This window comes from Mytilus californianus, unplaced genomic scaffold (genome assembly GCF_021869535.1).
Source record: "Mytilus californianus isolate M0D057914Y unplaced genomic scaffold, xbMytCali1.0.p SCAF_27, whole genome shotgun sequence".
NCBI lineage: Eukaryota > Metazoa > Mollusca > Bivalvia > Mytilida > Mytilidae > Mytilus > Mytilus californianus.
The window spans coordinates 1776903-1848991 of record NW_026262676.1 but is presented as its reverse complement, the minus strand read 5'-3'; the positions used below and the strand labels follow the sequence as shown (position 1 = coordinate 1848991).

Sequence of the window (72089 nt, the reverse complement as noted above, 5' to 3'; positions counted from 1 at the left end):
ATGGACAAAGCATGAAAAAATTTCCAGAACATCATCATTGTTTCATTGTACAAACAGTAGAAAGTGAGTAATCTTTATTATGTATGTCTTTTCTTCATAAGCTACCCGATATAATGTGTTATGGTGTGTATTTCCCAATTAATGACAAGGTAGACAGTACATGATATTTACATGAGCTTAACCAAGCTTTTACGTATGGTGCAGTTTTTAGTTTGGTTGTTCTTAAAAACAGATTTTAAAACTTAATTGGATGCCAAATTTAAAATATACCCGATATAGTTCATACGAATTGGTGGACTTTCCGAAGCATATAGAGTCACCAATTTGAGCGAGTTTTGCGTTTCTAAGTTTAGTTTAGTTCTGTATAGTGAGTTGGTGGTGTTCGTTTTGTCTCCTTGATGTATACTGCCTCTTCGTTTTAATTGAATAAGTGCATTTTCGTTGTTAACGTGTTACTTGTTATCAAAACAATATATGATAGAATGTTATCATTTTTAATAAACATATTCAAACATTGTATATTTTCATCAAATGGCAATATGTAATAGAGCAACGAATTCAGCTAATCTTATTTCACAGCAAAATCTAATTCTTGTGCATTATTTAAACATCACGAATGCGTCATATATATAGAAGCAAGTGTTGGTACCAGAAACATATTAAAGCAGTACATGTCGGATGTTCTGTAAAATATCATCTCGAGCTCGACACTGGCATTGTTATTCATTTTTCTGTTTTTTTACATCCATTCTGAAATTTAAAAATAACACATAGCACTTTATATCATCAATTGTAACACATGTAAAACACAAAACTATAATATGAATTTGATGTACAAGTAATTAAAAAAGATGATATTTTTTTTCATCTTGTACATTTTAAAATAAATTATTAACCAAAAAAAGACGTCGCGCTCATTTCGATGGTATAATACAAATATTAAAATAAAGATGCGATATTCTCATTTTTAGATGTTCTCATCACATTTTTAATTTAAAAAATTTCATAATTGACGCACTGTTATAGTCATTTACATTCTCATTTACGTATTTCTCACTGTATAAATTATCTGAAGTGTCTTCACATTTTTTTGTTTCCAGGAAGAGATGACCCATTGGTGTAATTGCATTTGTACGGCTTTGGTCCCAGTCATGATCTGATGCTTCACATACAGCCCAGGTCTTCCCACCTAAGGAATTGTTACAGCGGACAGCTGCCTTTGCATCCTTGGAATCTATACATGTATCATCTGTGTTTTCTGCTGCAATATCTGCTGAATAATTGATATTTGCAGAACAATAATGTGCATTGACAACTGTGTCCTTGACTACAGCAGTTTTTGGTGCACTGTGGAGTGAAATCATTTTATTGACATCTTTGCCTTCATGATGTTGTTTTGCCTGGTACGTTCCATTCCTGTAATTTTGGGTATAGTTATAGCAAGTTGATAAAGATATATTAAAATCTGGTGGTCCTGCAGCTAAAACAGTTTCCCTGGCATCAGACATTCTGGTTCTGTTAGTTACTGACTTGTATTTAATTGTATTAGTAAGTCGTGAGTGCGCTTCCATTCCTCCTCCACCTCTGTTAAGTATCACCTTCTCCAAATTCATACCCCCGGGTGGATCACTATCCTTGCCGTGGTCGGGGGGCTTGCATGTCTCAGTGACCCCAAAAGCTATGCCAGCTGGAGCTTCGTCTCCTGGTAGGGTTACCCATGCTGGACAGGTCGAAGGGTAGAGACCAGACTAAAGTGATCCGAACATCGTACGAGTTGCCCGATGTTTTGAATAAAATAGGCTCTCCAACCCGTTGGCCGTGGGTTGTTACCCGTGTCGGTGGTTGACGAGATCCTTGCGGATGAGGGCTGTAGTCAGACTCCTTACGGTCAGAAAATACCCGGACCGACGAGACTGCAAGTGATAGTAGAACAGTTTTTTCGTGTATGAAGAGGGACTTGTTGTGTGTAAATATAGCGCGGAACATTTCACACTGTCCTTACCTGGCAACAGCATTAGTATGTCCGGATATTTTAGAAGTAAGTATTTTCTACATGATTGCAGCTTTTCTGGAATGAGACCGATACAATCACCTATCAAGACTACCTCGAAAGGATATATAACGACCCAGGACATCCGGGTTCGTTCAGTGGCGTGGATTAATTGTACAAAGCCGTACTGAAAGAATGAAAATACGGTTTGGAAAATCCAAGATCAGAAAATGGTTGGAAACGCAAGATAATTTTGGTCTACACAGAAAGATCTACTAAACATTTCAAGGACGAAAAGTGATCGGTCCATTCAACGACCGTCAGTGGGGTGCAGACACGGCCGTAATGATTGATTGATTGATTGTTGGTTGCTTAACGTCCAGTGGCAAATATTTCATGCATATTCAGGACGAGAACAAGTTCACAATAAATACAATATGTAGGTTCTGTAATAGATTAAGGGATTAAGGTCGGAGAAATTTAGACTGCCACGGGAAATGAGGGTATATTGGATAGGGACAGAAATTTAGCCTTGCAACAGGTCACCTACGGACCCCTCAAAGAGTTGTTGCAAGGGTTCTTAACGTGCAAAGAACGTGGCACTTTCTTTACACGAGGCATCGGATTTAACGTCCCCATTCTGACCGGACGTGGCTGCAAATTTGTACATCCCGCACAGCCAAACGGACGCCCCACTTTAGCACGGGTTTTACTGCCGGTCGGAGGAAGACCAATGGTGACCATACTTCTATTCCCCAGTCACCCTTGGGGGGCGGCCGTAATGAAATCCTATGTAAAGGTGTCGTGTCGTTCCCCGAGACGCCGTGCATTTCAAAGAACGATCGCTGGTCTTACGTCCGATCATCGTTCCGGAGAAACCGAAGTGCATGAAATGTTCGTTACGTCAATTTTTAAAAACAAACTGTCACACCTTTCTTCTTCTCATTTTGACCAAATAAGTCCAGATGACAGCACGTTGCAATATCAAGCTTGGACATAATAGATTCGTTCAGGCCATTGAGTGGAAAGACATATTCGTATATATATTAGAGAGATGGAGAAGATTGATTGATTGATTGATGGTTGGTTGCTTAACGTCGAGTGGCAAATATTTAATGCATGTTCAGGACGAGAACAAGTTAGCAATAAATACAATAGGTAGGTCTTGTAATAGAGGTCATCCGGAATGATGGTCGGGGAAATTTGGACTGCCACTTGGGTATATTGGATAGGGACAGAAATTTTGCCTTGCAACAGGCCACCTACGGACCCCTCGTACGAGTTGCCCGATGTTTTGAATAAAATAGGCTCTCCAACCCGTTGGCCCGGTCCGATCAATCGGCTGGTCATGTTGAGCCCTTCGGTTAATCCTCAACAATAAGCTTTCTTGTAACAATTTTCATTATATACACATGTATTAAAATTAAGCTATTTAAGCTATTTATATTTCGGATAACTGAAGAAGGCGATGGCTCATGGGTCAATCAAGTGGTACGCTTTCTATTTCGCTTGATGGATACGCTCTGCTTGAGTAAACTATTCTTGGAACATCTGGTGCTTTCCGTCTAGATTCTACACACTTGGTAAAGCCGGAAACGAAAATAAACGTTGACATTCATGCATTTGTGCAAGAAACATACACAGGAACTTCTATTAGTTGATTAAAAACATTCAAATTGTCACTTAATATAGTGACAATCTACATTTACACGTGATCATGTTATAAGCGCTTTTTGATTGGATGCAGCGAGTTTCGACTGCAACCAATGAAAATCATTACCTTGTGTCTCAGAAATTCTATCTCAATCCGCCAAGGGTGGAGAGGAGGGAAGTGGATCGTAACCCTTGGCTAGCGAAGATGACCTCGAATTTAATACGTCATATCTCCACATTTCATCATCGAAATATCTGCACTTTTATTATCGAAATGTAAAATCATTTTTACTCTCTTTCAATTCAAAACTCCAGCAAGGAAAAGGCTGCTCTTTTCAGACAGCTTGAGCCCTGTCTTCGATACTGAAAATAGACAAAAAGTTGCCCGCCTGGATAAACAAGAAAGAATTGTAAGTATAATTTTAGAAATTAATCTAATAGAGATTGGTGGAAAAAATAGAAATAAGGAAACCTAAAATATTAAATATGATTCATAACTTAAAGAAAACATGGGAAAATATATCAATTATATATGCATTTTGAATGCTTTTTATACTATAAGTTTAATTAATGTTTTGACAAAAAGGCTGTAATATATGTTTTTTGTCATAAGGGTATTTGTTAAACTTTATTTTTCTTTCTGTAGATCATTGAGTGGAATACATGTGATGAAAGTCAAATTAGCTTAACAAGAAGAAGTGAAAACCTCAGAGAAGGAATATCACACGTGGAGGCTATACTTGTATCAACTGTATGCAACTGCAAGTGATAGTAGAAGTTTTTTCGTGTATGAAGAGGGACTTGTTGTGTGTAAATATAACGCGGAACATTTCACACTGTCCTTACCTGGCAACAGCATTAGTATGTCCGGATATTTTAGAAGTAAGTATTTTCTACATGATTGCAGCTTTTCTGGAATGAGACCCATACAATCACCTATCAAGACTACCTCGAAAGGATATATAACGACCCAGGACATCCGGGTTCGTTCAGTGGCGTGGATTAATTGTACAAAGCCGTACTGAAAGAATGAAAAAACGGTTTGGAAAATCCAAGATCAGAAAATGGTTGGAAACGTAAGATAATTTTGGTCTACACAGAAAGATCTACTAAACATTTCAAGGACGAAAAGTGATCGGTCCATTCAACGACCGTCAGTGGGGTGCAGACACGGCCGTAATGAAATCCTATGTAAAGGTGTCGTGTCGTTCCCCGAGACGCCGTGCATTTCAAAGAACGATCGCTGGTCTTACGTCCGATCATCGTTCCGGAGAAACCGAAGTGCATGAAATGTTCGTTACGTCAATTTTTAAAAACAAACTGTCACACCCTTTTTCTTCTCATTTTGACCAAATAAGTCCAGATGACAGCACGTTGCAATATCAAGCTTGGACACAATAGATTCGTTCAGGCCATTGAGTGGAAAGACATATTCGTATATATATTAGAGAGTGGGAGAAGATTGATTGATTGATTGATTGTTGGTTGCTTAACGTCGAGTGGCAAATATTTAATGCATGTTCAGGACGAGAACAAGTTAGCAATCAATACAATAGGTAGGTCTTGTAATAGAGGTCATCCGGAATGATGGTCGGGGAAATTTGGACTGCCACTTGGGTATATTGGATAGGGACAGAAATTTTGCCTTGCAACAGGCCACCTACGGACCCCTCAAAGAGGTTTTGCAAGGGTTCTCAACGTTCAAAGAGCGTGGCACTTTCTTTACACGAGGCATCGGATTTAATTGATTGTTGATTGATTGTTGGTTGCTAAACGTCCAGTGGCAAATATTTCATGCATATTCAGGACGAGAACAAGTTAACAATAAATACAATAGGTAGGTTCTGTAATAAGACGTCCGGGATTAAGGTCGGAGAAATTTAGACTGCCACGGGAAATGAGGGTATATTGGATAGGGACAGAAATTTAGCCTTGCAACAGGTCACCTACGGACCCCTCAAAGAGTTGTTGCAAGGGTTCTTAACGTGTAAAGAGCGTGGCACTCTCTTTACACGAGGCATCGGATTTAACGTCCCCATTCTGACCGGATTGATTGATTGATTGTTGGTTGCTTAACGTCCAGTGGCAAATATTTCATGCATATTCAGGACGAGAACAAGTTAACAATAAATACAATAGGTAGGTTCTGTAATAGGGGCTTCCGGGATTAAGGTCGGAGAAATTTAGACTGCCACGGAAAAAAGAGGGTATATTGGATAGGGACAGAAATTTAGCCTTGCAGAGGTCACCTACGGACCCCTCAAAGAGTTGTTGCAAGGGTTCTTAACGTGCAAAGAGCGTGGCACTCTCTTTACACGAGGCATCGGATTTAACGTCCCCATTCTGACCGGAAGTGGCTACAAACTTTATACATCCCGCACAGCTAAACGGACGCCCCACTTTGGCAACCGTTTTACTGCCGGTCGGGAGAAGACCAGGTGACCATATTTCGTTCCCCAGTCACCCTTGGGGGAAAGAGTGGGAGAAGAAATACGATAAAAAGTGTTCACAGGAAAATAGGAAATTCGCCTGCAAATTTACAAACAGAAGCTGGGTGGACAGCTTTGATTTTCTGGACTAGGCCCTCAGGTAAAAAAGGATTATTCCACGTGCATGGTTTGAAATGTGTTCGCTTCCGTACTAACTGACAGTCCTTGCGTCAGGCAACATTAATTACCACCTAAACAGACAGAGGTCGTTCCAACAAAAAAGCGAATATGTCATAGGCCATCGGAAAACGTTAAATTAAAGGACTATACCACCGTAATTGGAGATTTTGTACCCGAACTCAGTTCCGTTGTACCCTGTCCCTACAGGTCTGATCGTATGAACCAACTCAGTATCTCAAGATGTCCGGAGTGCATACATGTCAAATATACGGAATGGTGACTGTGACTGCAACTTAATGTTAGTTAGAGATGGATATTGGAAACACAACATTTGAATGACGTTCAGAAACGCGATTTAGTTTACGTCAATACTAAGAATTGAACGCTTGTGGCCTTCAAGGTTAAACAAGGTCTGACATTATTTTCAATAAAAACGTTATTGATGGAAATTAAAAATATTACCAATCCCCTGAAGAACAATGGGGACTTCAAAGCATATTTGACCTAAAGGGTGACTGGGGTATAGAAATATGGTCACCATTGGTCTTCCTCCGACCGGCGGTAAAACCCTCGCTAAAGTGGGGCGTCCGTTTGGCTGTGCGGGATGTACAAGTTCGCAGTCACGTCCGGTCAGAATGGGGACGTTAAATCCGATGCCTTGTGTAAAGAGAGTGCCACGTTCTTCGCACGTTAAGAACCCTTGCAACAACTCTTTGAGGGGTCCGTAGGTGACCTGTTGCAAGGCTAAATTTCTGTCCTTATCCAATATACCCTCATTTTCCCGTGGTAGTCCATATTTCCCCGACCTTCATCCCGGACGGCCTCTATTACAGGACCTACCTATTGTATTTATTGTTAACTTGTTCTCGTCCTGAACATGCATGAAATATTTGCCACTGGACGTTAAGCAACAAACAATCAATCAATCAATCAAAGCATATTTAGGAAAAATCATGTACTGCATTGCTGAGCAAGACGGCATTTGTGTGAAAATTACACAGTACTGGAGAACTTCCCAAAGTGATGTTGTTCCCAATAAACCAGGTTTTACATTACGTCCCAAGGAATTCGAACATTTCCGAATGGCGTAAGAACAACTAGTTCTAGAATTGTTAACAACGTTCTAATGTGTATTGACACATCAAAGGGTAGACAAAATGGTACGATGTACATTTTGCTATCCAAATGATTGATGATTGGTGTTTGCTTTACGCCGCATTACAGCAATAAGGCTTTTTCGCGGCGATTCAAATATTTTTACAAATTAAAAGTTCATTTTTAAAATCAGACAATTATCCAGGACTTAAGTTTTGCTTATTATCCTTTCTTTTTGCGCTCAGAAACTCGAATTTATTTCATTGGTAAGTACAATATCTCGATAAATAATGCATCTTGGTATCTTTGGTTATTATACTTTGGTACACAGCTACACAAAACTCATCTTATTATCTTGAATTCCATCTTTCAAAATGGCTTCAAACAACTCTACATCTACTCCTATCGATATTTATCCCAAAATTATAAATCATCTGGTTATTATACTACGATAGTTAGCTACACAAAACACATCCTAGTATCTTGATTTCTATCTTTTAAAATGAATTCAAACAAATCTACATTTCAGTACATGTAGGAAGAGACTCTTTGAGTATACAGAAAGTCCGAGACTCAGATAAGGAAAATGAACCAATAATCATCAAATATTTTTACAATTTATAAAGTTCATTTTTAAATCAGACAATTATCCAGGACTTAGTTTTTGCTTATCAACCTTTCTTTTCGCGCTCAGGAACTCAAATTTATTTCATTGGTAAGTACAAGATCTCGATAAATTTCTACCTATCTACTTTTGTGTCTGTGTTAGTAAAGAAATATAGCGATTTAACTGACAAATTGAAATAAAGTTTCAGGCAATGACTTTTTGACTAACGCGCGTAAGAATAATAAAAAATCACCAAATCTTTGATCTCTACTGCAGTTATGTGTAAAAGTTTGATTTTGTTTTTCTTTTTAGAGCATTAGATGGGAGAAATCATGTAGTGAGGAAATAGAAGACTTAAAGAAAAGAGTTCCAAGTGTTGGAAAATTTAGTCAGGGAACTGACAATTGAAATTAGAAAATAAGGATATTTTTTTTTAGAAGTAAGTATTTTCTACGTTATGAGATGGATAAATATTGAGGAGTTCGAAAATCTGATGAAAATACCAAAACATAACTGTCGCACATCCTTAATGGTCCGATACCACAATTGTCGTCCCTTGATTTACGTTGTCCCCGAATATAGTCCCTAGTGTTGACAGTGGGTTACTTGCCAATTTTTTTTATACCCCTTCCAAATTTATTTCTCCATGTTTCATGCCTCAAATTGCAAGTAGGGGGGTGAAATTACACTGTAAAAAAATTTGGGTCCAGAATTGTAAAGGTAAGTAGTGATTTACCAAGCTGAAAAAGGTTAAAAATTAGCACTTCGGAAGCTGTCAAAAGATTTCAAGACCCCCTAAACATAAAATTGTCCATATTTTGAGATAGAGCCGATGAAATTTTCTATAATTTTGATATAATTTGTCCCAAAAGTAGTACAACACTGTAAAAATTTTATTGAGAAAGCGCAGGTGGGATTTTTTAAATTTTCATTTATTGTCTAAAAGAAATGCACTACGAAATAATTGTGGTCTCGGACCTAATGGGGAAAAATAAGAAAGCGTCTACAGATAAATAAAACATTTTTTTCGATAAAAAAAAAAAGATGTTTATTTCAATTACTTATCTAGTAATGATGATGGCCCATTAAAATAAACGTATTGTTTGATAGTTTTATTTTGTAAGGTTTAAAGTGAGAGACATCAAGATGAAATATACTTTGAAATGTGTTTTTTATTGTGTGAAATAAAAATTATTGGGAATAGATAATTGTTTTGTAATCATTTAAAGAGGATATATATGTATGGAATTGTTTTCGCTCTATGACAACACGATAAGTCATAATATGGTACTCACCCTTCTCGGTGATTTTATGGCTCTCAGTCCTTTCGCTGACGAAATAATAACTGAATATATCTGCATTGCAAATGAATACAACATAATCCGATTAATTAAAATAACATATTCTAAAAGGAGATGTATGCAGGGGGGTTTAACGATATATAATGTTGTTCTTTTATCTCATTGGATAAAATACGACGCAATGAACTGCATAACGTAAATGCGGATTAACAAACAATCAATTCTTCATCAACATCCGCTGCCTTGTTTAGATGATGTTTTTGATGCTATAGGACAATCACATGCCAAAATTTATTCACAACTTGATTTGACATTGGCTTATTATCAAATGCCAATTGACGAACACTCAAAGCATTAAACAGCCTTTATTTCTCGTGATAAATTACATCAATTTAAGAGAATGCCTTATGCTTGTCAAAGTTTTCAGTCTTTAATGACACAAGTTTTGAGAGGTTTAACATAGCAACATTGTTTAGTGTACGTTGACGATGTAATTATTTGGTTTGAAGATTTGAATCTCATTTACATTAAGATTTGATTTTTCAAAGTTAATGTTTTTTTGTAAATACAAAAAGTTTAGATGTGATATTTTATTTCTTTTAAGTAATTATGGTACTTCTTTAACCTTTTTTTGCTTTCTGTACAGCATTGAGTGGGAAATAGTAGATGTCAGTATTGAGTGGGATACAAGTGATGGAAGTCAAACTAGCCTACGAGAAGCAGTGAAAAACCTCAGAGAAGGAATATCTAATATCTATTCCAACGTCCCGTCACCGCAAACGCCTGTACATAGAATGGAATTAATTAAGTATCACATTAGTTTACAAGAAGTGAAAAACCTCAGAGAAAGAATATCCCACCTGGAGGCCATGCTTATATCACATGTATGCAACTGCTAGTAGCGTTAATTGAACAGTTTTTCCGTGTATGAAGATGGACTTGTGTGTGTGTATATATAACGCGGGTCATATGTTTTATCGTTCATCATATATATATAACGTTTTTATATACTAAAAAAAGGAAATGATTATGAATGATACAGAAATATCTATTATTTTATTGCCGAGAAAGCAACCAATCGACCGAGCATGTCGTAAAATGTAAAACTAGAGATATATCTTAAAGTGATACAAAATAAAATACCCAACAAACATTGCATTGTCATTTTAATGAATTACATATTAATTCTACAGATTTAACTGTTCGTAAAACTACAGCCAAACATTTATATTTAAGTGCATTTTAATTATTTAATGTTAAACTTGAAAATCACAATTCATTTGTAAAAAAGTTAGATATATTTTGATTTTAATTGTGTTCCCTAAATATATATTTACTGCCGGTCTCACTTGTGAAATTAAATAACTAATAAATTTGTAGTGTAACTCGATGTTCTCTGAACGTAATGATGTTGACTATTGAATTAATTTTAAACAATGTACTTCCGTCCAACTTAATCTGAAAGCTAAAATCCTGAAGAGTATCAAATTTTCTCGAAGATGAAATAGATTTTTAAAAGGATTTTAAATTGTTGACAGCAAAAGTCACAAAACATAAATATCTAAATCTCGTCTTATTGATTAATGGTAGCCATGGATATATTCCATGTATTTTCCTAGTAACTTATGTTTCTCCCACTGAAAACATAATAACTGAAATATGTTTTATGTTTAAATCGTAAACGCCTTGATACGGCTAAACATTTAGGAAAGTTTGAAATGGATCTAATAGTTGTACAAAACTGAATGCTGAGCAGACAATGCATTGAAATTTTACGGAATTAAATAGTTATCAACTGTTGGAATTGATCGTATAATATCAGTCTAAATCGATATTTAAGTGAGTTTTAATTATAAAATGTTAAACTCGACGAAAATCACATTTTATTTGTAATTAAAATTAATATATCGTAGTGATAACTCGATGTTATCTGAACCGAATAATGTTGACTATTGACTAAACTATAAACAAAGTACATCCGGATACATTGTCAACTTAATATTAAAGCTGAAATCCTGAAGAGTATCAAATTTTCACAAAATGAACAAATAGATTTGAAAAAAAAAGGATTTAAAATTGAAGACCTCAAATTTCACAATAAAAGAAATTCTCTAATTGATTGATGCGATCCATCGATTTATTCCATGTATTAACATTGTAACTTATGCGTTTCCCTACAAACAAATAACAACTGAAATATATTAATATCATGATTATTTTTAAGTCGTGAACTCTACGATACGGCAAAGCATTTTTTTAAACTAGAAATAGATCAAATAGTGATACAAAATTGAATGCTGAACAGACAAGCATTGCAATTTTACGAAATTAAACGTTTTTAAATTCTACCGTCTTAATTGACATTTCAGTCGGCTTGAATTATTTAATGTCAAACTTGAAAGAAACATTCCATTTGTAATTAACTTTGACAGATTGTGATTTTAATTGTGTCCCCTAAATAAATTCACTGCTCGTCACTACTCAGTTGTAATGTTGAATTGTTTATAAATATGTAGTGTAAATCGATGTTTTCTGAACCGAATAATGTTGACTATTGACTTATTTTATACAATGTACTTCCGCCCGGATACAGGAAAATTGTCAACTTAATCTTAAAGCTGAAATCCTGAAGATTATCAAATTGTAAAAAAATGAACAAATGGTGTTTTGATCACAGCTTTTATATTGTTGACCTCAAATATCACATATCATAAAATATCTAAATCTCGTCTAATTAATTTATATGATCCATGGATATATTCCATGTATTTACAAAGTAACCTATGGTCCCCCCTCCAAAAAAAAAACTACAGAAGTTGTTGCTTCAGGGGTTTTGGGCATCATTGCTGGGAACAATATTTTTATTCTAGACATCCACAGAGTTTCCATCAAGTTGAATGACCAAGTATGTGCCATTTATATTTATTGTGATATGTAACTGGTAAAGAAGGTGTACAAATTGAATAAGATAACAATTTTTTACTTGACTTTATAAATTCAAAACAGTTTCAATTCTGAATGACAGTATATGTCATTAGTGAGTTAGAAAAGCTTATCAATTAGAATATGCTGATGCCGTTGATAATTCTACTTTAATGACATTATAGATATAAGGTTACTTCGTATGAGCAAGAGGACCATAATTCCGAAATTGGTTAGCAAGAAGTGTTGGAGATGGCCGACTCGGAACATGCATTGATTATAGATCAGTTGTACAGTTGGAATTGTATGTAAAACTGCAGTATAGATCGATGTAAAATAAACGTCAGAATGTAGACTGCTGACTTAACTATAAACAGAACACTTTAACATGACGGAGAGTGGTAAACTAAATTGTTCTCCGAGATTCTGAAGAGAAGCAACATATAATGGATACTACTAACCAAAACACGTTTTTAGATGATTTCTTCAACCTGGAAAGTAAGTGCTTTATGCGACTACTTGACAAACAGAAGTATGACGAAGGGCGGTACAAAAAATGAATTGGCAGCGCTTTGGCGTCTCTTTTGAAAATTGCAGTAATTTCATCTTCTTTTGAGATTATCAAAAACAATCAATTAAGACTATGAGAACTGAAAATAAACGGTCAAGCTTTACTTAATCTAATACAGATTTATGCTAACTGGTTACATGAGAAAAATGGTATGAAAAAATTTCCACCAGTCTACATAATACATAAATTAGGCCTTTAGTTTTCTCGTTTGAATTGTTTTACATTGTCATTTCGGGGCCTTTTATAGCTGACTATGCGGTATGGGCTTTGTTTATTGTTGAAGGCCGTACGGTGACCTATAGTTGTTAATTTCTGTGTCATTTTGGTCTCTTGTGGAAAGTTATCTCATTGACAATCATACCACATCTTCTTTATTTATATTGCAAAATACTTAAGCGAAAAAAAAAAACTCACCTGACAGAATGAAGGAGACTCTCCAAGTGTACAAATCACACCCGAAAGGTAACTTCTATCTCACAATAGGTTCGACCAGTGTGTGCGTGGATTTAAGACAGAAGTGGCTTCCATCACACAAGCCAGATGTCGTCCAGACAAGAAAGGGATAACACTGAGACTGGAATACTAGTACACTAAATTAAAAGATGCAGCCAGTGTATTTGGTGACTTTGTTCCAGAAGTGAGCACCGTTGTGTCATGTCCCTTAAGTTCCGATCATCAAAACCAATAAGAGTTCTTGCGGTGTTCGGAATGCAACCCAAAAAGTTTTACCGAATGGTAACAGTTGTTTATTGAATGAATCTATTTATGACAAACAATTTAAAAAGTTGAAACAGTTGTGCATTAAATATATTTATGACAAATAAAATTGAGAATGCGAATGGGGAATATGTTTCCGTATCATTACTTAAGACGGAATCGTTAATTGAGACTAATTTTCGATTTAATCATGTACATTTTTTTTTTACTAGAAGAACACTCACTTTGTATTAACATAAAAGGCTAAATTAACCTCACATTGGTTTTTTGAAGAATTTTTAATCAAACCGATTTTGTATTTCAAATTCTCTGAAATTTATTTAGGAAATCTGTTATAAAGATATTACTTATTTCGGTGATTTTGTAAAAATCTCTAGTCAAAATCAGGGATTTTATAAAATCAGTTCCATGGTTTTACAAATTAACTGTAACATAGAATGATTGTTAATGCTAAATGACAGCCTCTTAAATCAAGTCTTTCTCCTATAAACTTCCATTAGTTATACAGATTTCCAGTGATCCAATGTCATTCACTGATGCAAGCTTATCTCATTACTTTTTCACATCCTTCTCTGATCCAATGTTTTGACAGAATCTTAGTAATTAACTGATCTGAAATAGTCATTTAATTTTATTATTTTATTCACTTCATGTATGAACCAAAGAAGATTTTGAATATTCTTCAACAAGACACCAATAATACAGTACACCAACAATCAAGAACTTATTTTAATTTTTTTTTGTAGATCGATTGATTGATTGTTGGTTGCTTAACGTCCAGTGGCAAATATTTCATGCATATTCAGGACGAGAACAAATTAACAATAAATACAATAGGTAGGTTCTGTTATAGGGGTGTCCGGGATTAAGGTCGGAGAAATTTAGACTGCCACGGGAAATGAGGATATATTGGATAGGGACAGAAATTTAGCCTTGCAACAGGTCACCTACGGACCCCTCAAAGAGTTGTTGCAAGGGTTCTTAACGTGCAAAGAGCGTGGCACTCTCTTCACACGAGGCATCGGATTTAACGTCCCCATTCTGACCGGACGTGGCTGCAAATTTGTACATCCCGCACAGCCAAACGGACGCCCCACTTTAGCAAGGGTTTTACTGCCGGTCGGAGGAAGACCAATGGTGACCATACTTCTATTCCCCAGTCACCCTTGGGGGGACTGCCGGTCGGAGGAAGACCAATGGTGACCATACTTCTATTCCCCAGTCACCCTTGGGGGTCACAACCTACGAAGCCAACTTCCTGTTTGCCAATACTTTGTTGGTAAAATTTGATTTGCATGGATATGTTAGATATGGTGTAAGTGGCAGAGGGCCTAGAGCACTGTTCTTGGTTGTTACACCAGTGACAAAATGTCGAGGGGCATATTAATTGCCCCTGTTCGTCTATTCGTTTGTCGTTTTATCCTCACATAACATTATATCCTATTAGTATATGAGAAAACTTACCATATGTGCCATATTCTGTACATAATAATTATTTTTTTTTGTTATGAGGGTGTACAAACATCCACATAATTCTTAAAATAGTCAGAATATTCATATTTTTCTGTTAATTATTTGAAAGCACATTGTTTTGGCTATAACAAAATTTATAGAAGAATTCAATGAATATTTTTTTTCTAATCCAAGAAATAAAAAACTTTAACAAAAATCTTTGTTTTTTGGTGTGTTGCTATGGTGATTGTTTCTTTGTCAGTATGACTTAATATACATACTACTGCCATTGTTTGTGTTTTTTTTTTTACTTATACAATAATTGTGTGTGATATATACAGAACAAATCTTCCATTTTAATATTAAAGGTTGAAAAATATATATTAAAGTTACTTCAGTAATAATTTATACGTACAATGCAAATGCTAACTTTGGGTACAGTTACCATGGAAACGAACCAGAATATTTCATATTTTCTGCTCAAATGTTGATAGAGGTCAATGCAAAGTACATCTATGCAATTTTATAGGAAAATTCAATGAGTAAAAAAAAGTGCTACATCTGTAAGAATCTACCATATCTTGATTATTGGCTTTACACGGCAGTCGTCTTGGTATTTCATTTTGCTCTTCAATATTTTTATATTATTGTTTCAAACCAACTATTTTCCACCCAGAACAATGCTGATGATTGTTAGTTATGTGAGATATACAATAAAAATTGAGAATGGAAATGGGGAATGTGTCAAAGAGACAACAACCCGACCATAGAACAGACAACACCTATACTCCAAAGACCGATTCAGTCCAAAATTCTCAAAAATATCTCATTTCATAAAAGGCAATCATTCCTAGAGGATCAGCTTCAACATTACAGAAATGAAACAAAATGAATGAAATTGAAGGAGTTATGTAGAACAAGATGGGTGGAAAGACATGATGCCTTTGAGATTTTTTAGGATATCCTTCCAGCAATACTAGAAGCCATGGAAAAGATCAAATCAGTGGACAATAGCCTAGTTGCAATAAATGATACACAAATCCTAACAAAACATTACATCATATAACAATAATCTATCCACATTGTTTAATAATAAGTCAACCGCAAACTTAGCTGGTGAAAACAACTTCCGACGATACCTCATTTATTCCCATAAAAATCGTTAACTGCACCTCTTCATACTATAAACCACAAATTTATTTTTTTATTACCTGTCTGACGTAAAAAAAACATTGTGACTTGCTGTCGTACATTCTTTCGTCAGATATAACTACACGTTCAAGAATAAAGATATACGTAACAGATACATTCCTGAAGTATTAAAAACTGCACAAAAATTACCTCATTGAACAATAACTCCATTAAGAGCAAATTCAACCACCATTGATTCAAAAGCAAGCAGTACATCATCAGCAACCAGTCCAACCACAACAACCTGCACACCAACAACAGCAAGTCCAACAGGTTCAACAACAACAACCAACGAGACATTTCCAAATAAGAAGACATTAATACAACCAAGGCATTAATCGTTCTTCAGTTATTTCAGACATAGATTAGCTGTTTTGTTGTGATGTGCTTTTGTTCTATCCATATTCTAATTTATGTCATCAATGTATTTTCGTATGTATTTTAAATTTAATTGAAGGAACTTGCATATCATACATACGGTTATAAGAGCGCAATTATTTCTTTACATTCAATCCGCAAAACTTTGGCAGTAGGTTGTGAAATGGCCAGGGGATGAAGAAAAAGGGAAGCTGCACATAGACTGGCATACATGATTAAGCATGGATTGACAAAATATGGTATGCCACAAACAGATGAGAACAAATATAAAGTAGAATGTAGCAATAATTGTCACCAAACTTTTCGATTTGGCTAAAATGAGTAGTGGCAATAGTGACAGCAGTGCTGTTCTCTTGTCCCATGATAAGAATACTTTAAAAGTGCCTGATAAAACTGAAACATCAGACTGAGACAGCAGTGCTGTTCTCTTGTCCCCGGATAAGAATACTTTAAAAGTGCCTGATAAAACTGAAACATCAGGCAGAGAAAAAAGAAAGAGGGTTCTGCCAAGCTATTTGTCAGATTATGTTGTGGATGTAGTTAGCGAAGAGACTTGAGTGATGATGTTAATCACAAATGCTTTTAAATATTTTTGTATACTAGTATTATGTTAAATTATGTAAAAAATTATTTTATTTTTTCTATTTTTATTTCACGAATACACGTAAAGGTAATAGTGTTTGCTCATTTTCATAGCTTTATTTAAAAAAAATAAAAGTTTTAATGAGTAGGGTCATTCAGTATTTTCCAGGTAAAATGAGCGAGGAAGAATTGGATTACGAGGAGGACCAGGATCACTTAAATGAACCTAAAAGACAGGTAGCTATCAGAGGCGAGGCCAAGAATGTCCGCTTGCTGCACAGGGAGTGTGATATTTGCTTCCACACATTTACCAACCCAAGGAGACACACCATTCAAACCCATCTACCATGGTATGTGGCGCCAGAGACTGCCTGTTGGATTTGTGGTACTCAGGAACAGACAGCCAATTTCCTGAGTAAGCACATAACTCGCTGTCATCCAACAAATTATATTGATGCTACCTTTAAGAACAGGGAAGTGATGTACGCCGAGCTAATGAACGGTCTTCTACGAGAGTTAGCTCGTGCAATAGGTACCTCCTTCCCTGTAGGCCTTGAAGAGAAACTGAATGCCATAATGAGAATAAGGACACAGTTGCCGCCTACAGAATTCCATATTTCAGAAGTTAAACTCGTGGATGCTTTCTTGAAATTAAATTGTTTGTAACCTGCCTCTAACTACAAAATTCCAGCAACCCCATTATTGAAAATTCATCATATTTTACATTGGAAAATTCTTAAAAATCTAATTGGTTATTTAAATTCAGATGAACAACTTTGGCTGTTAAAATTCGAAGAAAGAAAAACACAAAGAAGGACTTCAAATTGGACAGCTGAGTATAAAGTTATCCGGACCACTACACGTTATAGACTCTCATTTTCATCTAGACCAACTATGCAGGCAGATGGGTAGTGGAGCTTTCCAGGATCTGGAAGACCTTGGCTCCCAAAGCACATATAAAACAGAATTGAAATATGCCATTGCTAACTTTGTTTTTCCTTCAGCTTGGCCAAACTCAGCACAGCGCAGCGAATTTAGAAAAGATAACCGGTTAAGATTCACCTTTGGCATTCATCCTAAAATTATAAGCTCATCTTCAACTTCATCTCTTGAACATAATTGGACTGACCTTCAAAATTTACTAAAATCAACAACAACAGTGGCAGTTGGAGAGATTGGTTTAGATGACCCTACTAATCCTTCAAGAAGAGATTTCGAACGACAGGTAAAATATTTCAGAAAACAACTTTATTTGGCCACAGAACTGAATTTAACTGTAGTTTTTCACTCAAGAGGAAAACCATCACTGCATGAACACGTTTTGGCCACATTAAGTGAAATATGTAAACCAGATCAACTAATTCATTGGCATTGTTTTACCTGTACCACTCAACTTTATTCAGCAGCGGTCAGCCAGTTTTCTAACATTGTTTTTGGCATTACTCCATTTATTTTGAAAGACCGGTATTCAAATATTGTAGAAATTGTGAAAACCTTTGGCATTACACGTGTAGTTTTGGAATCAGATGCTCCGTATATTCCTCTTCATTCTCACACTATTGGAAATCCCTACTCAGTACATGGAGTGGCACTAAAAATATCTGAACTTTTACAGCAACCAATTGAAGATGTCTTCAGGATTACTACTGAAAATTTTAAAAGAATCTACAAATTACAGTGAGATACAAATAATTGTGACTTTATATATATATATGTACATATTTTTTTATGTGGTTTAATAATAATGTTTCCTCTTTAAAAGGATTTAAAGAGTATGTGATTGATGGACATTTATATCTATATATGTTAATAACTATATTGGTGGAAGGAATGAGATAGGATGATGAAGAATCAGAATAATTTATGTTATGTGGAATTCTAGTGTGCGACAGCTGTGCTGTTCACTTAGAGTTTTGTGTAAGGATAAGATGATGAAGAATCAGAGTAATTTATGTTATGCGGAATTCTAGTGTGCGACATCTGTGCTGTTCACTTAGAGTTTTGTGTAAGGAAGGAGATCTGAATGGTGAAGGAACGTTCAAAGTCACTCTATGTTATTCCGACGAGTTGTTAACATTTTATTACATTGGATTGGATTTTTAATAATATGGATATTTGCAATAATATGTTACGTCTATTAAAACATGGATACAAATGGAAATTCTGCGGATAGGAACTTTAGTGAAACTGTCTTCACAACCATGAGAATTGTCAACAAAAAGAAGATGACAGGGAGGAGTGTAGTGAATCTTAGAGGTGCTCCTACTCTCAGGAGAAGTATATATCCTTAGCCGGAAGTGATATCTCTCAATTCGGGGCTTCCTGTTCTAACCCATGGTCTATGTCGGATGTGTGTTACACAGCTCCTACAAGAAGTCTAGATAATATATAAAAACCACGCTAATCTGACAGTAATTGTTGGTAAGTTATTAGCAAGCCCACACAAACACTTCAATATCATTATACTCACCTAAACCAAACAGTAATAAAATTCTCATACAAGATTTATGGAATTTGTTATTTAATTAACAACATCTGTAGTTATCATAAATTTCAAACACCAATTCAAATAAATATGATTACCTAGTTTCAGAAAATATTTCTATTATATTTGTGAATAAAGTACAATACAATACAATACACTATTTTTATATCCCAAAGTGCGACTAGGGAAACGAAATATGGTCACTTGGTCTTCTCCCAACCGGCTGTAAAACGCTTGACCTTGACAATTTACCACGTGTGTTCTCTATAAAACAGGTATATTTCCCTTCATCACACATGGGGATTTGGGATTGTAATCTTCAAGTTTTTAACTTTGTACTGAAAATATACATAATTCTTTCAATAAAGGCAACAGTAGTATACCGCTGTTCGAAACTCATAAATCGATTGAGAAAAAAACAAATCCGGGTTACAAACTACACTGAGGGATACGCATCATATATAAGAGGAGAACAACGACACAACAGAAACACAAACACTGTAACATATCGAGAATTAAACATTTTTTATAGACATTTTGTCATCACTCAATTTATGGTCAATTCAACTTTGCAGTGCATGGTTTCGAGGCAATAGGAGAAATTTTCTGCGCAACGTATACTTTTGGAAAAGTTAAAGAATTGATTACCGTTTGTTAAAGTGTAACATCATGTGTGCCCTCTTGTGGATCTGCTGTTATATTTCTTCCCTGTGTCACTGTTATACTTGTGAGGCTTGTTTAGGGGGGATATCAATATCCCATATCCCATTAAGTTTTTGTCCAAATATCCCATATCCCTATAATGTTTACCCTTAATATCCCAATAAATATATTTTACAAATATCCCGTATCCCTAAAACTATTTTGAAATATCCCAAAAAATCATTAATTCATTCCCAAACCCATTTTTGTATACAACATTCGTAAATACATGTAGTATGCATTGTTGTAAGGATGTGGGCTTTTTCACAGAGAAAAATTAATTATTTATTTGACATATAAATGAGAGGCACAAATCTGTCTTTATTGCTCACTTGATGAAAAAAAAAATCGCCAGTTTGCTAATGAGGACTTTGATATGCACATAATTTAGTTACTCTTTCTGTTGCTGATCATTTTTGCAATTTACATGTTTAACCTAGCTCCTATAGGTTTTTAGAAACCAAAAGCCAAAACTTCAAAAACAGTTAAAATCAACATTTCAGGGGGAATACTTCTAAAACTTGTTGCCAAAAAATTCATAGTAATTAGGTCTTGTTATGCTGACTATTATATTTTTTATTTACACTTTTAGTCTAGCTCATATAGTTTTCATGATAACAGCCAACAACTGCTAAAAATTATAAAAATAGACATTTCAGGGGCAATAACTCAAAAACAAGTCGTTAGATTTTTCGATAATTTTCAGGGTCGATACATGTCATCATGTTGATCAATTTCCCAAATCAAACTTTTAATCTAGCTCCTATATCTGAAAAATAAAATGGCAAGGATATGTCAAATAAGGGCAATACCTCCTTTGAGAGCTCGATTGGCAATTTCGGTCATGATAACTTATTTTTAGGTCTTATTTTACTGAAGATCTTTGCCATTTAATGTTTATCCATGTCCAACATAGTTTCTCCAAAATTTATACAATATACATTAACTTCATTTGTGTGGAGAGTTGTCTCATAAGTCAGACAGATGTAATGTCCTTGCAACTACTGAATAATTTTTATAGTTTAATATGCCTCTGTTCTGCTGAGTGATGGATCTGAAAACGTAACACACGGTAAAGCGAACTTGTACAAACACTGACAAGAGAAATTTCAGAATTCCATATGATAAATTTCCTAAGAAATATGCGACAAAAAATATTTAAGGGACGGATGGATGCCAAAGTAACCTGGTGGTGTCGGTCCCGCTCATAAATCAATAAATATAGGTGTTGCACGAGCTGTGCAAACTCCACATGAAAACGAATCTCACCATCCGAGTGTGCTAGTCCTTGATCACCACAGATACGCTGTCTAGTATGGAATTAACATAATCTTGAAATAACTCAAGGGCCTGTTCTTTTTTTCAATGTCTTGTATCAGCAGCTCCAGCTTTTCTTCCTTTTGTTTTCTCATCATTTCTTGTTTTTCTTGTTTAAGGACAATCTTCTCTTTTTTTCTATTCTAGTTTTTCCTTTTCTACTTCTAATATCAACTCAGAGGGTAAGACCAATTGAATTTAGATTTGTACTTACAGCCTTTGATATGAAATTAAGCAGCATTTAGGGGTAAAAGCAAATACTGACTGGCTTTGCGTAAAAAAGTACAGGTCTGTTACAATTTTACAACTTAGTATTAATCAGAATTTATATTTATCAAGCAAATTGCCATTAACTGGTTATTTTTTTCTGGGATAATGTATTTTAATGATATGATCTTTTGTTATTGTATGACAAATGAGAGTTAAGGTTTTTACCCAAATTTAATGGTCTACTGAAAAAGTTCAATCGGGGCATCAGTGTAAAAGTTTCCTATTTATTTAGTTTTGTTTAAAGATTATAGCAAAATGTTCTGGTTTATTTTAGAGAAAAGAAACCAGTCATTCATAATGGACTCCCAGACGCCATCAACATCTGCAATAGGAAACACATTGCATGATAATACAACAAGAAAAAGAAGAGACACTAAATTACCATCTCCGTCTTTACTGACAGGAAGTAGTAGAAGTTGTAGCATTAGAAGCTTGTCTCCATCTCCATGTTATTCCAGATCTAGATCTCAGTCATTCAGGAGCGACAGGTCTAGTCAATCTGTAAGGGGCCAAAGGTCTAGATCATCTACACGGCGCCAGAGATCCAGATCCTCGGGACATAAGAGATCAAGGCGCCAGAGCTCGAGATCCTCCAGGCACAACGGGTCAAGATCTAGATCCTCTAGACATCATTTTCAGAGGTCAAGATCCAGATCCTCAAGACATCTGGGGTCACAATTGTTTTCAAGGTGTACCTATTCAAGGTCTACTTCAAGTAATAGACAGAGATACAGGTCAAGGTCTCCTCAGCAGCAATCAAGAGGTGGTAAACATTCATCTCAACAAAAGAAGAATACTAATTCCGAAAGACAAGAAAGAAATGTTGCTCAGTCTTTTCCGCTATCAGAAGAAAGTAAGTTTTGGATAATACTTAATTCATTATTATTCATTGGATACCAATTTTCGTGGTTACAGGTAAACCACGAAATTAAATGTTCAACGAATGACAAATTTTCCATAGGCTTGTATGCAGACTTTGGAACAACCACGAAATTAAATATCCACAAAAACATGTAAGTTTTCGTTAATAACGAAAATTGGTATCCACAAAAATAAATGAATCCACAGTAAAAAGTGAATTTTGCTATTTAATATGTGAACAGATTTATTAGATCAACATTTTATTACTTTTAAGGTGCCTAGCTTTGTAAAGACAATTGTAGTAAACAAACAACCAAAACTTCACTTAATTCTGTTCTATGAAAATTCATTATAGAGTTTCTATCATTTTATACGCCCGTTTACTGACGTATTAAAGTATACCGTTGACCGTCCGTCAGTCCGTCTTCAACATGTCGGACATTAACTCAATAACGCTTTAACCAATCATAAAACTTTGGTGAATTGTTTATATCTATTGACATGATTTCTCTTTCGTTTTTTTTTCAATTTTAGATTTTACGTTTCTGAGTTATGGGGTTTTATTCATTAAAAAAGGGGGATTTTCTAGTTTTGGGACAATATCTCAAAAATCTCAGCAGATCTCAAGAAACTTTGGTGAATTGTTTATATCTATTGATGTAAGCTTCTTTTAGAATTTTATAATATTTAGATTATAGATATCCTAGTTACGGGATTTTTGCATTAAAAAAGGGGGAATTTTCCAGTTTTGGGACAATACATGTAACTCAAAAATTCTTTCAGCAATTATAATGAAAGTTTGGTGAATTGTTTATATCTATTGATATAAGCTCCTTTTTGATTTTCATAAATTTCTAATATGACATTGAGAAGTTATAGAACTTTATTCTTTGAAAATGTAACAAGCGTATCATGCGCTCATGGCGCAGCTGTTTATTGGTCAATGATCTTCCGTTGTCTATAATAGCTTTTTTCTGTGGCAGAGTGGTCTAAGTAGTCATACTACAGAAAAGTACTGTATCTCTAACCAGTCAATACCGAGGTTGTTAAATAGTCAAAACATGTCATAAAAAAGGAAGGAATATAGATTCTAACAGATAGATGAGATCGACATACTTAAAGAAAAGGACATACAATTGGGTGAAGAAAAAGAGTATGCTTTATGCGTAAGTAAGGCATTTAAAATTGTATGTTATGAAACTTGTGAAGTCAAATGTTGTTATTTGATAAAATGGCCTTAACAGCAGGGAAAATCCTGATTGTTAAAATCGATCTTATTTGCAAATGTAGCAAAAGGGAATGGATTCCAGTTATAACAACAATAGTAACTTCCTCAATCTAAAATTTTATGAAAAGTTGTTGGTCTAAATTATAACCAATGAGGTATGAAAATTAACGATGCTTATAAGTTATGTTTACTAAGTAATACTATGAATTTCAGAGTAAGTTTATATATACTTGTAAATAATTTCATTGCAAAGGAAGGTTTAATGTACTGGCATTTTTTTTTCTTCAGAAGAAATACTTCATGCAGATTGGTGGGAAGGACTATAAAGAGCACATAAATAAAGCCATGCAAAGGTAAACATCTGATGTGTGTATATTCTACCTAAAAACAAGTCACAGTGATGTAATGGTTAGCGTGATGGCAAACCAAAGACTTGAACATTGGTATTGCTGTTTCTTTGCTAAGCACATACCATTAACGTATTAGATATGGTGGTCAGGTGGGGATTGATTGATTGATTGTTGGTTGCTTAACGTCCAGTGGCAAATATTTCATGCATATTCAGGACGAGAACAAATTAACAATAAATACAATAGGTAGGTTCTGTAAGAGTGGCGTCCGGGATTAAGGTCGGAGAAATTTAGAGTGCCGCGGGAAATGAGGGTATATTGGATAGGGACAGAAATTTAGCCTTGCAACAGGTCACCTACGGACCCCTCAAAGAGTTGTTGCAAGGGTTCTTAACGTGCAAAGAGCGTGGCGAAGATTTGGAGAGAGAAAAAAAAATCCCAAAGAAAAACAAAAAATCGAACTTGTTACAGAAAAACGGCAACTATAAAATAACACGATTTTTTTATTTTCTTTATGCATGAACTGCAGACCACAACAAAATAAATTTAGCCGTCATCATGTGAAAAATAAACTGAAAAAGAACACCGAAATAATACCCAAATATGATAATTTAAATACAACTGAATACAACAATGATGAAGTAGAGCAGACTATAATATGGTACAACAGTGCCAGCGTTCTGAAGACCCATAGGTATCCATAGAAATTTTTTTTTAAATTTTTTTCTCCATAAACGTAAAATTTACTATGCATAATTTAAATTTAACTACATTAAACAATCACTAAAAACTTAAAACATCGTGTTATTAATTTTAAACGTATCACGGTACTAACAACACAATTCATAAACAACAATAAAGATAATCCAATCAATTTTGTTGATTGAATAATTCACGGCTCAGTAGTTGTGTAATCAGTGACACGTGCCCTCATTATTTTATAAGAATTGACATATCTATCTAAGTTCGATTTCAAATTCTACCAAAATTTAACTCTTAAAAAAGTGAGCATGTAACGAATATATACAGCCATCCTGTGTGCAAATACGATGCCTATAAAGGGTCCTGAGTGCACTTTGTATGTCCTGAGTGCACTCAGGAGGTCATGAGCAGTGTTTAGACGTACCCGTAAAGATTCAACCCCACAAGGAATTACTTTCAGTAACTTTACAGTAGCGTTTACTTTCAAACCGTACTTTTCTGTTAATTTGTACTGTTGTTATAATTATGGCACCCCACGGAGTTATTTATTCTTCGTTTCTTTTTCTTCTTCTAATTCTTATTCCACACATTTCTTGGAATTAAATGGAACTATACCATAATGTGGACCAGCATGTGAGGTTGTGCACCTGACATTTGAATGCACAAGATGGCTGCCGTTTTCATGGAAACAGCAAAAATCCTAAAATAATCAAAGTGTTCCTAACTTAATGAAACTTACCCAAATAGAACTGGTATGTTTCCTGTAATTTCTGTACCCTTTCATTGACAATGTGAAACCACGATCTGTTGCGTAGGCCATTTGCAATGTCTTGTCTAACTAACTTATTATACACTCAAGGGAAACCGTGAGGCTAGCATCTTAAAATATCAGCAATAATCGGGTGTTCAAACATTCCCTTACCTAAAAATCTGGCTTCTGGCGAACGTCTGCGGCAGATTTGCCGCAAACAGTTTGCGGCAACCTCGCCGCGACTTTTTACCATGCAAATGAGGTTTTCGGCAGATCTGCGGCGACTTCTTTTTACCATATATATTTTGCAGCGAACTTCTGGCATAATTTTACAACCAATCAACAGGTTTCTATAATATGCAAATACGTTTGCGGGAACCTTGCGGCGAACCTCTGATAACCATGTTTAGTTTTTGGTGAACTTCTGGCGAACATTGGATTGCAATATATAGTTTGCGGTTAACTTCTGGCGAACCTCTGATAGCCATATGCAGTTTGCGGTGAACTTCTGGCGAACCTGTGATAGCCATATATAGTTTGTGGCGAACTTCTGGCGAACCCCTGATAGCCACATATTATTTGCAATGAATTTCTCGTAAACCTCTGATAGCCATATTAAGTTTATGGTTTATTTAACTTTTATATTTAGTTGCAGCAAATCTTAGCAAAAGCAATGTCCTATATATATACAAGTACACAAACTAACATCCTGTTGGGCATGTTGGTCAAAAAGCATGATATGTATTATTATCCATTTTAATGATACTAATTTCACATATATATCTCACAAGAAACTTAAATATTCAACGTATATCCATTTAACAAATTATTTTGACTGTCTATTTTCTTTTATAGCTCGGCACTTTGTCCCTATCTCGCTGTTCATAGGTTTAACAACCTCTGTCCCATCCATTCCAATAGCAGTTACTAGTATTATATATGCGGAAAAGGGCATTAAAATGAAATGGTCATTGAAGAATGAATTTGTTGTTCATGTGTTTATAAATCCTTTTCTGGGGGAATCTTTTCTAATTCATGTGATGCTTTAGTTAGCTGTTCAGAATGAAAATGTAAAGTTATTATCATTGGCTGATGCAGAACTTTTTATAAGAGGGGAGAGGGGGGCCCATTCCAGTGATTTTCTATATAACCAACCAAAATTTTTCCCACAAAGGCGCCCCCCCCCCCCCCCCGATATGCCTAAGATTATTATAATAAGAGTATTCATTGCAAAAAAAAACAACCATAATTTCAAATTTTTTAGTTGTTTTTCAACTAAGAGGCAGTATCTACGGTTTTCCAAAAAAAAGTATTTCAAGAATATGATGTATTTTGTATGTAAAATACGATCGGACGATATTTTGATGCCCAATATAGTGTTATCGTTGTTTTTATATGTAGAATCCATTTTTATAATCAACACGGTCAAATGCAAACCGCTCATATGCACAATTCAAAGCTAACCTAACAAGTAGGCATGCTCATATTTATGTGAAAAAAAGACTAGATTAACTCTATGAATTAATACGTGGATTAAACAGAAATCTTTAAATGTGTACGGGCAGTGACTTAATTCCACCTACACGGTTTACATCACATGACCGTGAAGTACACATTCCTTATAAAGTTAATGAACATTGGTTAAACAAAAATTAGTGTTTTAATGCCAAATTACGTTCATTAGAGTAACAAAATTAACATGAAACATATTGTTTCGTTAATATTTTTAGAATATCCATTTAAGAGCCTTCACAAAAAAATACGATTTTTGTTTCAGTAGTACTCATTAGTGTCATCATTACCTTTAGTATCACGAGTAACGCTATGTCTAAACAGGATTAGGAAGGAGTCCAAAATCTAATCCTGTGCCAAATCCAGAACCATCCACAAATGAATTTTCTGAAAACCAAGAAACAAATGAATATTATATGTAACGCAAAGATAAATAAATGAGTTTTCTTCTTTCATTTTGTGGGTCTTCGTGTGTAAGTATAACATTCTCACTTCCGTTTTCCTCACTGTCATTTAGATCCTTTATTTCCGATGCTAACATGTCCTTGTGCTCTTGTTAAAAGTGATAGCTGTTTTGTTATGATATGTTCTCTTTCCCGAAGTCTTTTTACGGTATCAAATGTTATATTTGTTCTCTTTGATTTTGACCATTATCCCCTTCTTTCGGCATGTACAGAAAAAAATAAACTATAAGAAACTGAATGTGGAATCCTTTAAAAGACTAAGAAAGCGGCATATTCTAATACAGATTGTGCTTGTAGTTGTTGCACATATGACTTTGATCTTGTGTGAGTTTTTTTCTTCCACCATTTGTTTTAATGAAACGGAGTTAAAATTTCTTTACATTACTTAATCGCATAATGACTTTATCTAGCATGTGGACATTTTAAGGTATAGTTGCGATCACGTTTCGCTATTTGTTGAGCTTCTATACATTTTTTTATCCTCTCAAATTATACCAGCATCAAGGCTACTAGTTATTTCGGCCACGTGACCAGGATTGAAGGGGCCATAAATGTTCTTTGATGAGGCAAATACTCCGTTATATATGTCAACTATTACAGTAGGATAATGTCTGGTAACATGATAACTCGTTTATTTTATTATGAAATATTTAAAAAAAATAATATATATATTGATATTAAAATGAATTTCTTGTTTTTGACTTATTAAGATTAGAACTTCCAGTCAACAAGAATCCTGTATAAGAAGGATGCAAAGTTAAATGTCAAAACTAAATTAGACATCTTTCCCTGAAATCCTTCTAGTCTCCACTTTTACACAAATCCAGTATGTCATAGGAAAGTAATTCATGTGCTGGGAACAATTATTCTCTAAAGATGGAAAAGTTTATTGGTATATTGGATAAGGACAGAAATTTAGCCTTGCAACATGTCACCTACGGACCCCTCAAAGAGTTGTTGCAAGGGTTCTTAACGTGCAAAGGGCGTGGCACTCTCTTTACACGAGGCATCGGATTTAACGTCCCCATTCTGACCGGACGTGGCTGCAAATTTGTACATCCCGCACAGCCAAACGGACGCCCCACTTTAGCAAGTCGGAGGAAGACCAATGGTGACCATACTTCTATTCCCAAGTCACCCTTGGGTTAATTATTGTGCTCAGACAGTGGCCGACAAGCTCGTAACATAATTTATTTCTCGGTTCGGGGCGCCATGCCGTATACATACTGATCAGGGACGTGAGTTCGAGTCCAAACTTTTCGCAAGTAAATCGAGAAAACTAGAAGCACTCCCTATCACCCACAGTCAGACGGTATGGTAAAGCGCTACAATGGGACCCTACAACAAATTTTATCAATGTTTGTTAATGAAAATAAAGATGATTGGGATAGCCACCTCCCTTATGTTACAATGGCATACAGAGCATGTACCCACGAAAGTACGAAATGCAGTCCAAATTTCCAATGCTCGGACGCGAAATATCTTTACCAATTGATATCTTAACCGGGTTAAACCAAGATGAAAATTTTAGTTTCTGTCCAAATTTATACATTGAATGGATGCGCGACGCCATGCAAAGAGCTTTCGATAAAGTTCATGAAAATTTGCAGTCAAATTTTCATAGACAGAAAAAATACTATGATTGTAGACTAAAACACAGACAATTTGAAATTGGGAATACAGTTCTCAGATGGTATCCACCAAAAGCAAACAAAAACTTGGTTTGGGTTAGATTGGTCCTTACAAAATTAGTAGAAAATTGTCTGATTTAACCTACGAAATTGAGGATTGTCAAAATTCAAAACTTAAAGTGGTCCATGTGGACCATTTAAAATCACTTAACACCCGTGATGATACATTTGATGCTCCAGTTCAAGAAGAACAATTAACAGAACAAACATTAGATCAATCAATTTGGATTGATTACACGGTTTGATTTCACTGATATACAGATGAAAATGTTCACAAGGTTGAAACGGAACCAGCTTCTCCAAAGTATAGTAGTCGTGGCAGACAGATTGATTGATTGTTGGTTGCTTAACGTCCAGTGGCAAATAGTTAATGCATATTCAGGACGAGAACAAGTTCTTAGCTTTTTTCTAAACAATCACCTAACCATGAAAATGAGGTCAACATGCATATACATGTATGGTCAAGGACGTTTGACATATGACAGATGTAAATTTTGTAACATAAGGTATCTAATACAAAGTATTTTAAATCATCTACCTTCTGTAATATTGTTTCATGGCGTCACTATCACTATGTTTTGCTTTCTGGGACAGAAGTAAAAGACAATAAAACTGTTTTCTTTTACACATACATGTACGAACTATACACGTTGGTTATATTTCAACACAGATGATTCTATATATATTTTACTTATACATGTACATACCAGTAGAAGTCATCATAAACATTCTAGATTTTTATGTAGAAAATAGTAATATTAATTTTGAAAAGTACTCTCAGATCTGTACCTAGTGTCTTTTTCTTGTTGGAATGTACAAGTACCTGGCCACGTCCACTTGTATTTTTGTCCATCTGATGAGTTAAGCCTTTTTCAACTGATTTTTATGTTGTACTGTTATACCACTGTCCCAGGTTGGGGGGAGGGTTGGGATCCCGCTTACATTTTTAACCCCGCCACATTATGTATGTATGTGCCTGTCCCAAGTCAGGAGCCTGTAATTCAGTGGTTGTCGTTTGTTTATGTGTTACATATTTGTTTTTCGTTAATTTTTTGTACTTAAAAAAGGCTGTTAGTTTTCTCGTTTGAATTGTTTTTACATTGTCATTTCGGGGCCTTTTATAGCTGACTATGCGGTATGGGCTTTGCTCATTGTTGAAGGCCGTACGGTGACCTATAGTTGTTAATTTCTGTGTCATTTTGGTCTGTTGTGGAGAGTTGTCTCATTGGCAATCATACCACATCTTCTTTTTTATATAATGAAGAAAAAAGAATGTCATAAATAACATGAATAAGTCATGAAGGTTCAATCAAACATTTAAAGTAAAAATCTGACTTAATATTCTAATAAAGAGACTTTCCTCTCCTTACTCTTCTTGTAAAAAGTTCTGTAACAATTCCACTTACATAGAAGTTCTTTAACTTGGGTAACATTTCATCCCAAAGAGTTTGTGAAAAGTTTATTCTTTGAACATTTATCCCTTTCTTTGTCCAAACAACAAAATCTGCCCAATCTAGTTCATACAGTGCTAGCTGACCTTGTACTTGATACATATAATTGTGATTTTCATCAAGATAAAGCTTAGAGTCTCTCTCTGTACAAAAGAATTTTTTGTCCTTGCCACATTCAATGGGAAGCATATTTCTCCAAGGTTTGTCATTAACATCAGAGCCATAACGACACTTCACTTCAACAATGCCAGTTCCACACTTAGAACATACCACTAGACCATCAATACTTGCACCAAGATAGGGATAGGTGGGATTTACTAACAGTCCACATGATTCGATACGGACATCATCACAAGTTTTCAAGTGTGACCTGTATAATCCCCAATTGCAACAGCTTCATTTTTGCGCCCATATTGAAGACTTTTCACTGCATCTGGTATCGTAATGTACTCACACAATTTTTTCACCAAGTTATCAGGCTCAAATTTTTTTCGCTTGACAACTTCCCCCATTACTGAAGCTGTAATTAATACACTTCTGGCCTTCTTCCAATTTACATTAAAATGCTGACCCCTTGTAGCTTTCTCTAAATTCTCACTAATCTTGGAAGTGACCATCAAGCTGTTAACAAACGCTTCAAATACGTTTAAACATTCTGCTGATTTGATAATAACATTATCCATATAAGTTAAATTGGTTTGAAATAGATCTAAAAATGTATCAATGTTTGCATGTTCTGGCCGCAAAGTCTGATAAAGTACACACTCGGGGTACACATCCTTTAGTCCATCTAATATATCATGCAAGAATAAATTGCCTTCTTCTCTACAAGGTCCAGCTTGATATACTCCAGGGTATGGTTTTATTTTTTCAGCTTTTTGTTCTTTTTCAGTTTTAACAAATTTAATGTCACACACTCGTTTTGGACTTGGTTTTCTTTGTAGTGGCCTAGGTCTATCCCATCCACATGCATTAGATGTACATGCATCTTTTGTCTTAACAAGTGTGTACAGAAGTGCACCTACGTGTGCACATAGCCCTGCTCCCCCTGCTTTACAGTTACAAAAAGCACTAACAATTAGGCCAGTGACTTTGATGGTACTTATATGCAGTGAATAGTACTTTGCAGTATTTCCAGTGTCTCCGACTTGTACAATTTGTCTCATAGAAGGCATACATTTACTCCTAAAATAATTATGTTCTGATCCTTGATTAATAGGATTATATTCAATGTCTCTTATGAATCCTTCGTTGCACAATCTTTTTGCCTTTTTCATTTGCCTTTCAAAATTGGTACTCTCCCCAGTTGTGGGATTTTTGTGGTACATGAAATAGCTGTCAACATCTTTAATGGATATTTCTGGAATATCAGTAAAGTCTAGTGGTTTCCATGGATTTGAAACTAAATCAATTGGAATAACTGGAAAACTTTCTTCTTCTGAAAAGTCTGAGTCCCCATTTGACATTGCCCTATATACACGTTTGACTAATGTATCCTTTAAACCTGATTTCTTTAAATTTCGCTTTTCCAACCAATCCTTTAATTCCGGATCTTTCCATTTTGACAGTTCTGCCAATGACAGCTGTTCTTCTTGACATTCTGACTCTGAATCTGATGACATAACTCTGAAAAAAAAAATTATTAAACTCTTATCGCTCACTAGAAATTTTCAAATTTTTCAAAGCATAATATTTTTCTCAAATAATTTAAAATATCAAGATTTTACACAGTACAATTAAAATAACTATATATCATTGAGATGGGAGCCATCTCTGTAGGCCCCGCTGTGAATAATGTGTGGTAAAAAATTTGTATCTTTATCATTGGACATGGGGTTGTCAACTGAAACCGAAGTTTATGACCTTGACCTTTGACCTAGGAAGCTGTACATAAATTATGACACACCCTCTGGTGTTGGTTTATATACATGTCAAGTATAAACTTTGAAATCATAACGGTTCTCAAGATATAGAGCGGACAAAATCTTTACCATAGGACATGGGGTTGTCAACTAATACCAAAGTTTTTGACCTTGACCTTTGACCTAGGAAGTTGTACATAAATGATGACACACCCTCTGGTGTTGGTTAATATACATGTCAAGTATAAACTTTGAAGTCATAACGGTTCTCCAGATATAGAGCGGACACAATTTGTTACGGACGGACGGACAGACTGATCACTATAGGGCGTCCGCCATTCGGCGTGGCCCTAATTATCATAACAGTCTTCACGGTACACTTTTGAGGCCACAAGCTTGAAGCTCAATTTTTTGAAAATTTTAGTTGTACAGAAGAATTTTACAAGCCTGAAAGCATTTTTACAAGCCTGGGCCGTATGACTTGTGGTCAAGCCTGAAGACAGTCATAAAGATGTACAACTCATTACTAAACTTTGTGTCTTTTTTTCTTGTGAATGTCACAGCCTTGACGATAAACTTCTGAACTTTATGAAAATTTTATAAAGATTCCATTGGCATGTTCAAATGAGTTTTACAGGCCTGTAGTTACATATTTGTAAGTGGGAAGACGGGAGTGATGTATAAATAAACGGCCACCTCCTGTCTGATTTTGTATGATGTATTTTCTGCTTTAAATCAACCCTATGAGTTGAGCCCTTTTTCAATTGCAGCTTGTGCTTGTCAGGAGCTTGTAGTTCAGTAGTTGTCATTGGTTGATAATTGTCACATTTCATATGGTAATTTGTTTTGACAAAATTTGTTAAAAATTAGGTTGGTAACTTTTCTCAATTGAATTGTTTCATAACTTTACTGTCATGGCTTTTTATAAGTGACTAGAGAGTATGGGTTTTGTCAATATATGTTGAAGGCTGTACGGTTGCCTATAATTGCTTAAATCCACGTCATTTGAACTTTGGTGGATTTTTGCCTCATTGGCATTGATCATGTTGATTACACATCTCTTTATTTTTATATGTGTAGATATCAATAAAATAACCATTAACTGACTCGAAATGTAAATTTTATTTGTACAAGGCTTACAAACAGGTAGAAAACATGGCTTTGCCAAACATTTATATCCTGTTATGAGCGAGAAAATTTGAATTCACAAAATTTTCACTTATTTTAAAGACTTTGTACATGTTAAATATTAACATGTTTATCAGGGAATTAATCATGTTACATGCACATGAGTTAATCCATAATATTATAAAGGTTTGGGAGGATCTGGATCCTTATAAATGGGTTCTATCCTCATTAATGGGTATTATACATGTTATACCCAACAAATTTTCATTGATAAAAATATAAGCTTTGGATTCAAAGATATTTTCTGTTGTGGTGCACGCATTCGGGTAAGGGACTTCATTTTGCCTAAAGACAACATAACTGAACATGCTGAATATGATCATCAGGAACAAAGTTAACAGCTGGCCCAAGAACATAGTTATTTTGTAGTGCGTTTCTTTTAAACAATAAATGCAAATTAAAAAATGTACATGTATATCCAAATAAAAGAAAAAAGTAGGATTTGTATTTAAAAGTTCTCATTTGAACTATGGTCTTAAACTTAAAGGGAAAAACTTTGCCATGTAAATGAATATTTGCATTATGACAGGTATTATGAAGATATACAATTTTTTTTAACACTAAATAGTTGGTAATCTGATAGTAATGATACATGTACCCAATTTTGGATATAATATATCCTATTAATTTATAGTATTTATCATTTTATGAGGATTCTCCTTAACCATTTTAAAGCTTTCTTATGTTTTTCGAAAAAAATCTGATGATTATGAGGCACAGATGTTCAAAATGTGGATTTCAAACAAACAAACACGGATATATGTGTAAGAATTTGTCTTTAAATCATGTTGGTTGAAGAAAAACAACATCTTGTTTTCACATGTATTGATTCCAATTTCGTGCTTTTTACGCTTTACTATCACATTTATGACAAGAAGCATACTAATAAATCTTAACCTTACCATAAATTAACGTAACTTGTTGAATAGAATTAATACATGGTCGCTCTCCTTTCTGTTATACTGTGATGAATGGCTTGTTATGAATTTTCCTGCGTAAAATGGAACGTCCCGGAAGTGAAAATCTGTAAATTCTAATGATCGGAACGTAAACGGAAAAAAACCCGGAACGGATATTGCGGAACTCAACCATTTAAAGAGGATTTGTTTCATTTTTATTGTGTTCACGGAGATCAAATATAATTTTTGGTTTGGGAAGTTCCCATGGAGGACATTTGCAAGTTTCAACTTGAGCAACAGATTTTAAATCAAAAGTAGCTAAATGTGGTTTTAAACGTATACCTAACGGAGGAATTATGATTACCTACCTACTAGGTCTGATGAGTAGTGTAATAAGATATACCCTGAGGTCTACCTATTTATTTCTTTGGTTTGACCATAAGCACTATTGTGTCACTGTTGTGGCTTTTTTTATCAATCCAGGATCTGAAGGGAGAAAAGACCCTTTCTCTTCTTTCCTACCTCAGGAATAGATTACCTTAGCTGTATTTGGCAAAACTATTAGGAATTTTTAGTCCTCAATGCTCTTTAACTTCGTACTTTATTTGGCCATTTTAACATTTTTTGATGTGAGCGTCACTGATGAGTCTTTTGTAGACGAAACGCGCGTCTGGCGTATATATGAAATTTCCATCCCGGTATCTATGATGAGTTTATTTTCGGCCTATATTCATACTTAGAATATTCTCCAGAAGAGGTATTTTATGATATTTCATGTCACTTTGAGGAGTTTTGCTTGAACAGGGAACATGGTTTCTTGGAGAATTCACGATTTTGACACGATGTATTTCATGTTTTAGATTACTTATAACTACCGTAATGTGAATTTTCAATTAGAGGAGATAATTGTTTCAATAAGTCTTGAATTTGTTAAGGATACCATCTATCCGTATACGAGTCAATTCCGACAATAAGTCTATTAAGAGGCGGGTTTGCTGCCTCATGTCGAAACTGTTTAAAATAATTGGATTATAATTTTTCTTCACCGAGGCAACTACCTCAATATTCTACCGTATGCTTCGCCATTGGATTGATGTGAAATAATTTTATCGTATACAATATTTTTCCAGATGAACCACAAGGTCTGCAGAAACTGTTGATATTTATCACGAGCTTTGGTAAAGTCCCTCCAGTAGGATTCGACCCTCCAATACAACTGAGTTTCAAACATACGGATAATGACGACAGTGAAATGCAGTGTCTTATGCAAATATTGTTTTTCTTATATTTTACAGATTTCCGTAGTGTCGTCTTACGTTGTTTTCAAAGAAAGGATGCTATTGGCTGTTCAGCTGGGTACAAGTTTTACCAACCATTGGAAAGTGAACAGCAGTCAAACAGATGATAATCATTACGGTGTTACATTGAATAGACCTAAGGAAGGTTCAGTCTATTGATAAAATGAAAAAATCAAAATGTGCTTTAAATATTCAATATGAGTAGAATTTTAATTTACACAGCACAGCGATATACATTAATTTTATTTGTTTTGAATTATTCATTTCATTTAAGCTTCCTTTGTCATATTATACAACAGTTTTATTTTTAAGCAGTTAAGCTGCTTTATGCAAGCACCCTAAATTTGTGTTCTACCCAATAAATGCTGAAATATGTGCCACTGTTGTTATCTGGCTGGCTGTTATGTTATTCATAACTAATTTAACACTTTTTTCATACTTTTTATTCTGGAATACAAAAAATATGACCATAAAAACCTTAAATGATCGTCGAATCACCCAAAAGATTTAGAAGTTGCACATAGGAAGTAGTGCTCCATAGAAATTCTTCTGTAGTTTATTATCACCTGTGCTGTTGGCTAAGATGTCAAATATTGTATGAAATATTTAATCGCCGGAAATCTCTAAAGACGAGTCGTTTACATTTTATTTTTATATTTAGTTCATTTGGATACAGGGGAAATAAACTCATTATAGATACCAGGATTAAAATTTTATTAGAACCCACTGTCCTAATAAATGAATATCTCAGGAATAATCAAATGCATATTTTTTTAATATTTATTTGGAATAAGTAATCTTGGTAAAAACAATAGGTTTTCTTGCCAATACGCAACTATTATCAGTACCCGCTTTGCGCATGCGTCAAATTTGACCATAATGGATATCGATAAATTTACTATAGATTGTGTAAGGAAATCTTAAATTTTGATTACCTGTCAGTAAAAAATCATAAAATTTATTTTTCATTGGCATCAATTTTGAAAGTTCAATTTTTAAGCTTTCTAAAAAAGCTTAAATCTGCATCAGAAAACCAGACACAAGAAAATGAAGGTTCATAAGAGAAAAACATACCCTCACACGCTGATCATGAACTGGAACCAGACAGATTGTCAGCTTGTATCAGGCGGCGACTGGACCATGGAAAAAGAGGGTACTCAACAGTTCAGCATTTCAGGCTTAGACAACAAACGCCTTCTACTAACAGTCAGCATGAGTGGCGATCTTCCTCGTGGTCACGTCCTGTCAGAATGGGGACGTTAAATCCGATGCCAGAGAGTATCACGCTCTTTGCACGTTAAGAACCCTTGCAACAACTCTTTGAGGGGTCCATAGGTGGCCTGTTGCAAGGCAAATTTTGTGGTCATATCCAATATACCCTTTATTCAGTGGCAGTCCAAATCTTGTTCAATATGAAATAAGAACAAAAATAAATAAATGTTGATTATTACTCAAAATTGTCTATCAGTCTCGGTACATTATACAATACACTTATGTCATACCCCAAAAAATTGAATTTCTGGTTGATAATAGATAACAATGTAGTTCAAGTAAAGATATATATAATATATATTAAATCACATGTTTCTCACGATTCATATGAATTTTTTGAAATAAAATATTCCAACAACTTGTTTCGACTCGCTCTGCTCTGTGGTACTTATTAGATTTATGTGACTCAGTAACTTGGCTTCATTCATAAATTATCTTTTATCTATTATGTTGTTATGTTACAACAGGTAAAAAACCTCAAAGCTTATCACCGGGTAAATTTACATCTCAACAACGGGAACGTTTGAATAGAAAGAGAAAGAGGGAAAAGGCAAAAGCTGTTTCCCAAGATGAGAAAACGGAGGGACAAAAAAGGAAGCAGAGTTTTACATGGTGAATTGGGACCCTTTAGGTTTTGGAGCCTGTAAGCCCTGGTACATAAAGTGTCCCTGGTATCTATATGGTATTTTATTTATCGAAAGTCGTTAATTTGAATGTACCGATGACAACAAAATTATTTTCATATACATGTGGTCGTGCATGGTAAGGTCGATTCTACCAAATCTTAAAATCTTAGAATTTGACGAGCTTAATTATTATTGAAAGGTCCAGTTTCGCAGTGGCGGTAAAATAGCCGATGAAGTTTATCAGAGGCGTGGTTATTGCCTGAAATACGGCAACAATCGCGATTTCTGAACGCCTTTACGGAATTAATGATACACAATTACAACAATTTGGAAATAGAGAGGATTAGGTACCTGGGATAATAGCATATGACCCAAAAAAGATAACCTTTGGTCCAATCCCACCAACACCGATTTAACAAGTTGACTATTCTACTAGGATCACTACTATATAAACTGGTCAAGATGATGCTTCCAGATCATTGTGTACATATTTGTATTGTATTGTTTATATGCCTGAAACCCCTAAGGGTATAAATGTGCATTCCATTCATAAATAAATAAATAATAACCAAAACCAAGCAGTAATTAAATACTAGTACAACATTGATGGAATGTGTTATTTAATTGACAACATCAACATCAGTAGTAATCAAGTGTCAAACATCAATTAAAAAAAAAATAGGATTACCTAGATTCCAGAAAATACTGCTATTTTACTTCTGATTAAAATGTATTCATTCAAATTTCACATCCTTACATCGTAGCACCTCAAATTTGAAGGTAAAATTCAATTTACCATGTGCTTTCTCTATTACACGGGTGAATTTCCCTTCATCAGATCTCTCGAGACTTGGGATTCTTATTTCCCTGAATCTGCTCTTTCCAGACTTGGTATTGTAAATTTCCATTTTTAATTTTGTACTGAAAATATATATATGTTTTTGTATCTGTAACATATAAAAAATAAAACATTTTTTTTTTATATTTTGTAAACAAATAATTTATGTTCAATTTAATTCATCTTTTCTGTGTCAATATTCAGAAGTTTAATTATTGAGATATAATTTCTATATATTGAGGATCCATGATTGCTTTGAATTTAATTTGATTCTGTGTTGAATTCTTTGTCTATGACTTGTAGTTCAACTTGTGTCTCCATTGCATCACGTTTTTATTTGCAACTAATAGAATAATGTCGAGACAACCACTTCATTCTCCTGTTGCGGAGCAACTGTTTTTGTCGGTTGTTGTGAAACAACCTCCTCCACCTTTTCCTCTTGGACCTTCTGCTGGGAACCACAACTTTCCCCTTTCTGTTCCAGCAGGAACTAAGTTGTCTATCACAGAAACCATAGAATCACTTGGCTTATAGAACTGCCTGTTCCTGCATAAAGTTTTCAAGGGGCCATGGGAGCTATATTTCTCTGTTGCGATGATATTTTGTTTGGAGGGTGGCAAACTATGAAACCATGCAGTGTTAAATGCCTGGAAGCTTTATCTAACTATGCAAGTCATTTAAGGAATATTTTCAGCTATGGATATGGTATATGATATATCCTGGTTAGGATTAAATTACACAAAATAAAAGCAAAAGCAGTTTATGAAAGAATTTAACGTTATAGAAGTATAATCTCTCAAAATATTTCTCGAATGACTTGTATAGTTAATAAGAAAATTCCAATTTGGCCTGTATTTTGTCATTCAATTTATGTTTGCAAGCCATCTTTTCGAGAAAAAAACAACAAACAAATTACATTTTTGCAACATGTATATAATGGTCTTTTTTGCTTATATTTTCCATTACAAAAGTTGAGTAGCTGCCTGGTTCTTTAAATGTTATTCCCTGTGGCAAACCACTCACACAGAAATTTATTTGAATCAAAGACATAGCTTTATATGGCACCTTTTTTCATACCACATTTTTCTAAATAAAAACAAATGATGATAAATAAATAAAAATAATAACCATAACATAACATGCTCAAGTAAAAAAAAACATTCTTTTTTAATTATTGAAATCTTCGACGAATTTTCGGCGAGGGGTCTGAGAGCCGCTGAAGGTCTGAAAAAATGACGCAAAATCGTGCATTCTTAGCGTTTCCCCGATTCTTTCTTACTCTGTAACGCATTATTTTTAGCTATTTTTACGACAATATTCTGATCTCAAAGCAAACTTTATAGATTCATTGTAATTTATAAAATTTTATGTTGATGGGACAACATCAAAAGACCGATATGTTTCCTGTACAACAATAAACATCTCGTCGTAAATTTTGCCATTCTTAGCAATTACTTATTTCAATGTTGTCTTTCCAAGCGGCTTATTTCAGACTTGTCGTATGTCGTTAAGACAGTACTAGATTTTACAATTTTTTATACTAGTCCTCTTAGTTTGTTTTAAGGAATGACATTACAACTTCAGGATAAAGAAAAATCGTAATCCTCATAATCATTTATACCGGATCTGTCTGTTCTTGTCTTGTATGCTCGACGATTTACCGTTTATAATTTAAAATTTATTTTTTCTATAAAATTTCCACTTCACGTTGCTTTTAATCAGGGTGTATCTTATGATTGTTAACGCCCATATTCACCTTATTTGGGCATTCCACCTATGGAATTTGAATACGTTCGGAACATTTGTTAAGAAGACTTGTCATATGCCCCAGGATATATTACCATGTCAATCAAGGTCGCCATTTGTGAATTATTTTTTGAATGACTTTCACTGCGGTAAATGTGATCTCCGTAACTGCAGTTACGCATATCCAAAGATGGCGGACGATGTTTCTGGTCAATATTAAATTTTCTTTTGTCAATTTTGTAATGACAATGTATTATTCTTTAGTATTTCGTGTCTTTTTTAACGTATAACTAAATTTGAAACTGAAATAGAAAGAGTTTTTTTCATAATTCAAACGCTAAAGGGAGAAAACAGCCATCTAAAATATCGTGATGATATGGGTACCTGAAGTAAATAAATTGTCAATGAAATACGTAACTGGAAAAATTGATATCCGTAACCGATTTTATTTCTAAACAATTCAATCATGTTTGTAATGAAATAAATGTCTCCGGTTATTAAAAGTGTAATACATATGAATCAGAATTGGTCTTCGAAGTCTTAAAATTATTATGTGAAAAAAATGATCAGGCTACCAATTCTGTATTTCTATATAGTCAGCAGCATGCATAGCGAGGTAGAGGACGGAGATTTGGTACATGTAGCTTATTACAGATGAAATATATAAGTAAAATTGAGATCGGACAGTCCTTAAGCAAATGAAAAAATCTTAATCTCAAACACACCAAACGAATTGATAACAACTGTCATATTCTTGATTTGGTACAAGCTTTGATTGATTGATTGTTGGTTGCTTAACGTCCAGTGGCAAATATTTCATGCATGTTCAGGACGATTTGGTACAAGTATTTCCTTATGTAGAAAATGGTAGATTAAACCTGGTTTTTTTTTTTTTAGTAATTATTCAGTTTATTGCACAATTGGTTGTTAACAAATACCCTAAAAGGTACAACTATCCCAATAGGTTTATCCCTGTGTGTGAGTTATCAAATGAACCAGGGGATTCACAAGATAAACTTATTATAAGTTTCAAAAGTGGTTAATAGAATATTACAATCGATATAGTTTACAAAATCTGCATAGCCACAAATCCGGAAAACATACGTTCTCTCTGTTTACGTTTTTCTACTTATTTTAATTGTATATCACGTGGTATAGATGTTTATTATGTATCTCGAACACGTGTATTTTATTCATTCTTGTGTGTTGGAATATTCTTAACTTAATTTGGTAAGTTTTAAATTTAACGAAATAACTGTTTTGTTTTCTTTAACGATAACTTGTACAAGCTACAGAATACTGAAAACTTGAAGCATTATGAGTATATATCAATCATTGATGACATTCTGATGGTAAGTTTACATGATCAAAAACATGGATAAAGAATGAGTTTTTGTTGATACTTTGTATAAAGTATTGCCAATCGTTTCGTGTAAACAGAGAAACAGTATACATAAAACATAAATGAGACACATAGTGTTGCTCTACGAGTATAATGTCTTAACTTTCACATAAACAGAGACACACACATATACTTACACAAAAACATGGTCACAAAACTTGCACACTCACACTCCCTGTCACACAACTACTCAACCATGAGTACTTTCACACCTCTCTTATTGAATTACATTGCGGTTAATTAGATATATTTAAATGTATCTTTCAAAAAATTTACATCTTCTTTCTAAGAGTATACTATTTTCATACCATTCTAAGAATTCTAATTTAAAAACACTATATACATCTATGTACTTGTGTTTTAACTCTGATGAATAATTACTTTTGTAAACAGCAAATACAACAATTGTTAACAACACATTAATATCAAAATATGAACTGTCATGAATTTTGTATCCAAGTATTAAGTTAGTATTGATAAAATATGTGTACCTATTTTTATTTTATCAAGTAGTAACCCAACTTTAATCCAAAATTCTTGTAAAAATTCACACTTTTTAAAAAAATTATCATAATTTTCTACTTGGTGACATATATGACATTGATTATCCTTCATTATTTTCCATTGATAAAGCAGTTGCTTACATGGTAATATATAATTGATCTATTTCCACCTAAACATTTTTAGTTTGTTATCATGTAACTGGTGAAATGTAAAGTTTAATATATCATGTGTATGATTTGAAGAATTTAGATTGAATATTTATTTCCATTTTATGAAGCCAATAGGTGTGTCACTTTCTATACCTTTGATATAATTATATATATCTTTAGCTTTTAATTTTTTAATGCAAATTGATTTGGCTTTGTTTATTGCTTCTAAGTTAAGATTTCTGTCTATTTGAACTTTAGTTGAAATTGATTGATTTGATTTTAACATGATTTTCCATTCCTTTTTGATTGCAGATTTTAGTTTAGAAAGTTCTGCTATCCAGTTTGATTTTTCTTTCAATTTATTTAAGATTACTTTTTGGGAGATATTACATTGTTTATCTATGATATCATTAATAAAAAAAATGTCACTTTCTATCCAGTTTGGAAAAACAAGACTTTTACCATTTAATTTAATCAATTGATTACCCCAAATGAATTGCTGTCTTACACTTTTGAAATTTAACCCCTTGCTTATCTTGGAACTATTATGTACTTTATACCAACTTTTTAATATTTCTAAATAAAATTCTGGCATAGATTTTTTTAAATTTGGTATGTCATATATATTTTCAGGGTTCATGTTAAATAGAGCGAAGTTAGCTCCAAATTTGTTAAAGTAATATAAAGGTATAACCTTCCAATTTGAAAATTCTTCTGTTGTTAACCTTTTAACCCAAGAAATATGAATTGATGTTATATAACTATCTATATCAATCACTTTTAAACCTCCTTCCTGATAATCATTACATATAGTAGATCTCTATTCTCATTTTTGTTTTGCCATATATAGTTAAATATTAGTTTTTTAAATTGTGTTAGAAAGTCTCTCGATAAATTGGTTACTGATGCTAAAAAGGTTATGTTTGGTATAATTAATGTTTTTATTACTGTTTTTCGCCCAATCATTGTAAGCTTTATTTTCTTCCAATTTGAAATTGCTTTTTCTGACTTCCTCGAAATATTTTCTGTGTTTAATTTATTGCATTCAACTTAATAAGTTCCTAAATATACACCTAAACTTTTAATGGGGCTTTTATTCCAACTAATGTTTTCATATTTATCTTTAGAATGTTTTAATTTACCTAGCCATATTCCTTCAGTTTTTGATTTATTAAGTTTAAGACTTTCTCAGAAAGAGTTCCAAATTCTTCAATTAAATTTAATGCCAGGCTTATTTCTTGTTTTGATTTAAGAAAAAGTGTAGTACCATCTGCAAGTTGTGAGATTTTAAGACTATGTGTTTTAGAATCAAGTTTCATTTGAAATCCTTTAATACCTGTATCTTGTCTTATTCTACATGCCAGAATCTCTACAGCTATAACAAAAAAAATCGAACTCAAGGGACACCCTTGTCAAATACCACGAAAGATGCTATAGGTTTCAGAAATCCACCCATTATTGAGCATACAACCTTTGACACCATTATATAAAGTTTTTACCCATTTAAATAAAGGAATGCAGGAGACCAAATTTTAAAAGAGCTTCATACATAAATGACCATTCTAACGAATCAAAAGCTTTTGAAAAATCTATAAATAATAAAGCACCATCTATATTAAAAGTTTCAGAGTAATCTATGATATCTTGAATTTGTCGGATATTGAAACCAATGTACCTATTTTTTACATATCCATTCTGATCACTATTTATTATTTTCGATAAAACAGGTTTTAATTGTTGGGCTAAAGTATAGGCTATTAATTTGGTGTCTACATTTAGTAAAGTTATAGGTCTATAATTGTCTAGGGATAGTGGGTCCTTTTTTTTGTACAATAAAGATACTATTCCTAGTAATGTTGTTAATTCTTCTTTCTCATAACACTTATTGAAAACTTCTACAGCTAGTTCTTTTATACTATCCCAGAATGCGCGATAGAATTCAACACTTAGACCATCTATACCTGGTGATTTGTTTAGCTTCATATTAAAAATGGCTTCTGTGCATTCTTCTGTTGAGATGTTGCCGCCTAGAGAGCTTTTCTCGTTATCAGTTAATTTATGATCTATTTTTGTTTCTTCAACATATTGCTGAATATTATTAACATCTGGATTTGTACTATTATATAAATTTTCATAGTAACATTTTTATAAATTTAAGATTTCTGATGGCTCTGTTATGATTTTGTCTTGCTTATCTTTAAATGCCGAAATATTTTTTTTTGTTTGTCTTGATTTTTCTAAACCTAAAAAGAATTTTGTGTTTTTTTCCCCTTCTTCTAACCATTTGACTCTGGATCTTACTTGTGCACCTTTACAGTCCTTGGATGGTGTAAACTTCCCACTCACACCATACACCATTACACCATTCACCATACACCATTACACCATACACCTTGTGCCATTACACCATACACGTTACACCTTTGCACCATACACCTTACACATTACACCATACACCATTCCCCATTCTATCTACACAATCCGAAATTACCCATAATGCAATTAAATTTCAAAGAAAGCGTACGACTACAAAATTATTTATTTGATTTAAAAAACGAATTTTGATCACAATATTGTAAATTAGTGTATAAAATTAAAATCTCCGTGGTCATGCCTATGATGGTTATATAAACAATACAGATTAAATATATATACATGTATTTGTAAATAAAGTACGCATAAAACTTTGCTTGTAATGCAAATTTATCCGCGATCTGCCTATCTATAAATTAAAAACGATATTGGTTACAATGCTATTATTATCGGTGTTAACATGTATCGTAAATCTTATAAACTTGGTTTTCAGATAAAATCGACAAACAATGCCAAAAATGAATACTTCAGGATGACTGGTACATGTACAACATGTACAACAAAATTATTTTAAGCATCAACCAAAACTGACCATATTTGCACTTATAATTATAAAATTGAGAATGGAAATGGGGAGTGTGTCAATCTGTTAATTTATATAGGGTTAAAAAATTTGGAAATATTTTTGCCCTCCTTTTATTAAAAATATTGTCTCGTTACAAAATTTCAGTAATTTTGATACCTCAGGCTGACTCATATAACAAAATTATTTAACTCATCAACCAAAACTGACCATAATATTTTCACTTTATTATATAGATCTATATAGCCGCATAGTAAATCAGCAATATTTTGATGTCAGGGTGGATTGTATAATACAAATGACAGCAACATTGCAAAACAACATGTACAATGACAAAAATTTGTCCCCATCAATCTAGATTGCCAGCATGTCCTCTTTTTAATTCAATATATTGTCTCGCAACAAAATTTCAGTAGTTTTGATACCTCAGGTTGACTCGTATAACAAAATTATTTTAACGCATCAACAAAAACTGACCATATTTGCACTTTATTATGTATATCTATAAAGCCACATAGTAAATCAGCAATATCTTGTTGTCAGGATGGATTGTATAACACAAATGACAGCAACAGTGCCATACAATGACAACAAAAATTTGTCCTGATCAATCTAGATAGCCAGCATGACCTCTTTTATTCAAAATATTGTCTCGCAAGAAAATTTCAGTAGTTTTGATACCTCAGGCTGACTCGTATAACAAAATTATTTTAAAGCATCAACCAAAACTGACCATATTTGCACTTTATCATGTAAATCTATATAGCCGCATAGTAAATCAGCAATATTTTGATGTCAGAATGGATTGTATAATACAAATGACAGCAACATTGCAACACAATGACGACAAAAAATATACCCATCAATTAAGATAGCCAGCATGTCCTCTTTTTAATTAAAATATGGTCTCGCAACAATTTTTCAGTAATTTTGATACCTAAGGCTGACTAGTATAACAAAATTATTTAAACGCATCAACAAAAACTGACCATATTTGCACTTTATTATGTATATCTATATAGCCGCATAGTAAATCAGCAATATTTTGATGTCAGGATGGATTGTATAATACAAATGACAGCAACATTGCAATACAATGGCAACAAAAATTTGTCCCCATCAATCTAGATAGCCAGCATGTCCTCTTTTCATTCAAAATATTGTCTCGTAAGAAAATTTCAGTAGTTTTGATACTTCAGGCTGACTTGTATAACAAAATTATTTTAAAGCATCAACCAATACTGACCATATTTGCACTTTTAATATTATGTATATCTATATAGCCACATAGTAAAGCAGCTATATTTTATTGTCAGAATGGGTTGCATTATACAAATGACAGCAACATTGCAACACAATGACAACAAAAATTATCCCCATCAATTAAGATTGCCAGCATGTCCTCTTTTTATTCAAAATATTGTCTCGCAACAAAATTTCCGTAATTTTGATACCTAAGGCTGACTAGTATAACAAAATTATTTAAACGCATCAACAAAAACTGACCATATTTGCACATTATTATGTATATCTATATAGCCACATAGTAAATCAGCAATATTTTGATGTCAGGATGGATTGTATAATACAAATGACAGCAACATTGCAATACAATGACAACAACAATTTATTCCCATCAATCTAGATAGCCAGCATGTCCTCTTTTTATTCAAAATATTGTCACGCAACAAAATTTCAGTAGTTTTGATACCTCAGGCTGACTCGTATAACAAAATTATTTAAACGAATCAACCAAAACTGACCATATTTGCATTTTATTATTATGTAAATCTATATAGCCGCATAGTAAATCAGCAATATTATGTTGTCAGAATGGATTGCATTATACAAATGACAGCAACATTGCAACACAATGACAACAAAAATTTGTCCCCATCAATCTAGATTGCCAGCATGTCCTCTTTTTATTCAAAATATTGTGTCACTAGAAAATTTCAATAGTTTTGATACCTCAGGCTGACTCATATAACAAAACTATTTTAAAGTATCAACCAAAACTGACCATATTTGCACTTTATTATGTAAATCTATATAGCCGCATAGTAAATCAGCAATATTTTGATGTCAGGATGGATTGTATAATACAAATGACAGCAACATTGCAATACAATGACAACAAAAATTTGTCCCCATCAATCTAGATAGCTAGCATGTCCTCTTTTTATTCAAAATATTGTCTCTTAAGAAAATTTCAGTAGTTTTGATACCTCAGGCTAACTTGTATAACAAAATTATTTTACAGCATCAACCAAAACTGACCATATTTGCACTTTTAATATTATGTATATCTATATAGCCACATAGTAAAGCAGCTATATTTTATTGTCAGAATGGATTGTATAATACAAATGACAGCAACATTGCAACACAATGACAACAAAAATGATCCCCATCAATTTAGATTGCCAGCATGTCCTCTTTTTATTCAAAATATTGTCTCGCAACAAAATTTCAGTAATTTTAATACCTAAGGCTGACTAGTATAACAAAATTATTTAAACGCATCAACAAAAACTGACCATATTTGCACATTATTATGTATATCTATATAGCCACATAGTAAATCAGCAATATTTTGATGTCAGGATGGATTGTATAATACAAATGACAGCAACATTGCAATACAATGGCAACAAAAAATTGTCCCCATCAATCTAGATAGCCAGCATGTCCTCTTTTTATTCAAAATATTGTCTCTTAAGAAAATTTCAGTAGTTTTGATACCTCAGGCTGACTTGTATAACAAAATTATTTTACAGCATCAACCAAAACTGACCATATTTGCATTTTATTATGTAAATCTATATAGCCGCATAGTAAATCAGCAATATTTTGATGTCAGGATGGATTGTATAATACAAATGACAGCAACATTGCAATACAATGACAACAACAATTTGTTCCCATCAATCTAGATAGCCAGCATGTCCTCTTTTTATTCAAAATATTGTCTCGCAACAAAATTTCAGTAGTTTTGATACCTCAGGCTGACTCTTATAACAAAATTATTTAAACGAATCAACCAAAACTGACCATATTTGCACTTAATTATGTAAATCTATATAGCCGCATAGTAAACAACAATATTTTGATGTCAGAATGGATTGCATTATACAAATTAAATGACAGCAACATTGCAACACAATGACAACAAAAATTTGTCCCCATCAATCTACATGTAGATAGCCAGCATGTCCTCTTTTTATTCAAAATATTGTCTCGCATGAAAATTTTAGTAGTTTTGATACCTCAGGCTGACTTGTATAACAAAATTATTTTAAAGCATCCGCCAAAACTGATCATATTAGCACTTTATTATGTCATGTATGTAAATCTATATAGCCGCATAGTAAATCAGCATATAGCTGCAAAGTAAATCAGCAATATTTTGATGTGAGGATGGATTGTATAATACAAATGACAGCAACATTGCAATACAATGACAACAAAAATTTGTCCCCATCAATCTAGATAGCCAGCATGTCCTCTTTTTATTAAAAATATTGTCTTGCAAGAAAATTTCAGTAGTTTTGATACCTCAGGCTGACTCTCATAACAAAACTATTTTAAAGTATCAAACAAAACTGACCATATTTGCACTTTATTATGTAAATCTATATAGCGGCAGCTGCATAGTAAATCAGCAATATTTTGATGTCAGGATGGATTGTATAATACAAATGACAGCAACATTGCAATACAATGATAACAAAATCTTGTCCGCTTTAATTTAGAGTGCCAGCATTTCATCTCTGTATTCGTTATATAAAACTGTCACTAAAGTCAGTATCAGTATCTGTATTTCCCACTTCCATGACTTCTGAATATGGACGGGTACATCACAGATTCCTTTTGGGCTATTGTGTGATGGGTTGGTCTGCGCATAAATTAGTCGTGCTTGCTGCGGTGTGATGATTTAAACTCAGTAGTTCAGGATGGTTTGTATAATAAAACTATTCCACCTCATCATCCAACAGTGTGACTGACATGACAGATTTCATTTGTACTTTATAATGAAAAGTATGAGAAGTTCTCTTCTAGGAAAAGTATACTGTTAGTATATTATGTCGGTTGATTGATATTGTTGGTGGCTAAATATCAAGTGGCAAATATTTCATTCCGTTTCACATAAGTATATTTTTTCGGACGTTCAAGATATCATTTATAATCCGTAAAGACAAATCTAACGAAATTGACGAGATTGTTCATAATTATACAACACCTTATGTGCAATAACACTGTACAATTTTCCTTTGAACATTTTTTGGAAAACAGAATCGTAAACCCAAGGCAAACATAGGTGAATGACGATAAGATATTTATAAAGAGACTGTCAAAAGTGGGGAACGAAGCAACTTTAAAAATGATGTTGATAACCCGTGATATAAAAATACTGTTCCGATGCGTGGATAACCTTTCTATCCGCCTTCTAGTTTAAATAAAATCCTTTCTTTTATGATAACTGCATGTGATCACAAGTGTGTAATTTTAAAGCCATTGTTTAATGTAAATAAGAATATGTGTATATTAAATATATATGACATAGAGTCTAACGAGTAAAGTAATTTGCTTTACTGGGAAAAAAGAACAATAGGATTATTATTATTGTTCATGTTTACAATCCGAAAAATTAAAATAAAATGAACTTCGGTTTCAACCAATGAAATGTCGTACACCATTCATTCACACCATTCCCGATCGCACGTTACACAATCACACCATTCCTCATACACCATTCCCCTTACACCATACACCATAGCACCATACACCTTCTACCATTGCACCATATGCCATACACCATTACACCATACACGTTATTTTGGGAAGTTTACACCATCCAAGGGCTGTAACTTCATTTTTATAAAGATTTTCTAGATTTTTTTCAATTTTTTCTATTTCATCTTTAGTTTCTTTTGAAGGATTAATTTTATTATTTAGTCTTTGTAAGTTCATTTCTAAATCTTTTATTTTATTTTTCTTTTCAGATGACTTGTATTTACAATACATTACAGTTATGTCCCTTACTTCAGATTTGAAGATATCCCAAATCTCTCTAGAATCTCTGGTAAGTGCCTTTTCTTTATATTTTAAAATAAGGTTGTTTATATGGTTTTTATAATTATCATCTATTAAAATACTATTATTTATTTTAAAGAAACCTCTTCCTCTGCCATGGGGATTTTGTCTTATTTTTAACGAAATGGCTTGGTGATCAGTATGTGATATCATAGCAGGTCTTATATCAGAATTGATTACGTGTGGCCTTATGTCTGGACTGATCAAAAAGAAGTCTATTCTACTTGTTATATTCGTATTGTTTTTCCTTCTCCATGTAAATTGAATTTTGTTTGGATTTATTTCCCTCCATATATCTATTAATTTGTTTTTTTAATGAGCTGTTTAAGACTATTTACTTGTTTGTAGTATTTATGAGAGCTATTTGATTTCCTATCTATCTTTAATAGGGTTTCATTCATGTCCCCTCCTAAAATTAAGATACCTAAGCGATTATTTTCTATGATGTTATTTACGCTTTTAAAAAATGTATTTCTGTTAGTATGAATGTTGGGGGCATGTACATTTATTAAGGTAAAAATGTTATCGTTAACTTCAATGTTGATCAAAATAATTCTCCCATCATTATCTTTAACTTCATTTATTAGCTTATAATTTAAACTGTCTTTAATCATTATTGAAACGCCTCTGGATTGGGAACTTCCATAGCTATGAAAAAATTTACCTTTTACTTCACTATTAATAATATGTTCATTTTTCTCTATTAGATGGGATTCTTGTATAAATAATATATTACATTTTTCATGTTTATTCCACAAATATAATCTCTCTCGTTTCTCTTTCTGTCCTAAACCTTGACAGTTTAAGGATATAATATGTATATTGTCACTCATTGTTTTTACCTAGGAACTGTTCACTTTTATACATTAAATGTAACTGTACAATTGTGGTACTCATAATTAGTGTAATAACCCACCCAAAAAGTACATGTTTATGAGACTATTATTAGAACAACATGCCTTATTAACATTCTTTACATGTTTGTATATACACAAGGTTAAATGCACTGTTAACTTCTTTTTTTCAAAGACACAATATAGTAATAAAAATATCATTATAAAGAGGGATAGTTGTAAGAAATGACCATTATAACAGTGTAACATAAAATAAATAACAGATTTGATTATGCTAACCACTTTCGAGCTAAATTTTGTTTGTTTACATATCAATACTATGTATCTAATATAAGAATAACAAAGCTTAAGTGTATTTAAATATACAAATATATCATTCAAATAACTATACATTTTTCCAATAATCAGGAAAGACACTATCATGATTCCCATTGATCTCTGAATTGTTTTATCGAGTAATCTATTTTTAGATTCGGTGAAAACCGAGAAATTTACGGATTTTTGGAATAGGGTCTGCATGAATATAACTGTAGTTATACTGTTTTTAATTAGGTATGTCACATGTATGACGATAATGCAAATTAAAAAGAGAAAATATTTTTGAACATTTAAATATAGTTGCAGATATTCTGTGTTTGACAGACGATACATGTTTACATTGACGACTACATTGATTGACCTACTTAAATGGTTGTTTATTGATGTGTGCGTTTGATATAAACTATATTGTAAAAGAACAAACAAATAACTTTTATTTACATATGTTTCAATTCTTTTCAGGTATTTTAGAGTGGCAATCACCATGGATGTGGAAGTAGCTTGTACAAAAAATACACGAACTATATAGAAGGAACTAATTTTCAGTTTTTGGGTACCTAAGGCAATAGTGGTGTTTTTAATATGCCAATCTTTAAAATTGATACTAATTGTGTCTAGGTGAACTAAGTGAGATAATGTACATGTATATGGCCGATCTTGTTCAGTTTTAAAGTTATTCCTGGTACATGTATGTGAGGAATTGAGACATTTATTAACACGGATTTTATATTTCAAGGAAGTGATTTCATCAACTTAGTGATGTGGAACGCAGCTACAGTTAATCAATTTACCAATCATACTGGAACCCTTCAGATTGGGATTTACACGTGTTTTGGATTGATTCTTGGTTACTAAAAAGATGATAATAACTTTCAATGGATCAACTATTTGATCATGTTCATTTGTTTTCATGATAATCATATTAAAATATTTCATATCAACATTTAATATATTTTTCCTTACAGAGTGTATACAATCTAATATTATTGTATCACACAATGAATTATTTTTTTCACATTTTTCAGTTAAGATAAAAATACAACTAACATATATACATATGCACAAAAACTGTGCATTGAAAACACACTACTGTACATTTAAGTTAACTAGGTCACTGGTTAGGGATTTGTCTTCTGTTTTGTCGGCTCTACTACTCGTTTATGTAATTTATCGGTCGGTGTTGTTGCTTGCCTTTTCCTAGTTGATTGGCTTGGAGTTTTAGGATCTTTAAAGTTCATATAGTGATCCATGGGTCCAGAAGCTGACTTGGGCAGATTTTGTTTGTTTGATTTATTTTTGTTTGATTTTTTTTTTATTTGTCTTTTCGTCTTTTTTGTTTGTCTGCTCATTGTTCGTAGTAATTTGTTTACGTTCTTTTGAGACTACTAATTGTTGTTCATCATCTTCGCTATCATCATTTGAATCATCACTACTTTCACTTGCAAGTTGCTTATCTTTAGTTTCATCTTGAACGTTATCAGCTTCAGGTACACTATCAGGAACATTAGAATTACCATTCTGATCTTGATCTGCTGCTGGATCGTCCATCGGTTGTTGACATTCTTTGGCTTTATGACCTGATTTGCGACAGGAGTTGCACACCCAGTCATTGTCACAGGTCTCCTGTTTGTGTCCCGTCTGTAAACACTTGTTGCATTTAGCATAAGGATTTACTACAATTTGGTCTTTGTGGATGAGTAGCGCTTTGTATTTTCCTATACTGATGAATCTAGGTAGCTGTATACCAGGTACTGGACTTACCATCAATAACCGGTCTCCGGTTTGGCAGTTGGTAAGAAATCCGTTGATACGTAGCCTTTCCCGATTGAAGTTGTGAATTTTGAGATTATGTTCGGTCTCAAGATTTCTACCAATTTGGTTGTCGTCTGCTGATAAGGGTACGCTTTTTATCCGGATGCGTAAGTAGCTGATGTGTTCTTTAACTACAAATTTTGGGTTTCTATCATATACATGTATGTGTTTTTTCCTGATAGTGAGACCATTAGCTATCAAATGTTCCCTATCTGACTCACTATCAAGATAAACCCGCCACATTCCATTAACCCTTTGAAGACCTTTCGAATGGCTGTCTTCCACTACATGGCCAAAATCACTGTACCACTCAGCATGATTTAAAAAGTCTACAGGTTTTGGTTTTATAGTTCCGAAGAGATCAGTCTCTAATATAAATACGGGTTTGGCTGCAGAGAACCCGTTGTCACTGTTTTGAGCATTACTTTTATCATTTTCAGTTTTTGAGGCATCCGCATACGACGCCATTTTTGTTATTGTTTGGTCTCTTTCAGAGTTTTCATTAAAGGACTCTTCGTTACCCATTTTTACCATTACTTCAAGATAAATACTTCTAGGTAGATTATTTATCAAATATTTATAACAATAAATACGTTGATTGATTGATTGATTGTTGGTTGCTTAACGTCCAGTGGCAAATATTCCATGCATAATAAATACGTTGATAAGACAGTTCTTCTATGAAATCAGTTACTTTTTCGGGAGCTCTGAAAAGTCCGTGGACATTTAACTAAGGCCCCTTACGTCTTTCCCTTGGTTTTACAGATAGCTAGGCTTCTCACTCGTATGAGAGACACGTAGAATTTCATTTTATTAACAACATTTTTTTAGCAAAGCAAACAGACATGATATGTCAAAATATCAAAATGTGGGGTACAATGTATCACAGTCACCATTATTTTTTTTAAAATCTTAATTACTATAAAAAAATTTTTTAAACTATTTCAACAGAGAAACACAAAATGGCAAATAAAAACTTTAAAGATAAATCCATAAGCCAAATTTGAAGGCAAGAGTACAAAATGACTATAGCACTGTAACACAATAGCGATATGTATGAATACTGAGCCACCCCAAAAAAAATCAAACAGCAACATAGAGTAAATGTTAACAATATACAATGAATTATCGCCCATCGCTTACTCTGAGCAGCTCCACCACGTGTTTTACGAGTTGTTATGTTCCACGGACCAAAGGTGTCCACTCCTACAGCAGAAAAGGGTGGTCCAGGAGTTAGACGGTCCTGAGGCAAATCAGCCATCTTCTGTGTTTCTACTTGACCACGAAGCTTGCGACAGAGCACTCAGCTTCTAATAAGTTGAAAAATGAGTCTCTTAGCTCCAATAATCCAAAAACCGCCTTTTTATGGTAATGTCTTATCAATAATGTGGCTACATGACTTTTCGGAACTATGATAGGATTGTTTGAAGCAAGTCCTAACTTGTTTCTTAAACAATTCAAACGTCCACCTACTTTAAGTATTTCGTCCTCATCAAGATATGGAGACAATGAAATGATACGACTGTCCTTTTTGATTGCATGACCTTTTTTGAGATTTTCAATTTTTCACTTAAAAAATGCTTCCTGAATCTGTCTCAATAGAAATATTCGTGTGTCCTGTGTCATATCTATAGATTTCCATTCCTTACAAAAATGCCATCCCTTACATGCTGAGTCCGTTTCCTTTCGATATGATCCCGCAATATGACGTAACAATGTGAATGCATTCACGAGTTTGTTCCAAGATGAGTAATGAGTAAATAGCTCATGTATGGGTTTTTCTACCGAAATTGTTGATTTAAGTACTTGCACTGGTCGAATTTCTTTGTCGATTTCAGGTTCAGTCAAAGGAAAGTCCTGACTTTCATCTAACTGTTTGTTATTCATTTTATCACGGAATATGAATGTTGGACCCTGAAGCCAAATGTTAATCGCATTCAAAATATCTTTTGAAGAATCCCTGGTACCAGCATCAGCTGGGTTTAGGCTAGAAGGCACATAAATCCATTGTTCATGAGATGTGAATTGTTGGATCAATGCTACTCTGCTGCTAACATACGTGTGAAATCTTCGTGTTTTGTTCTTAATGTATCCGAAAACCACTTTATTGTCACTAAAATACTTTATCTCCGACGGTTGAAGTTCAAGTTGATGCGACACAAGATGTCCTACCTCTGTAGCAAGTACCGCTCCACATCATTCTAGACGAGGAATACTATTTCCAGCTTGTGGGGCAAGCTTTGCCTTTCCCATGGTGAAACCAAGATGATGTGCATCATTCAAATCTGTTGTTTTAAGATATGCAGCTACAGCTACAGCCTGCTCAGATGCATCTGAGTAGATTAAAACCTGAAGATCTTTAGTCGTACTGATTGATGTTTTTGCATACATCCTGGGGATCTGATAATCATTCAACAAGTTCAGATTTTTAGTCCAAGTCTGACAATAGCCTTTATTAACATCTGGCAATGTCTCATCCCAACCCATAGCTTCTGGGCACATTGGTCTTAATAACATTCTTCCACTTACAGTAAAAGTGGAGAATGGAAGCCAACAGGGTCAATTATGCTGCTTACAGCAGACAGCAGTCCCTTTCTTGTATAAGGGTTGTCCACATGTGGTGCAGAAAATATAAACGAGTCGGTATTCAGATTCCAAAATAGCCCTAAGCTATTTTGTAGAGGTACTACCTATATTTAAATCTTTAAGCTCTTATCCGAGAACTTCCTTTGCGAACTGGGCCATGACTGTTTTGTCATTGGAAGCAATTTGATGAAGTATAATGTTTCCTTCAACTCGTAGTGTTTCTTGTGTGCGTTTTGACAAACTACAGCAACATCTGCTGATGGCAACGAAGTGAGAGAACTATCGTTTGTTTACACGTCTCATATCACAATTTCATAAAGAAAGAACATTTAGCTTGACTTTAGTTGTGTAAAAGTAAGTTCAATATTTATAAACGGGACAATTTGTTTTCGTGTTCAGAGAGCATTGTGTGACTCATTCATCCTCGTTTCAAATCGCACCTCTATCTCATTAATAATAGACATTATTTACACAGGGAAATATTTTCCCTCTCAAACAACGAGCTCACTTTGATATATTTAAGACTGAAATTGTAATAAATGTCGAGAGAGAAGCAGATGGCGTCACGAAATCAAATCTATAATTTTATTTGCACTCAAATGCTACGTGACACATCTTAATTAATTACAAAAATATATTGTCGTTTGTGCTGCTGAATCGACTTGAGTAGTAAGGCAGGATGACATGTCAACAGGATAAAATGCATTTAATTTCAAGACGTCTTCTCGCAAGTTCTCTAAACCATGATGTAGCAGTTATAAACTTGCTTGAATTTTTGAAGAAACAGTTCCTTCTGGTTCATTAGTCACTGTTGAACTTGTTTTGCACGATTACAATAACAAGTAATTGTCCCTATCACGTAATTGGCATTTTGTTCGGCCTCATCAAATTGTTCTTCCCCCAAGGGTGACTGGGGAACCGAAATATGGTCACTTGGTCTTCTCCCGACCGGCAGTAAAACGCTGTTAAGGTAACTTTGCACTTTAAAATCAACTCTGACTTATTAAAGATTACATAATTTTGTTATTCTTTTCTTTGTAGGTCATCACCAACCTTCTTGCAACCATCAATTTGGAGGAAAATATAATTTCACATGAACTGCTGTAAAAAAAATTTGAAAAGAATGTCTACAGAGATATTGCATTTGGTGTACGCAAAAACCTCGAACTGTACCTAGATCAGCACTGAAATCAGAAGGTATTATATATCTTTATAAAATAATAAAAGAAGGGTTCAATTAAGAACCATTTTGTACTTCTTTTTTATTTTTTTTTTAAATAGAATATCTAATTCAAGACTTTTATTATGTATTTTTTAGATGAGGTTATTCATCAAAATATACATAGAGCTAAGAAATGCATGAATGAGAACCTTCCTATCATTTAAGTAAAAAAATGCATAGCTTTTGGTTAATTTTCAGTTTTAAGACCTGCCCAAATTACATATCAATTCATATTTTGACACACAAATCTTCACTTTTTTCAGTGTACTTCAGTTTTAAAGCACCCCATGCCTTTGTGTGCATGCACCTTTGAGTTTGTCAGGTGAATAGTCATGCTTATTTGTATGCTATGGAAAGTCATTGCATTTAAATGCTTGATAAAGGCAACAGAAGTATACCGCTGTTCGAAATTCATAAATCGATTGCGAAAAATAAAATCCGGGTTATAAACTAAAACTGAGGGAAACTTATCAAATACAAGAGGAGAACTAGTACACAACAGAAAGACAACATTAACATGTAACGCACACAGAAGCGAACTAAAATATAACAATGGCCATTTTCCTGACTTAGTACAGGACATTTTAATACAGCCGTGCAGGCTATCGTTTCTTTTGTTGATATTTTACACATATGTTTGAACTTGCGTGAACTGTTGAATCAGCTTTAAGAATTTAAAATGGGAAATCCCTATTAGTCTGAACATAGTGGTAAAAGTGGTATCATGTTAACAAATTATCACCAATGATCTCAGTGACAATTATGTAATTCCACACATATTCTAAACAGACATGACAGATACAATTTACAAAACAGTAAATAAGTTATTCTTGCGCTCTAAGTTGTTTCAAGATAGATAGATGTAAACCACACGTTTTAATTGTAACGCTGTTCAAAGGATCAATTATGTATTGATGAATTAGCCTTCCTCTTTTCAATATAATATTAAAATCTGATCTTTGCATTAAGCGGTTAGAATAAAACTCCATTGCCGAAACTTTCCTTTTAATGTCATTGTGTTTGATATCAATATGCCAACCATCAGACTGTACTGCAACGGAATGAAGAATTGCAGAAAGACAACTTTGGATTAAAACATTAAAAAGTAACAGCTGGTTTATTGCTCTCAAAACAATATTTTTTAAATATGGAATTCAAGACCCTTATACATCTTTATTTGACAAAACTATAACAAAAATGAAATGGAAACACATGATTAACCAAAAGGTCAACACTTATTGGACCGAACAAAGACAACAAGACACTTTGATGTTCAGCTCTCTACAATACCTCGGTGGAATGTATCGCATTGGAAAATGTCACCCAACCGTTACTACTTGCACTGCGAATATTCGAGACATTTCAAGAATCCCAATCCGTTAAAGATCTTAACTGGAAGCTATATACTGCAAAAATAAAGAGCCGTATCCAACAACACTAATCCTGATTCGACCTGCATGTTATGTGGAAAAGTGATGCAACTATAAGTCATTTTCCTCTCGTGTGTACCGAGTTTGACAATATACGAATGACACTAACTCGTGAAATTATTGAAGTGTGCAGTGTGCTTTTTGCAAAATATGAGCTTAATACTAACTTTAACTTTGATCTGCTTACAATTCTCATCAACCCATATTATTATTGCTCACAATGGAATTCTGAGAATCTTATATCAGACATTGATCAATTGCTGTAACCTCTTTGTAGGTGCTTATGCTACAAACCTCATGCTAAAAGATATCAGCTTTTAGATATTCAAACCAAATCTAGGACTATTAGAAAGCTTGCAAAGTAGAATGTTCGCATTGTATTGGTATTGCCCAGAATCCCATGTTTTTATACTTTTAGATCTTGTAGTATACCTAGTAATTTTATATGTTTTACCCCTGCTTAAAGTTAGGTGTAAATAATTATATCCTACTAAAGAGACATTAATCTAGTGGATACAGTGTGTTGTAAATAAATTTTTCTTTTTATTGGTGGAGGACTTTAGAACATTTTTTTTTAATATTAGATGTATATATATTCTTGGTGGAGGAAAACTATAATTCCCAATAAGCGGAGGTGTGCCTTTATTGGCAGAAGTTAGAGAGATCATGAAGATACACTAGTTATAGTGGTGGAATCTGTTTCTTTAATGATAGTGATCCTTCTTTATCACAGATTTGCCTTTTTTCATGACATCACAAAATTTCAGAAAAAACAGGAAAACTTGACCTCATATTTAAATTTCACCAATCATTTGGCGAGAACAGATATTTCACTTGTTAGGAGAAATATGGGTAATTCTGACTCTATGGGACAAAATATAAAAAAAAAGATTAAATAAAGGAAGTATATAAATGATAACAATGTCATACCTGCCATCATGTTTTTTCAAGCATATGCAATGCGTCTTCTTTCAACTTTTCAAGGAAGGAAGGAAATGCATATGATACTGATCTTCTCTAAAATAGTGAATCAGAAAGAAGTTATTTGTAATGTCTATCAAATAAATTTAATGTATGTTTGCAGTTGTTCAAAATTGTTTTATAACAAAAGTGATATCAGAGAAGACATTATTCCACAACAGTATCAATAATTGTGCAAAATAAAAACCTTGTGGAAAAGGGTTGAATACATTTTTGTGTATTGTGTTATCTGAAATCAAGTTGTTTTTTTACAAGCCATATATTACAAAGTTATAACATATTTTCTAAATACCTTTTTGGTGTTCTCACGAAGTCTATATCTTTTTTTCTCCCCAAGGGTGACTGGGGAATAGAAGTATGGTCGCCATTGGTCTTCCTCCGACCGACGGTAAAACCCTCGTCAAAGTGGGGCGTCCGTTTAGCTGTGCGGGATGTACAAATTTGCAGCCACGTCCGGTCAGAATGGGGACGTTAAATCCGATGCCTCGTGTAAAGAGAGTGCTACGCTCTTTGCACGTTAAGAACCCTTGCAACAACTCTTTGAGGGGTCCGTAGGTGACCTGTTGCAAGGCTAAATTTCTGTCCCTATCCAATATATCCTCATTTCCCGTGGCAGTCTAAATTTCTCCGACCTTGATCCCTTAATCTATTACAGAACCTACCTATAGTATTTATTGTGAACTTGTTCTCGTCCTGAATATGCATGAAATATTTGCCACTGGACGTTAAGCAACCAACAATCAATCAATCATTATATCTTTTTTTTATTATTTTCATCAGATATTGCAGATGGTAGATCATAAAAAAATACAGCACTTTTCACACTTTTCACTATTCTCTTAAGTCTCATGCAAAATGAGCATGTGGAAACTTGAGGTCAACTGAAATGACCTGTACCATTACAACTAAGGTGTATGTAGCTAGCTTATTTTCTTCTTTTATACATTCCTCCATAAGGATTATCAAGATCTATGAAGCCGATCAATTTTCCAGAAATATAATCATAGAGGAACTCATCTTCACTTTAATTTCTCGTCCTGAATATGCATGAAATATTTGCCACTGGACGTTAAGCAACCAACAATCAATCAATCACCTTAATTTCGTCTTGTAGCAGTCCTATATATTATTGTCATTCTTGTGTTGAACCTTTAGCGTCCATTTCCTCTGCTAGCATGTCGATGAGTTCCGTCGTAAATCCGACACCTTCCTCAATCACGCGAGTGTAGTCGTACAGCAATCTTTCAGTAGGTAGCTTTATAAAACCGGATTGTCTTAAAACTGTCACATGTGGATGCATATTTACTTTTTAGGTAAATGCACCATTTAATCAGCATAGTATGTCATTTCATACCTCTTTTGTCAGCCAAATTGTCTAAAATGACTGCCTGGACCGAAATAGGCGCTGGAAGCAGTTTGCATTTGGAAATTGTTAATAAAAATATGTTCACAAGATGAAGTCAATCATATAGTCCATTTCTGTTTTCATCATCATATAATACATTTCCAAAAAAAAATTCCAGAAATCCCAATTGTGACCTTTTCATTTTTAAACCATGAGTTCTAAATGGTGATGTTGAAATCATCACTTCGTAAATTTTACGGACGCCATCACGAGTTGGTTGACCGTAATGGAATATCCGTTATAAAGATGTTCCTTTAATATGTCGTAACTAAAATATCGTTCCCTTTTCACGAATGTGACCTATCGAATGAGACTATTCACCGGATTTGTAATTACATAAGCAACACGACGGGAGTCACATGTGGAGCAGGTTCTGCTTACCCTTCCGGGGCACCTGAGATCACCCCCAGTTGTTGGTGGGGTTCGTGTTGCTTAGTCTTTAGTTTTCTATGTTGTGTCTTGTGTACTATTATTTGTCTGTTTTTTTCTTTTTCTTTTGTAGCCATGGCGTTGTCAGTTGATTTTCGATCTATGAGTTTGACTGTCCCTCTGGTATCTTTCGTTTTTTTACTAGGCATGTTAGTTTGTTGATTGTTATTTTCAGGTTCACTTTCACAGTTACCTATCAAAGGAGCAGACATATTAGAAGCTGGTTCTTTATTTTATGTTTTGTCAGCTTCTGTTGGTGACTGATCTAGTCCTGACATTGTCATTCCTCATATAAACCCCTTGAACGGTCGGCTATAGATATACAGCAGTGAGACAGCAACTTAAGTACAAACATAATTAAGACACTAAGAATGCATATTACAGTCTGAAAACTAAACTTAACAATGCTTAATAAAAATGACAAAAAAATCTTTAAGGGTAGACAATAAAGTAGGTAGATAGGTTAACTGGAAGAACACATATTTTTTTATTTTTATTTTGCCTAAACATTAAATTAATTTTTTAATACATTTACATTTGTACAAATATGTATCAAGAATGTTTTTTTTTTCAAAGATTAACTACTTCATAGTGAACTCGTGTTATGCACGTGAAATGTGATAATAAACAAATTACCTGGAAAATTCATTTCTGTTAATGTTGTATAAGAGCATGTTAGCTCTGAATTGTCCACATCATACAGAGATTTACAAAACGCCGATGTAGATGTCAACGATGTTTTTGTTGATGTTGACTGCAATGTCTCTTCTAAGCTGCTTCCTGCATATGTAGACTACACTTCTGTTTGCATTTACATTAAACAAAGGCGTTAATGGCAATATGTCGCTCCTGTCTGCAGATATTGAAGATTTGGAGGGTGCATGGCTCCTTTCTGCAAATATTGAAGGCGTTTATGGCATTATGTTGCTCCTGTCTGCAGTTGAAGATGTGGATGACGAATGCCTCCTTTCTGCAAGTGTTGAAGGCGAATGTTCAAATTATATGTAATATTGTTTAGTGCATAAATTGAGAACCACAGTGACTATTCATTGTTGCTATGTTGTATTTTTTTATACTTTCTGACTAAAAAAATCAAGTGTCATGTACATATATCATGTTTTCTCATGTCAGACAAAAATAAATGCTTACACATTCTAGAGAAGAGGCTTGTCACTTGCTGCAGTATCTCATCATAAGCAAACCTTGTGCCATCAGAATTTTTGACATGCAGCATTCTCTCTGAAACATTGAAGGGGCCTTTGGTAAAAAAATTTCAGTCAAGTAAAATTGAGAATGGAAATGGGGAATGTGTCAAAGAGACAACAACCCGACCACAGAACAAACAACAACAAGGTCACCAATAGGTCGTAGTCTTTTTGTCTTTTGTTAAAGCGCTTGGACTTTCTGTCTGTGTTGATGGCCAAGTGTCAAGCTATTTTCTGTCCCTTCCATTTGTTTGGTCTCAGTACCTCTCTCAGAAAGGAAGACTTTGATATTTTTTCATAATTTGTTCCTTTGTGATGTCAGAATTAACACCAGAATTATATTCAATTTCAGTCTGAAATTTGATGTTCACAAATAAATATCATTATACCACTATGCCATTAACAATCATCTCTGGACACAAGTTAACTCCATTCTACAATTTGTTTGAAAACTAGAGGAATTGTTGTGCCAATAGATCTGACAGATACCATTAAATAAACAACCCCCAAGGTTAACTGAAAAACGAAATATGGTCACTCCCGACCGGCAGTAAAACGCTAACCGAAGTGGGACGTCCGTTTGGCTGTGCGGGATGTATCAAGTTAACAGTCGCGTCCGGTAAGAATGGGGATGTTAAATTCGATCCCTCGTGTAAAGAGTGTGCCACGCCACGCACTTTGCACGTTAAGAACCCTTGCAACAACTCTTTGAGGGGTCCGTAGGTGGCCTGCTGCAAGGTAAAATTTCTGTCCCTATCCAATATACCCTCATTTTCCAGTGGCAGTCCAAATTTCCCCGACCATCATCCCGAATGGCCTCTATTATGACAAGACCTATCTATTGTATTTATTGTTGAACTTGTTCTCGTCCTGAACATGCATGAAATATTTGCCACTGGACGTTAAGCAACCAACAATCAATCAATGAAATAAACATTGTTTGTAAGTAAGTCATTTGCTCTGTGTAATGTTGTTTAAAAAGAATCAACATATAGCCGAAATACTTGTCATATAATTTTTCATATAAAGTGGTGACAACTGTGTATGCTAAGCCCTTTAATTTTCCTACAATGTTTGTTCTCTTCTTACCCAAGTACACAAAGATATCTTATGTATATCCAGTAACATAAAATGCAAGAACCCACAATTTTATTCCAAATATTATTGGTTTGTCTTTGATAAACTGCCAAATGCCAGTTTTATCTATAAAAAGTCGTAGCTTACATAATTAACCGACAGAGCTGTTAGTACAACAGGTCTGGGTACAACACTTGTATCAGTAGTACTCATCATTGTCAACATTGCCATTGGGATCACAAGAAACGCTATGGCTAAAAAAAAGGATTACGAGGGAGTCCAAAATCTGATCCTGTGCCAAATCCAGAACCATCCACAAGTGAAGTTTCTGAAATAAAAAAAGATGATTATTTTATGTAACGCCAAGATAAATTAACGATTTTTTTTTTATTTTAAAGTACTCTTCTCAATTTTCCTTACCATTTCTGGATACTTGGAATAACCTGATTTTTTTTAGGTGAATGCGTGCTTCTTCGTCTTTTTATTTTACAAGTTTACCTTTGGCTAGTAAGTCTTTAAATGTACCTTGCTTATAATTTGATACATATAAGTAATTTGTTTGTCGAAGTGTGTCTTCCCTTGGTATCCACCGCGTCTCGTGTGTCTTCCATCCGGCAGTACAACGCTTGCCGCAGTGAAACGTCGGTTTAGCTGTGTGTCATTTACTTATTATGAATCAACATCAATCGGCTTAATACAGTGGAATATGTACTTTTAAATGTTATGATTTAGCAGAAGATGCCACGCTGTACTCTTTTATAGTAAACTATTACTGAACTCTTGATATCCGCCTTTAACATAGTTGAAACAGGATTCAACCCGAAGCTTAGAAGTCAGGTAAACATTTTTACGACCTTTGCATATTTAATGAAGACAAATGTAATGACATTAAAAAAAAATCAGGCCTCGGTAGATGGCGCATTTAAAGCAATAGATGATAGATTGAGCAGATATAGTGATAAGCTATCGGAGCATGAAAAAAACCTGCATATGGCATATACATTTTCCAACTTATTCAGTATTCACGAGCTTGCAGTTCCTACTCAGACTTTGTAAAACGTCACCAGTGTCTGAGCAGAACGTTGATGAACCAGGGGTACGTCTCGTCCTTTTACTAAAAGAGTTCATCGAAGATACCAATACCTTGTTGATAAATATTACGTATCAACTTCACAAATAATACACAATGGTCTTCAAGTATTCTGGGTACTGACGTTGTTTATCATCTTAATAGTATTCTTTAATCTGTCTTTATTATTTTTACTGTTTGGTTTTTGTTGATATCTGTTTGACGTGGCTCTATACTAATACATCCTGTCATTGTGTTATTGTTTGTATTCGTGTCTTCAATTTTTGCTAATGTGCTTTGTCCATATGCGTTTTGTATTTCTTTGTTAAGTGAGGTGGCTGTGTGCTTGAGCGTTCCGTCGTTGTGTTATTGTGCTATGGTAGTTTTTTGTATTCGTGTCTTTCATTTTTGCTAATGTGCTATTACTATATGCCTTTATGTGCTTCATATTTACATATTTGTCTGTTTTCATAGTGATTAAGGTTATGACACAATGTTGACTGATGTAACCCGTTTTTTTTTTATGGCATTTCTACCTTTTGTGTCTGTTTGTTTTATTTAAACGTTGTCAATATAATGGAATTTTATTCGACTGCCATGCAAGTGAGCGATTTGGCTAGCTATGGGACAAGCTTCAAACCAGCATTGCCTACGTGGGGAAAATACCTGGTGTAACTAAGTCAGGAATATGACAGTTGTGATCTATTCGTTTGATGTGTTCGAGTTTTTTATTTTGATTTTGCCATTTAATTAGGGACTTTCCGTTTTGAAGTTTCCTTGGAGTTCAGTATTTTTGTGATTTTACTTTTTAAGGCCATGCTACGCATGTGATTGATGCCCTAATATCTAGAAAACAAGAGGGGAAACTTGTTTTACATGAAACCAAAATCAACCATTTACAAGCTGGTATGTGAAATAATGAATACGCGACCGATGCGATGTCCTTTTTTTACCCGCAGAGAAAATGTGCGTTCGTCCTGTCTGGAGGAACCAAGTGATGATTCCGAGGAAAACTTTAATGACATTGTATGGCCAATTGCATGATATGTAATGATAACGGAGACAATTGCAAAACGACTTTCCAAATTCGGAATGAAGGCAGTAGTGGGAGAAATAAAGTAGAGGACGAGGTGAGACGATTTTAGTACAACCAGGACAATATATATATCAGAAACGCAGGAGAGTTTACTGAAATCCAAAAGTCATTTACAAAATCAAAAAGACAAACTTAAAAGCAGCGCAGACTCACCAAATTATGAGTCTCAAACATTTTTTTTAGCTCACTAGACCTAAAAGGTCAAGTGAGCTTTTCTCATCACTTGGCGTGCGTCGTCGTCGGCCGGTAACTTTTACAAAAATCTTCTACTCTGAAACTGCAGGGCCAAATTTAACTTTACTTGGCCACAATCATCATTGGGGTATCTCGTTTGAAAAATGTGTCTGCCGACCTCGCCTACAAATTTTTACAGACACAAAAGGCAAGGAAAAAGTCAACTGTGGAGGGGGCTTTCCGCATGCGAACAAGTGTCCAGCATTTAGACAAAGTTGTAACACTTGTAGAAAGATGAATCATTTTACCGCCCTATAGAGACCCAAACGTGATGTAACTAACACTTACAAGAGAGAGTAAAAAAAATTGACAATTATGAATATGATGAAGCTCATAATAGCATTTCTGATGATGGATACATATTCGGCTAAAGAGAAAATACTGTGAAGTATAGAAAAGACAACCGAAAATAACCGTTAATACCAATAATTCAAATGTGGATATTTTAATCGACACAGGATACAATATTTACGTTATTGATGAACCAAAACTTTCTCACGGCGACACGAGAGTATTCGCATATGGATCAGATAAAACTCGAAGTTAATCAGAAAATTTCATGCTACGATAGAAACCGTAAAATAACAACAGCACCAGTGTATGTGATAAAAGGGAATTTTATTTTCTGCATGAAAGAATCATTAGATTCAACAAGAACACCGTCAAATAACTACGTCAACGGTTAGTTTTTCAAGTTCAAAACAAGAATTAGTCGGAATCAATCGATATAACAGTGATGCTCTTTGTCGAATCTCCTTATATTGACACTCGCTAAGCCAGTTGTGTATCAATTTGAGCGATTTCGGAGGTCATTTCCATAGTTTATTAGATTGCGTCAACATGGTTACAAATTAACCAATCGTTTTGCAGACTAGAGATACGTTAATTTGAGATCGGGTCTGGTTCGATTACATTTGTCAAAATCAAAGTTAACTTATGTAAAATTATGACAGTTCTGGTTTCGAAGTTAATTGTAGTGGACCTGTTTCCAAGTTGACTTTTTCGGTAAACATTACGATTGAGTTAAGCCATTTCGATTGAAGGTTTTGGTACCATTAAAACGTTTAAATCCGTTGCAATTGTTTGCACCTTTCGTAAATCAGGAACCTGATGTTCAGTAGTTGTCGTTTGTTGATGTTGTTCGTAAGTGTTTCTCGATTCTTGTATTTTATATAGATTGGACCATTGGTTTTATCGTTTGAATGGTTTTACACTAGTAAATCTTGGGGCCCTGTATAGCTTGGTGTTCGGTGTGATCCAAGGCTCCGTGTTGAAGACCGTACTTTGACCTATAATGGTTTACTTTAAAAAAAAATGTTACTTGGATGGAGAGTTGTCTCATTGGCACTCATACGACATCTTCTTATATCTATTCCGCTTTTCAAGTTAACTTGATTGTGGTCCTAGGACTAGTCAGAGCAGTCCTAAATCTAGTCTTAGGTTTACTTTGACCAGTCAAAATGACTGGTTACCAAGTTAACTTGCTCTACAGGTTAGAACTGCACCCATCTGTAGTGAATTATAAACGGATTCGAATTATGAAACAACTTAATATGTAATAAATTGTTCCAAAGCAGAGATGGGCTCTAGTGAATACAAATCGCTAACTGATTATGTGCATTTTATGGACAGTTATTATGTGGAAAAGTTCAATAATGCAATTCTTCAATAGCATGACCGGAGAATTATCTAAATAAAGTTAATATTCTTCGGAAAAACCTAGCCATATTGGATTGGAATATACATGTTAAAAGGCACCCCACATCATTAAAAACTGTTTAAGATGCAAAAACCAACGTAGATAAATAAGTACAAGTAAAAGTTTGAAAAGAAAATCTTACAAGTTTTGTCTGAAATTTGGAATCAGTTAGTTCAAATTTACTTGTATTTATATGATATTTTATCACAATTCAAAAGTCAAATCATTTAAACATAATCATAAGTTAATATTTGTTTTCTTTATTTTGGTAATGATCTCTACTACAAACTATCTTGACCACAGTGGATAATATACTTAAATCGTCTGCTACAAATTCCTCAATCATGTGCATTTTTTTGTTTACTTTTATCAGCTGCTGTTTATATACAACGTGTACCTCCGTTATCACGGTATCATTCAAATAACAACAAGTTAGAAACGTAATATTTAGTATAAAGACATATTTAGTAAAAGCGAAGACATTTCATTGTGTTACAAAATAGAACAGCATATACCAACTACGTATTACATAGCAGTTAGAATTCCACACAGACGCATTCTGCTAAACCAGTGGTCTGAAGTGCAAGCATACCTTCGAAATGCACTCACAATGTGTGTTATACAAGAGTCTTCCAGTTCAGATGCTGCATTTGTAGTCATCATCCAGGAGAAAGAATGTGTGTGGATTTATGTGGTCTAAATTTGAAGACCAGAAAAGATGCCTACCCGTCACCTCTGATCAATCATTGGTGATCCAATCAATGTTATATGGTTTGAGAACATAGTACTCAACGTCCGATCCTATAGAAATTAAACAAAAGAGCAAGCTTGTGAAAAGGATGCGAAAATGCGTGCTAAACGTAAAATTAGGCTAAAGCGATTACAAAATCATAGAAATTGCAGGAAATCTCTTAAGCATGATAATAACCTTGCTTCAGCAAATAATTATATTTATAACTTCTCTGATGCCAGACTAAGTGACGATGAATACCTAATCTTGACAAGGGGTTGAAATGTATCCCCACACCCTCCACTGGTAGACTACGAACTAATAAAGGCAACAGTAGTATACCGTTGTTCGAAATTCATAAATCGATTGAGAAAAAAACAAATCCGGGTTACAAACTAAAACTAAGGGAAACGCATCAAATATAAGAGGAGAACTACGACACAACAGAAACACAACATTAAAATGTAACACACACAGAAACGAACTATAATATAACAATGACCATGTTCCTGACTTGGTACAGGACATTTAAAAAAAAGGTGGGTTGAACCTGGTTTTGTGGCATGCCAAACCTCTTCTCGGGAATTTCAATGGTTTCGGTTGGAAAATGAGGTGTACATTTGAATTAGATTACGGCAAGTATAAACCATTACATCCCTTTCATGTCAACTCTGTATGTACACCTCGATTTTCTTATAATGCAATCAAACTTACATATTTCAAAAAATGGTGGAAATTGACAACTTTAAATTTTCAACACACTATAGTAGCTTATCTAATCAAAGCCTTAAAGGCTGTAAAAGCAATTGCTGCCATGTTAATGTTTTGGGGATTTTTTATTTTTCATCCACATAATATATAAGAATTAAACCTGACAGGAGTGTTGTCTAGTGAGAAGTAAGAAGGTTTTAACTTTATATCAATAAAAGACTTTATCAGAGAGTCAATTTTAATATGTTTTTAAATTTCACAAGGAGACAACACGTTTACCAGGCTAAAGTTGGGGTTAATTATACATGCGCTGAAACATATAACTCAAAAAGAAATCATTATGGATTATCCCCTGGTAGTGTTTGTAACTGGGCAATAATTTCCTTTATTAATTTAATTTTAACAATTTTCATAACTAAACTAAATTAACCATTTCAACTTTCCAGACGCAAATGTTGAAAAACGGGAAAGAAATAAAATATCTTACAAGACAAACATGTACAAAATAAATATATATTTAAGCTTACTAAAAATATTTTCATATTGTTACTTTGTCATCATTTCTTAAAAGTAAGTCCCAAACATTATTGCTTAGTTGATGCGTGTCATCCTCATGCGCTACGAGATAACTATAATTCTGATGCAATCACGAAAAAGGGGGGGGGGGGGTCATCGCAGACAAACATGACATTAAATCGTCATTATACGAACAAGAATTAACAGCTCTATGTTGCTTTGATATTTATCAGTTTTCCGGAAACATTGCGAAAAATATCTTCGATATTTCGAAAACATGTGAAATAAAATTGCAAACACGGTGGACCGTCGAGTGTCAACAAACGTAGTAGACTCGTCCATTGGAAAGACGAGGATAATGGTTTCAAAATTTGTCATGCATACCCGGTTTTGATTATGATATCCAAAAGGACGTACTTTTTTTCAATCTATGAAACTACAAAATTCCAAATTGTAAATATCTCTTCATCTCGACTTGGCATCTATCACGTTTGACCAGTTTCATTAGTAAGGTGATCGATCAATCTTACGGAGTCAGTTAACTGGTTAATTTTGTCTATTTTTAGATTAGAGATATTCATTTGACACTACGTATAACCTGTGTAGTGATTTTTGATTTTACGATAAATTAATGAATGAACGATAATTTTATGAATGAACAAGAGCACCTGACATCTTTCTTAAAGAGACACCAATTAAACATATAAAACCGTATTTAATATGACATAGTTCAGTCAAATTTTCAATACTAAATCAACAACTGAAATGATTCCATATTTTGTTGAAACATCGTACGAACGGAGAACCGAATCGCAGGTATAAAAATGCACTTTTTATCACTCGTACTTCTATGTTTTTTTGATAGTCAAATGGTTGTCCCCCTAAATACAAAAATACATCTACAAGAACATATGCTGAAACTTCTTAAATCCTATAACGTTTTTCAAAAGTTTCAAGCTATGTATTACCTTAGAAAACATACATAGCTGTTTAAGAATGACAGACCAGGAGCCTAACAAAATACTATGGCTTGATCTGGGCGGAGTCTCTGATCTGCGTCACAAAGATGGCCATACGCGATGGCATAAAAGCAATTGCTTTTAAGGTAGATGGGGTGTCTAAATTATAATCCTTAGAATTTTTTAATAATTTGCCAAAATGTAGTTTATATCATGCTTTTTTAAAAACAATAATAAAAAGAATGGGTCACGGGGCTTATTTTCACGCTACAGGTTGTGCAAAATTGACAGATTTTGTATAGATTATGCATGGAAAACCCAATTTTCTGCCATAAAACGAAAACTACACCATAGAATTTTGAGATAAAATATGAGAAGATAGCTCTAATATTGTGCTTTCAGATAAGAAAAAGAAAAAATGGGGTCACGGGACCCGTTTTCTTGCTACATAATAAAATAGGTAAATTCCTAACGCATTCTATTGTAAAAGTAACTTTATCTGAATTATCTGCCCTTACATTTGAGTTGCCTCCCCTTATATGGTAAAGTTGGAAAAAATTGAATCAAACAAAAAGGGTTCTGTTTTTTGTAAAATACAACTATAAATATGATAAAACATGTCATTTTCTATATTGAAATAAAAATTCTTACACATGCATTACCTACTACTCTCAAAATTTGCATATTTTCTTAAAGATCTAGACCGATTGTTTTCTGGTATTTCAAAATCCAAGATGGAGGAAGACACCCTATCTACCTTAAAATGAATGGAATGCATTAAAATCAAGAGCTGACATTGTGATAAAAAAAAAGATGATAAGAACAATAATATAATTATACTTAAAAGCAATACATACATTACCCAAGGTATAGTGCATTTTTTTTTTCTTAATGCATGCCATCGATATGATGGCATGCATTAAGAAAAAAAAAATGATTGCAGTCAAAAAAAAAGAACACAAACAATTTAAGCGGCATGCAATAGTCAGTTGTTATATTTCTAGTGAAGAATAAGTCGGAAACGACGTTTATTTGAAAGGAATCATTGCATTAGTTGTGTTCGTCATCGAATCGACTTATACGGACGTTCGCTATGCTAGTTGTGTACCAATTTGAGCTTCCCTTGA

General features: G+C 34.0%; 1 protein-coding gene across 1 annotated transcript; it reads right to left on the bottom strand.

Annotated features, from left to right (window-relative positions):
• Positions 1–31211: 31211 nt before the first annotated feature.
• On the bottom strand, positions 31212–34886 carry LOC127732758 (uncharacterized). The gene is made up of 2 exons (XM_052241950.1): positions 34805–34886; positions 31212–32478 (listed from the first exon to the last, which is right to left on the bottom strand). The coding sequence occupies exon 2, from the start codon at positions 32472–32474 to the stop codon at positions 31212–31214; it is 1263 nt and encodes a 420-aa protein (XP_052097910.1). The 5' UTR covers positions 32475–32478; positions 34805–34886.
• Between the last annotated feature and the right edge of the window lie 37203 nt (positions 34887–72089).

What these genes read in the sequence shown, in the direction of transcription:
- LOC127732758 (XM_052241950.1), bottom strand. Translation starts at nt 32,474, where the DNA reads ATGTCATCAGATTCAGAGTCAGAATGTCAAGAAGAACAGCTGTCATTG.